Raw genomic sequence first — 72,089 nt, forward strand, 5'->3', positions numbered from 1 at the left:
TTCATATGTACTGTTCGTTTGACTGATAGGAAGGCCAGTGCAATTATGTGTTGCATGGTTCTAGGTTGGATATTGTCCACCCTACTTCCTAGCAAGCACACTACAGGACATATTAGGATATATAGATTCAAAATTCCAGACAACATATCAACTACCTCAGTCCAAAGTCTTTTGACGGCTGGACATTTCCAGAACATACTCATTAGTGTACCAACCTCACCACAGCCTCGCCAAGACAAATCTGAAAGGCTTTGATCCCTTTTTTCAACCTGTGCGGTATAATATAAGCCCTATGTAAGATCTTCATTTGATTAATTTTATACCTTACACAATTGGACATTGCTGTTGTGTTGTTCCATAATGCATTCCACGGTAGAGCGGTGAGACAAATCCTGTTCCCAACGTAACTCAGTAAAGATGTTGCTGTTTGGGGAGGAGAGGAGAACAAGCTTGTATAAGGCGGAAACCATTCTTTTTCCATTAGCAGCACTCCTCAGTTTGTTGTCCATCACACTTTTAGATCTCACATCAATACCACTTGAGGAAATACATTTTATTATTGATGAGGATCATTAGTAACAAGTAGGCTAATTAAATTGTTAAGGAGCAGAGCACAGACCAAGCCATAACAGTTTGAACCCGACGCATGGTTCATTATTTGGCTGTGTCATCACACAGTTCCATGGTTAGTGCAGGCAATAGACGAGTGTATAGTCTACTATTGTACACTATTCGCCCTATTGTAATTCTAAGTACACACATTTTCCAACATAACCATGGGTTGAACAACAGCTTAGGCTTTGGGCTCCCGAGTGGTGCAGGGGTCTAAGGCACTGCATCTCAGTGCTAGAGGCTTCACTACAGACACCGTGGTTCGAATCCAGGCTGTATCCCAACCAGCTGTGATTGGGAATCCCATAGGGCGGCGCACAATTGGCCGGTGTAGGCCGTCATTGTAAATAAGAATTTGGTCTTAAATGGTTTGCCTAATGAAAAAAATAAAAAATGAATGTGTAATTTTTCTGAAATAATCACAACACTGTTTCCTTTCTTTTATGCGTAAAGGCTCTCCAAACTTGTTTTTTATGATTCATGACTACGTTCCTGAACCTAAATCATCTGTAAAATCAGAGTATTTTAAAATCTACCAATTGGTGCTGAAACAGAGATGAAAATGCATGTATTTAAATGGTTTTCATTCACTGATCCCTAATATTCTGAACCCGTTTGTAACGATCGTCCTGGGAAGAAGGAGTGGACCAAAGCGCAGCGTGGTAAGTGTTCATGTTAATTTAATAAATAAACTGAACACTTAAATAACAAAAACGAAACAGTCCTGTAAGGTGCAGCAACACAAAACAGAAACCAACAACCCACAACACACAGGTGGAAAAAGGCTACCTAAGTATGGTTCTCAATCAGAGACAACGATAGACAGCTGCCTCTGATTGAGAACCACACCCGGCCAAACACACAGAAAAGAAAACATAGAACACCAGACATAGAATGCCCACCCCAACTCACGCCCCGACCAAACCAAAATAGAGACATAAAAAGGATTTCTAAGGTCAGGGCGTGACACCGTTCTCTCAATATATTCTAGTCTGTTGACAAAATCCTAACTAAAGGGTACACCTTATTTAAAGGGATAGCTTAACCCGATGAGTCCTACTCTTAACACTGGGACTCATCTTACCCCTTTTAAACATTGTGTATTTGAACTACATACTTCTGGGTTGCACCATTGATTAATGGGGGCTGAGCTAGAGTGGTGTTTGTGAGACAAGGAGGGATCCCGCAGAGGCCTGGGGGGAGGGTCTTTTATACAAAAATTAATGTGGAGTCTGAATGGTTTGAGCTACAAACTATTAAAAGCTGTCTATGAAAAGGTGAGCAAAAACAGGGTTTTAGATATTATTACAAATGTATAAAGTAAAAAATTAAATACCTTATTTACATAAGTATTCAGAACATTTGCTATGAGACTTGAAATTGAGCTCAGGTGCATCCTGTTTCCATTGATCAACCTTGAGATGTTTCTACAACTTGATTGATTTGGAAAGGCACACACCTGTCTATATAAGGTCCCACAGTTGACAGTGCAAGTCAGAGCAAAAACCAAGCCATGAGGTCGAAGGAATTGTCCGTAGAGCTCCGAGACAGGATTGTGTCGAGGCACAGATCTGAGGAATGGTACCAAAAACTGTTTGCAGCATTGAATGTCCCCAAAACCACTGTGGCTTCCATCATTCCTAAATGGAAGAAGTTTGGAACTACCAAGACTCGTCCTAGAGCTGGCCGCCCGGCCAAACTGAGCAATCATGAAAGAAGGGCATTGGTCAGGGAGGTGACCAAGAACCAGATTGTCACTCTGACAGAGCTCCAGAGTTCCTCTGTGGAGATGGGAGAACTTTCCAGAAGGACAAACATCTCTGCAGCAGTCCACCAATCAGGCATTTATGGTAGAGGGGCCAGATGGAAGCCACTCCTCAGTAAAAGGCAAATGACAACCCACTTGGAGTTTGCCAAAAGGCACCTAAAGGAGAAACAAAATTCTCTGGTCTGATGAAATTAAGATTGAACGCTTTGACCAAACGTCACACCAGGAGGAATCCTGGTGCCATCCTTACGGTGAAGCATGGTGATAGCAGCATCATGCTAAATAGATGTTTTTCAGCAGCAGGAACTGGGAGACTAGTCAGGATCGAGGGAAAGATGAAAGAGCAAAGTACAGAGAGATCCTTGATGAAAACCTGCTCCATGGCGCTCAGGACCTCAGACTAGGGCGAAGGTTCACCTTCCAACAGGACATCGACCCTAAGCACACAGCGAAGACAACACAGGAGTGGCTTCGGGACAAGTCTGAATTTCCTTGAGTGGCCCAGCCAGAGCCCGGACTTGAACCCGATCAAACATCTCTGGAGAGACCTGAAAATCGATGTGCAGTGACGCTCCTCATCCAACCTGACAGAGTTTGAGAGGATCTGCAGAGAAAAATGGGAGGAACTCCTCAAATACAGGTGTGCAAAACTTGTAGCGTCATACCCAAGAATAATCAAGGCTCTAATCACTGCCAAAGGTGCTTCAACAAAGTACTGAGTAAAGGGTCTGAAAACATATGTAAATGTAATATTTCCGTTATATTTTTATAACTTTGCTAAATTTTCTAAAAAGCGTTTTTTCCTTTGTCATTATGGTGTATTGAGTGTAGATTGATTAGGGGGGAAAACGATTTAATCCATTTTAGAGTAAGGCTGTAAAGTAACAAAATGTGGAAAAAGTAAAAGAGTCTGAGTACTTTGCAAATGCACTCTATAAATGTGTCACACCCTGACATTAGAGATCCTTTTATTTCCCCACTTTTGTTAGGTCAGGGTGTGATTAGGGTGGGTATCCTAGTTTTTCGTTTCTATGTTGGCCTGGTATGGTTCCCAATCAGAGGCAGTTGTCTGTGATTGGGGATCATATTTAGGCAGCCTTTTCACACCTGTTGTTTGTGGGATCTTGTCACGCCCTGACCTTAGAGATCCTTTTTATGTCTCTATTTTGGTTTGGTCAGGGCGTGAGTTGGGGTGGGCATTCTATGTCTTGGTTCTATGTGGTCTATTTCTATGTGTTTGGCCGGGTGTGGTTCTCAATCAGAGGCAGCTGTCTATCGTTGTCTCTGATTGAGAAGCATACTTAGGCTGCCCTTTTCCCTCTTTCTGTGTGGGATCTTGTTCTTTGTTTGTGTGCCGCTAGGTTGCACGACGTAGCTGTTCGGTCGCCGTATTCTTTATTGTTTTGTTGTGTCGTAGTTTCACTTTGTGATTAAAATTATGTGGAACTCAAAGAACGCTGCGCCTTGGTCTCATTCTTCCCAGGACCATCGTTACAGATCTTGTTTTTGTGTAGTGCCTGTGAGCACTCCATTACTTCACGTTTMGTTTGTTTCTGTATTTGTTTTGGTGAGTTTAATTTATTAAAACATGTGGAACTCTACGCACGCTGCGCCTTGGTCCATTTATTCCAACGAGCGTGACAAAATGAAAAGCCAATTTTTGCTGGAATCTCCAGACTGATAGGGTTATTAAGGTACTGAAAACCCTATTCTATGAAAACTCTGAAACCCTATTCACGAGAAAATCTGTTGGCCAGTGATTTAATTACAGTGGCTTGCGAAAGTATTTACCCCCCTTGGGATTTTCCCTATTTTGTTGCCTTACAACCTAAAATTAAAATGGCTTTTTGGGGGTTTGTATAATTTGATTTACACAACATGTCTACGACTTTGAAGATGCTAAATATTTTTTATTGTGAAACAAACATGAAATAAAAAAAAAAAGCTGAAAACTTGTGTGCATAACTATTCACCCCCCCCAAAGTCAATACTTTGTAGAGCCAACTTTTGCAGCAATTACAGCTGCAAGTCTCTTGTGGTATGTCTCTCTATAAGCTTGACACATCTAGCCACTGGGATTTTTGCCCATTRTTCAAGGAAAAACTGCTCCAGCTCCTTCAAGTTGGATGGGTTCCGCTGGTGTCCCATCAATATTTAAGTCATACCACTGATTCTCAATTGGATTGAGGTCTGGGCTTTGACTTGTCAATTCCAAGACATTTAAATGTTTCCCCTTAAACCACTCGAGTGTTGCTTTAGCAGTATGCTTAGGGTCATTGTCCTGCTGGAAGGTGAACCTCCGTCCCAGTCTCAAATCTGTGGAAGACTGAAACAGGTTTCCCTCAAGAATTTCCCTGTATTTAGTGTCATCCATCATTCCTTCAATTCTGACCGGTTTCCCAGTCCCTGCCGATGAAAAACATGGTGTTCTCGGGGTGATGAGAGGTGTTGGGTTTGCACCAGACATAGCGTTTTCCTTGATGGCCAAAAAGCTCAATTTTAGTCTCATCTGACCAGAGTACCTTCTTCCATATGTTTGAGAAGTCTCCAACATGCCTTTTGGTGAACACCAAACGTGTTTGCTTATTTTTCTTTAGGCAATGGCTTTTTTCTGGCCACTCTTCCGTAAAGCCAAGCTCTGTGGAGTGTACAGCTTAAAGTGGTCCTATGGACAGATACTCCAATCTCCGCTGTGGAACTTTGCAGCTCTTTCAGGGTTGTCTTTGTCTCTTTGTTGCCTCTCTGATTAATGCCCTCCTTGACTGGTCTGTGAGTTTTGGTGGGCGGTCCTCTCTTGGCAGGTTTGTTGTGGTGCCATTTTCTATCCATTTTTTAATAATGGATTTAATGGTGCTCCGTGGGATGTTCAAAGTTTCTGWTATTTTTTTWAAATCCAACCCTTATCTGTACTTCTCCACAAATTTGTCCCTGACCTGTTTGGAGAGTTCCTTGGTCTTCATGGTGCCGCTTACTTGGTAGTGCCCCCTGCTTAGTGGTGTTGCAGACTCTGGGGCCTTTCAGGACAGGTGTATATATACTGAGATCATGTGACACTTAGATTGCACACTGGTGGACTTTATTTAACTAATTATGTTACTTGTGAAGGTAATTGGTTGCACCAGATCTCATTTAGGGGCTTCATAGCAAAGTGGGTGAATACATATACACGCACCAATTTTACGTTTTGAATTCTTTCAAATTTTTTGAAATTTCACCTTTTCTCATTTCACTTCACCAATTTGTACTATTTTGTGTATGTCCATTACATGAAATCCAAATAAAAATCTATTTAAATTACAGGTTGTAATGCAACAAAATTGGAAAAACGCCAAGGGGGTGAATACTTTTGCAAGGCACTGTAAATGTATTCAGCGCGCGCAAGGTAGCCACACCTGCAGAGCTTGTTACGTGACTGAATAAGGTAAATCTGAATACCAAATACTGAGAAGTGTGTAGGAAAGTTGTGTGAAACAAAAGGCATACATTCCTAAATCTGAATCAGCCCCTTGAAGTATACCAGTAGTAAAAGAAAGGTGGATTATTTAGGATGATAGCATTTGGTCTTTAAAAAAATAATTGGGTGGACCAATATGATCAGCGTGTTAATAATAAAGCTTGCATACTAAGATAGAGACGTGAAGATGAGGGCCCACAGGATGAGAATAGAATACAGGATATTACCTTATTAAAGGCCTGCCCGGGGGGCGAGTCACCTGGTTTTCAACACAAATCAAAGAGATTGCCCAGGAACTAGGAAGTCATTTAACATGGGGTTTGAACTAACTTCAAGGGGGGAGAACTCTGGCGGTACTAACTTAGCTATTCAAATGGGGAAAGGGTAGCCTAAGGAGCCCCATCATGTTATGGAAAATGAGCCTTTATTTGACTCGCAGACACACACACACACGCACACACACTGAAACGAAAGTCCACACACATGGGCGCACACACAGACACACACGCCAAATAATGTAAATGTTTGTTATTTAGCAGATGCGCTTATCCAGAGCAACTTACAGTAAGTGCATTCATCTGAAGATAGCTAGGTGAGACATCACAGTCATAAACCAGGTGCTATGAAAATGCCGACAAAACAAAATATGCTAGACAAGGTGGGATTCTTTTGGGACCAGGACCGACTTTGGGAAACCCTGAGTCACAGCCCCCATAGAAATTGAGGGGATGTTTGAGTGGCAGAGCTTGTTAAGGGGTAAACAGTATTGTGGTTTTCCTTAGAAATTTACAGTCAGTGCATTCAAGGTTGATAAATCAGAGAAACTAAAAGGTTTCTGTAACCGTTACTGAAAATGTTGTTGTAGTTAGGTATGCATTGGTTTTCAAAATAATTGTAATTACAACAACTTATTTTATGATATATAGTACTAGTTAAAAGTTTGGACACACCTACTCATTCAAGGGTTTTTCTTTATTTTTACTATTTTCTACATTGTAGAATAATAGTGAAGACATCACAACTATGAAATAGCACATATGGAATGTAGTAAGCAAAAAATTGTTAAACAAATCAAAATATATTTGAGATTCTTCAAAGTAGCCACCCGTTGCCTTGATGACAGCTTTGCACACTCTTGGCATTCTCTCAACCAGCTTCATGAGGTAGTCACCTGGAATGCATTTCATTTAACAGGTGTGCCTTGTTAAAAGTTCATTTGTGGAATTTCTTTCATTCTTAATGCGTTTGAGCCAATCAGTGGTGTTGTGTCAAGGTAGGGCTGGTAAACAGAAGATAGCCCTATTTGGTAAAAGACCGAAGTCCATATTATGACAAGAACATGTCAATTAATCAAAGAGAAACGACAATCCATCATTATTTTGACTGACCTTCATGTCTTAATCTGGAAATTTTCAAGAACTTTGAAAGTTTCTTCAAGTGCAGTCACAAAAACCATCAAGAGCTATGATGAAACTGGTTACCTCTGCTGTAGATGTTAAGTTCATTGGAGTTAACTGCACCTCAGATTCCAGCCCAAATAAATGCTTCACAGAGTTCAAGTAACAGACACATCTAAACATTAATGAGCAAGAGACTCTTTCCCACTGACAACTTTTTCCCAAAATGCACTATAGTTATTTTACTGTGCATTCTACAGTATTTTACTGTTGAAATTACAGAAAGATCTTAGTTTGCTGTAAAACAAATGAACAGTATTTTACTGTGCATTCTACGGTAATCTACTGTATTCAGTTTATACAGTATCATACTGTTGATTAATATGGTAAGTTACTGATTAAATAAAAACGGCTAACAGTGTATGGAAGATATGACAGTTATGCCAAGTCAAAGTTTTCCAAGGACAAAGTTATTGAACTGTGTTATAAGTCGTTGCTCTCTGTCTCTCTCTCTCCCACACAACACACACACACACACACACACACACACACACACACACACACACACACACACACACACACACACACACACACACACACACACAGAGAGAGAGAAACATTTTTGGGCTCAATAACAGGAAAGAGGAGGGTACTATCAGCTCATCTATCACACACCTTCCTCTGAAGGTAGTCTGGATTTTTTCGGTTTTGGGGGAGAAGGAGAGGGTGTAAGGGGAATTGTTTGCCGACGACTTCCAGGAAACAACATGACGAGACAGGGATCTTGGGGACACTTGGGCTTGACCAACTTCAGATGTGTGTGATTGACGCAGCGTCGGCACACAGACACTGAGGGAGGAGGACTTGGTAACTTTGTTCCCCTGTATAGTCGGATCAAGGCGTCAGTAATATAAGAGGGAAGCCGGGTAGACTCTGTGGAGAAGGAACATGTGTAGAGGATTTGATTTGTGAGATAGTAATTGTCATGTTCACTATTGCCTTCAAAGAAACTGACAAGTGCACTTAGGGCTTCAAAGCATTCATGCCCCTTTTATGACAGTATTAGGCCAACAATTATGGATGGCTACATATAATCGCAACATGGGCCTCGCTACACCAAACCTGTCYTAGAACAAGGTGATTCATGCCAAGTATTTGAGGTTTCAAAGGTTTATCGGCCCACAAAGTCGCACAGGGAGTTTKGTGAAACGTATATAATGTCGGTCTGCTAAAATGTGCTTAGCAATATTGAATAACGTTCTACTAACCGATGGAATGAATAAACAAACAGATTTAATCTCAATTTCTCAGTACTACTCAATCCGAAACCAGCCTCACTCTGTGGAGAGCATCCCAAATTCAGGACATAGTGATATGCGTAGTTAAGAGAGTCAAAAACATAATTAATAATGGCAACACAAATGAAACACAGACCTTGGAGGTAATATTCCTTTAATCACCCCCATATTTTACTACAAGACCTACAAATACCAAATGACTGCTTGTGTTCTCTTACATGTACTACTCTCTCCATCTCTCAGAGGGTAATAGGGGTTCTTCTCCATTTGGAATAAAGATGAAAGGAGATTTGAGGAATGCGCAGCATGGGAGTTTTCTTTTTTACAACCAAATCTCTATTGTTGAGGTAAATTACATGTTATAGAAGGGTCCAGACCCTTTTTTTGCAATTTTACTTGTTTTTGAGAAACTTACCACAACCAGCGATTAACTTCCTTATCCTCGTTGTGCAGTACGTGGGCTCCAAAAAAAAACATTAACAAATGTCCCAAAAACACAGCCAAATACATATTTTTAGAAACGGAAAAGTCTCAGTATAGTGATGGAGATCTTTACATGTGACACACATGAAATTGTGCCATTCCGAACTTTATATGCAATGCAATATTTCATTTTGTGCGACTCGAGACAATTTCCCTATCGAGCTGTTCAATTCGATGTGTAACCCGCTGCTAGAATGGACGGAGGGGTATCGCTCCAGTCGCAACAAATTGGAATACAACGTTGCAGATAAAGTTCTGAATGACACAATTTCATGTGGACAAGAAAGACCTGCATCACTATACTGAGAGTTTGGGCTTATTTGGGCTTTTCTGGAGCCTGTGTTCATGTTTTCGGAGCCCCCGTAGTGTACAACGAGGATGAGGAAATTAATTGTTGGTTGGGGAAATTTTCTCAAACACAAGTGACATTGCAAAAAAGTGCCTTGACCCTTCTATAACACCCCATTTGCATAAAAAAAATGGATTTAGTTGTAAAAAAAGCATAACACTCCTTTAAAGCGCTCTCTCCCCCAATGCTGGTCCTGTATGACTAACATCTGTGAATCCCAGAACATCTGATCAAATCTCATCCTAGAGTAAAACAGTCAGAGTTGGGTTAATGTTTTGTTGTGAGATGTTATAGTGAAAATGTTAACAAACCCCCCCCAAAAAATGTAACCCTTTTTCGTGGTATCCAATTGGTAGTTACAGTCTTGTCCCATCGCTGCAACTCCCATAAGGACTTGGGAGAGGCGAAGGTCGATAGCTGTGCATCCTCCGAAACACGACCCAGCCGAGCCGCACTGCCCGCTTACCCCGGAAGCCAGCCGCACCAATTTTTCGGAGAAAACACTGTATACCCGGCGACCATGTCAGCGTGCCTGCGCCCTGCCCACCACAGGAGTCGCTAGAGCGCGTTGGGACAAGGACATACCAACCGGCCAAACCCTCCCCTAACCCGGACGATGCTGGGCCAATTGTGCGCCGCAGACCACTGCGCCACTCGGGTGGCCAACAAAACCTAATTTTAACACATTCAGTGAAGCATGATGTTCCACATCTTTCAATATTCCACATCAACAGTTTATAAAATACTGCATATATACTGAACAAAAATATAAATGTAACATGTAAAGTGTTAGTTCCATGTTTCATGAGCTGAAATAAAAGGTCCCAGACATTTTCCATACGCACAAAAAAGGTATTTCTCTCAAATTTTGTGCACAAATTTGTTTACATCCCTGTTAGTGAGCAATTCTCCTTTTCCAAGATAATCCATACACTTGACAGGTGTGACATATCAAGAAGCTGATTAAATGGCATGATCATTACACAGGTGCACCTTGTGCTGGAGACAATAAAAGGCCACTCTTAAATGTTCCGTTTTGTCATACAACACAATGCCAGATATGTCTCAAGTTTTAAGGGAGCGTCGAATTGGCATGCTGACTGCAGGTATTTCCACCAGAGCCGTTGCCAGAGAACTGAATGTTCATTTGTCTACCATAAGCCGCCTCCAACGTTGTTTTAGAGAATTTGGCAGTACGTCCAACCGGCCTCACAACCACGACTACGTGTAACCACACCAGCCAAGGACCTCCACATCCGGCTTCTTCACCTGCGACATTGTCTGAGAACAGCCACCCGGACAGCTGATGAAACTGAGGAGCGATTTCTGTCTGCAATAAAGCCCTTTTGTGGGGAAAAAGTCATTCTGATTGGCTGGGCCTGACTTCCCAGTGGGTGTGCCTGGCTCCTAAGTGGGTGGGCCTATGCACTACCAGGCGCACCCATGGCTGCGCCCCGTCCCATTCATTTGAAATCCATAGATTAAGGCCTAATGAATGTATTTCAATTTACTGATTTCCTTATATGAAATTAGTTCATGTTGCGTTTATATTGTTATTCAGTATAGCTTACGCAAATCAGAAAGAATGCTAGAAGGTGCTACCTTAAAATTAAACATGAAGTTAAAACAAGGAAGGAGAACACCCGGTGAATGTTCTTGGCAGAGCACATGGTGCTTTGCTTTGCTTCAGAGAATTCCCTCTGTCACCCAGAGTGAGCTTCTCCAAACACAAGGACCTGCTCTGCAGCATATGGTAAACACTCACTCCACTCTGTGCTAAACCACTCCCCCCCCAGGAACACATACTGTACATATGCACACTCTTAGCCAAACCTACCCCTTCTTCACACACCGGCACAAACACTCCATCAACACACACACCACCCACTTTAGCCCACTCTGACAAATCAATATACCCAAAAACCACAGGGATTGGTTTCTCTTTGTTTTCAAAGTAGGCCAGCCTCAAACTACCGTTAAATTTAGTGCACTACCAGAGGGCACAGAGGGATCTATACAGGAAACGAACTGCCAACATCCTCAAAGCACTGAAATCATACTAAGCACAACTAATTTACTCTAGGAAAACAGTAACAAAAAGGAAATATGAAAATACTAGGTCCAGTTCCACATGGAGAGTGGCATGGTTGATGATGCATTGTGACTGGATTAGCACCTTGCTGGCAGACTGGCAACACATAAGGTCATAAGGTCAAAGCCCAGTCACACCCTTACAGAAAAAACACATGACTTCACATGTGAAATGTATTTTTGGAACACTTCACATGTGATCACATGTTTTCACATGTAGTTTCATGTTATCACATGTTGCTTTACATGTTGTCACATGTTATCACATTTACTTTAAATAAGATCATGTGGTCATATGAAAACGTGTTTTTGGACCAATTCACATGTGATCATCAAACATTATTGTGGTTTCTCCATAACGACAGTCTCATATATTAGTTTGTCCTTTCTTTTAATATTTTAGTTGTAAATCATTGATACATTGATATGGTATGACATGCTTGCATGTTTGTATTCATATCTTCATTCGGTCAGTGGGCCATCTAAGACAGTCAATGGTTGGCTAACAGCATTGTGGAAAGAGCCCATAGAAAGTATGGGAAATCCAGTTCTAGGGTTGGATAGGACACACGAGTGCAAGACCCTCCTCCTCCTCCTCCCACCAACCCTTACCTCCCTTCTCTCTGTTCGCCCTCTRTCTAGCAGTGTGTGGACTGGAGGTGTAGCAGCCAGGCCTCAGCGTTGGCATAGCGGACATACATTTGGGAACCTGTGTTTATTTATAGACACTTTAACCCACTTAGTATCACATTTGTCAATGTCAGCCCTGGGTTCTAATCTCTCACCACTGTCAACACTTCATTAGTAACCCACAACACCCCCCCGACACCCCCTTTTTCAAACCACCCGCCGACCCGACCCCCATTCACCCTTTCCTCCAACACCCCCCCTCTACAAACCACCACCGATCCCCATATACCTTTCCCTTCGACCACCACCACCACCCTTTGCCAGGGGCGTCACCACATGGGCATGATGCATGACAGTACCAGAGGGCAAAGAGACACACACAAACCACCACCCCAATTCCACTGCAGACTGGTGTCATCATGGAACAACATTGGTAGAGAGGTGGGAGGAGTGGACGAAGAGAGTGCAGAAGATGGATAGATTGGAGAAAGGGAGAGAGGAGGGGGTCAGAATTCTGGAGGATCAACAAGAGGGAGAGGACGCATGAGGTGAAGGATAAAGAAGAAGGCAGAGTAGAAAATAGTAGAAGAGAGAGAGAGAGAGAGACAGAGCTTGGTTGGGTACATTTTATTCTGCCATTTTATTCAACAAGAGATGTACCTACATTTGATTAACTAATCAAGGAATACTCAAAAGAGGAAAGTTATCTGAACGTAAATTACCTAACCTTGTTGATGTGAGGGACCTACAGGATACATTCATGCACAGGCTATTTCTCTGAATATCTTTAAAGGACAGAGCTATATCAATAACAAAAACACGAGACTGTTTATCAGAACGAGAAGAGGACAGAAGAATGTGTATTAAAGAAGACAAATAATTAACATTACAGTTACCCTACAGAAATCTCTGAACACTTCGATTAACATGAAACAACTTGGTAGCACAGTACCTTAAGTTGCTTCTGTAGCCTACCTATGTAACTACACCGTAGTAACTGTAGTAACAACATTGTAGTTACATAGGAACTGCTATGTAATAGCGTTGGTAATAGACTGTGGCGGTATAGGTTATTAAGGTAAAGTGTTTCCAACAATTCAAATTAGCATTAGCATGTAAGTACATCATCATCATTGGAATGATGCACTAATAACAGATTAGTGTGTATTGTATGTAGACACCAAAATAAAGTGTCATCCATGGTTCGTTAGTTTGGTACGGATCTTCTATATGTCAAGGGCTTAATGTGAGGCTTTGTTAGTCCACCACACATATTGACTAGTGTGATGAGAGAAAGGTTGAATAAATAGATATGGAACGTGGCATGGAAGGCAAGCAGCTGCATAAATGGGAGGTTATATGCCGCCTGATACATCAATTGAACCAGATGCAGTGACAGCCCCGTGATTAGCATAGTGTTATCTCCGGCATCCATGCTACTCGCAGCACCTAGCCTATGAATAGCAGGGGACACAGCCAGTCAAACACACACACACACATACAGAYACACGCACACACATGAGCAAGCAAGCAGGCAGGCACACACGCACGTACAGTGCTTATGCCCACACAGTAAATACATATTCATGAAACTTGCTTTGAATTGTAGCATGGATAATGTCCTTGCCTTGTTCTCACACCCCTTTTATCAAACATCTTGATTTGCACAAATCTTTTTCACAAGGGAGACCTGTCCTAAGACAAGAGAAGTACTCGTTATCTCTCCCTCTCACGCACACATAAACATATAAAGACAACACCCCACTTATACACACACTTAAACAAAAACATGTAGGCTACATAGAAAGAAACCAATGCACATGACAACAATATCAGCTGTCAGTCAATTTGGACCGTTCCACCATTGGGGATATCTGGATGTGGGTGAAGCGCTGCTATGCCTCTGCCATATGCAGGACGACAGTGGGCAGTGTCCCAGTCGCCATCTCCTGCTCCTCCACATACTGGCTGCATTTGGGGTCCCCCCGCACCTTCGTGGACTGGGTGATCTGGACACCCGTGATGGGGTTAACGCACCAGCACTCGCCCCGCTGACCGTGGGTGGACATGTGGCACTGGAACACACGAGGGGGAGTGAKATGAGAGAGAAGGGTGGGGGGTGAGGGGGGAGAGGTGGGGGTTTAATGAGGCACTGGATACAGTCAGCGATGGGGCGTTTGGGGGGGCGTAGGCGGCATAACAAGAGGGCGTTTGCATTTGGATTGGCTGAGATGAGGTGGATGGGTAGGGCTCTGGCCCGCAATAACAGCCCATCCTCGGGACATTCCCCCCTCCCCAACCCCCCATCCCCCCTCTGTCCCCTCCAGCATGCTAGCTGGCCTCGGACCCCCCGTTGAGACCCCCCCCCATCCCGAGAATGAGGTTATAATTGAACTGATTTAACTGGACACTTCTTAGGCCACGCAAGAAAGGACCACGGGGACAGGGCCTGAGGGGAGGAGAGAGAAAAAACACACTTTCCATTTTTTCCTTCAATGAGAAAGAACAAAAAGTGACAGTTACAGTAATTGCGAGAGGAACAAAATGATTACCGAACGATTAAGTGTTGTTGGAGGTGCAGTGTTTTTTGAGCCCTGGGAACCGAGGGGTTTTGCCCTCATTCATTCTCTCTCTCTCTCACAACTTCAGACAGATGCCTTGATGCTGTATGTTCAGAATACAGATATGTCATATCATTGTTTTGACCACATTCTAAAAATAAGTGGGTCGTTCCAGCAACAAAGACAAGCTTGCAGAGGAAACTGGGAAAAGCTTCATTGGGAAACATTGTTTCGACTTAGTGTGGAAATCTTCCCAAGGTCTGCCTGAAAACAGTTTTATTACCTTGTAACTCTGGACACAGACGCTGTCGCCCCCATGTTGACAAAAATCGCCCCATTCTCGGGCATGGGGCGGGTGAGAGTGTGTGTGAGGGAGGGTGGTGGATAAGGGGGCATACTTTCCTGCTGGGCCTCTACCCACTGACTCTGCCTTCAAGGCATTCTTGAAAATAAATGTGTGTGTGTGTGCTTGTGTACAGTATGTGTGCGTGCAGATTATATTACATCTTTTAACAGTATGAGTTGAGTTAATGGTCCTGCACAGTCATCTTATTTCCCAAGTAAAAATTGCCTTTAAATTACCAAAACATCACCCATAATATTTTTATGCTATTTAAATGCTCAGAATTGAAGAAATTGTACCTTTTCTCTTATCTGTAACTATCAGGAAGCCTAAACGAACAGGCTGAGTGGGCAGGGAGCTTATAATCATGAACTCGCCTTGACTGACAGCTCTTTGAAATGCCCTTGTTGTTGTCAGGTAACAAGGTAAACAATGGGCCACATGTCATTGATGATAAGGTAAACAATGGGCCACATGTCATTCCAAGCCTAAATATCAGTGTTGTAGTACCCGAGTCCGATCTAAAGACCACATATTGAATGTCTTGATCTTGTCTCTGTGTCATATACATTATTACTTGGCCTTGACTCTGTCTCAGACAGTGAGAACTCATAATTTATTTCCAAGACTAGCAGAGTAAAAAATTCACTTCCATTCAGTGAGTGCATAAAACCACTTCACCAGGCTATATCATGAATCATTAAAGGGATACTTTGGGATGTCCAGTATGAAGGAAGTTAGAGGTAGTTTCGAGAGCCAATGCTAACTAGCGTTAGCACAATGACTGGAAGTTTATGGGTATCTACTAGCATGCTAGCAGAAACCCATAGACTTCCAGTCATTTTGCTAACTCTAGTTAGAATTGGCTAGCGAAACTAACTATAACTTCCTTCATACTGGGCACAGAGACATAAAATTGGTATCCACAAGTTCATCTGACTCTGGGGAAGTAGATAACGTGCCTTATTGCCAAAACCCAGAAGAATCCCTTTCATATCTTATTGCTTATTGAAACTGGGCTTTCTACTTTACTCATAACATTACTGTCCATTCGTTAAAGAAAATCCTCAAACTTTGTCGCGATCGTCAGAATTTCCTTGATTCATTGGTTTGGAAGAGTAGGGAAATTGTTTGAAGTTTGAACGCTCACTATTAGTAAAGGAAGACCGTGAAGTTGTAACAGTCTTTATGTCTATTATAGACATGTTTGCGCAGTGGAGAACCATCACTACTGGAACTTCAGTTGGAGAAAAATAAATCTTCCAACACATTGTACCAAACTCAAATATGAAGAAAAATAGCAGAAAGGTAGCATAATTTAATGCGCCCAGCTGAATCAAATAGGCCTGAGGCTGAGCCAAGCTTCGGGCTGCCACTCACACAGAGACAGTACCTGCATGGATAATGCTACCAGCAACAACACTGCTTACACAACCTATGGTAGACTAACGCCATCACTATCACACTATCACCAAAAGTGACAACAGTGACACATCAAAGGTTGTGTGTGACAGGCTTGTGATGCAGGTGAGTGCACTTTTTGTAAAACACATAGCTGGTGTAACGATCTTCGTCTGGAGAAAGAGAGGAGGACCAAAGCGCAGCGTGGTAAGTGTTCATGATGAATCTTTAATAGAACAAACTGAACACTGAGATACAAAAACAATAAAGTGAACTACTGAAAACCGAAACAGTTCCGTGTGGAACACACAGACACGGAAGACAACCACCCACAAAACACAACAGAAAACAGGCTATCTAAATATGGTTCCCAATCAGAGRCAATGACTAACACCTGCCTCTGATTGAGAACCATATCAGGCCAAACGAAAAACCCAACATAGAAACACAAAACATAGATAACCCACCCAACTCACGCCCTGACCATACTAAAACAAAGAAAATACAAAAGAACTAAGGTCAGAACGTGACAGTTGGGGCCAATAGAAAGACAGCACTCACACACAGCATGATGTTAAAGGATAAGCAGCCTATTCACTCAGACATAATAAGCCAGTACAGTAGGTCCCAATCATAACAATACAAAAACACAACCATTAGGCATAGGATTTCCCAATCGAAATGTACAACTCTTYCTTCGCATTGCAAACATATTTTTTATGTTCAGCACACAAATTAAGCGGTGATCCAAAGATTAAATGCAACAAGTTTAATGCAAGTCATTTTCAAAGAGATAGCTAACAGCAAGCGAGCTGCAATAAAAACCACAGTTCCACTCACCAGGTGATGATAGCTTGAAACTTAACTTCTTGTGAAAGTTCATCTTGAAAAGGGCAAACCTAACAAATTAGCAACAATATCCTCTTCGATAACACCTGCTGCAGYYGCTGCAAACTAGCCTACAAAAAGCTAGCTGGCTAGACCGTGGGAAAATTACTGCTCGCTATTGTGCAGTGACCTGTCGGCCTTCCAGAAGGCATAAGCTCTCATATGTTTTTGTAAAAATGGTACCACCCAGTCAAAATGTGATTGGTTGATTGGTAACACTTTACTTGACACCCAGTGTCATAACACATTATGACACGATCATAACATCTCATAATTTGTCATAACCTGTCATAATATGGTCATAACACTGTCATGACCCATATATGTACACCTGTTGTGACATAYATTGCGTTATTTTATGGCTGGTTATGACACCTACATAAGAGTGTCAAAACCCACATTTATTAAAATGTGTTTTTCCCTGCCAAGAAGTTTCTTAAGTCCTTTGTTGATGTTGTAATGAATTCTTTACAGTCATGTTTTTATCCATCATATTTTAAATAACTTGAAGAAAATACACTTTATGACACTGTCTAGAAGCATTATGACCATCCTGTTTCAATTTACTTGGGCAAAGAAAATGCATTTTATGACACTGTCAAGAAGCATTATGACCATCCTGTGTCACTTTACTTGGGCAAAGAAAATGCATTTTATGACACTGTCAAGAAGCATTATGACCATCCTGTGTCACTTTACTTGGGCAAAGAAAATGCATTTTATGACACTGTCAAGGAACATTACGACTATCATATTCATACAAACCAGATAGGCCTATCACGTACATGAAGAGGGTGTCTTGTCCTGCTCCTGAAATCTGCACCTGCATTCATCTTAGTCATCAGAAACAGAGCATTGGGGAAGGTGCATGTCTGACATCAATGTGTGCGCAATTAAAATGATACTTTAATATGGTAAATTTTAGAAAACGTAATATAACATAAACATACTGTTGACAAGTAGGCTATGGTGTAATGGAATGTTTTGCCTTGTTTGGTAGGTTTTGGGGGTTTGGACCATGTTATCTATGTATCATAACCAGCCATAAAACAACGCAATATGTTACAACAGGTGTAAATATATGGGTCATGACAGTGTTATGACCATATTATGACAGGTTATGACACGTTATGTCAGCCGTTATGACACGTTATGTCAGCCGTTATGACATATTATGACATGATTATGACCGTGTCATAACGTGTTATGACACTGGGAGTCAAGTAAAGTCTTAGCAGTTGATTCCACTGTCACTTCCAAATTCTGACCCAATAAATGGTTGAGGAGGAGTCTATCGTGTCCGGAAGCAAATTCATCATTCATTTTCTGTATTAAGGGTTCACTCAAACATCGATTTAACTACTGACAGTTACAGCTGATTTCAGAATTGTATATTGATTTGCTCTCCTTAAATATAAGTAATCTGTTTCATTCGTTTCAGTCTCTGAATTGTTTAATCAAACTTTTCACCACCAGCTCCTGATATCAGGGCATAAAAACTACAATCTGTCTCCTGAGTTAGCCCAGTGAGCATGTGTTTCYGGCTGGCACACATGCGCACTAGGCCCAAGCTCATTTTCCCTGGTTTTCCCTGGCTAAACTAGCTGGCTAGCGGTCCTCATTGCCAAACTTCATAAATACTGCACCCTCTACTTCAAAACTMATTTGGTAGTTATACAATTATGTAACTAAGAAATACTCTGAAAAGAAACTTGAAAATGGTGTATTGTTTTGTTGAATAGTCATGACTGGTTYGAGATATCTGTTGTAAGACGATGGTGGTGAAGGATAGTATTGCTACTATGTTATTTATAATGAGTGATACCGGGAGAAAAATGTACCTCTCTGAAATGAAAATAGACGGCCCTCCCTTCAGTAAAATAATTTATATTTTTACCTGACCTTCCCTGAATGTTTGAAAAAAACAAGTGACCGTCCCCTTTACCCAGAGAACATGCCTACTATTTACATTCACTCCTAGGACAGCCTAGAGCCTTTAGATATGCTGTTTTAGAAACTGTAGTAACTTGACAAGGAATGCCCACACGCAATTCAACATGACTTTCCTTTACTTWCAACCTAATAAATAAAAGGTGTACAGACATGTACAAAYGGTACAAACACAGCAAAGCGATACAGSCCACTCAACCTGTGGTAGAGTTGCATTGAACAGGTCCAAGTCCGGGTGATGACATCATCAAAGGGGAAAGGTCACAGTCAAAGCCAATGCCAATAATAACCATGAACACATGAATAGTAATCATACTATACTGCAGGTAAGTACGATAACATATTCAATGTAATTATTTATATAGTGTCGACACCATAACAGAAACTGTTCTTCGTTTTGTAAGCATTAGCCTACATGGCAAAGTAGCCAGGAGATTGTGTAGTCACATTCCACCTTTGACAAGGGAAGGGGGAAAGATCTCCGTTATAATAAAAGCAATGAATGAATTTATCATTTTATTTGCGGTCCGAGAAAAAATTGCTTTTTATAAATTAAATTCCACATAATTTTACATGACTGGAGACATGCAGAATCTTTAAATACCACAACAGAGTATGACAACGAATGAGTGCCTGCTGTAGCACCAAAGAGGTTTTGATTTCTATACAGGCTATTGCTAAGAAAGAGGATAGTCTATATTTGGAACAGTGCTGAAGTTGTCTATCAATTAAAAAAATTGTAGAGCAACAAAACCAGTTACAACTGAAGTATCTGACCATCAATAGATTCAAGAAAAAGCCATTTGTTTTTTAACACAGCAGGTAGGCCTATATGCACTTGTAACTTTTTACCATCTTGAAATTACCATTTTCTAATGTGTTCTATTTTATTCCATGATATTCTTGTTACAAAATTGACTTGTGTTGACTGTGATTAGGAAATACAAATATAAGAGCATCTGCTAAGCTAAATTACCCTACTAGACAGTGCATTCGGAAAGTATTCAGACCCCTTGACTTTTTCCACATTTTGCTACGTTACAGCCTTATTCTAAAATGTATTGAATACATATTTTTCCTTATCAATCTACACACAATATCCCATAATGATAAAGCAAAAACTTTTTWGCAAATGTATGAAAAATAAAAAACATATCATATTTACATAACTATTCATACCCTTTGCTATGAGACTCGAAATTGAGCTCAGGTGCATCCTGTTTCCATTTATCATCCTTGAGATGTTTCTACAAMTTGATTGGAGAAAATGGTGTGGTAAATTCAAATGATTGGACATTGATTGGAAAGGCACACACCTGTCTATATAAGGTCCCACATCATGTCAGATCAAAAACCAAGCCATGAGGYCGGAGGAATTGTTCGTAGAGCTCAGAGACAGGATTGTGTCGAGGCACAGATCTGGGGAAGGGTACCAAAACATTTCTGCAGCATTGAAGGTCCTGAAGAACACAGAGGCCACCAACATTTTCTTCTTTTTTTTTTCCCAATTTCATGGTATCCAATTGGTAGTATTTACAGTCTTGTCTCATCGCTGCAATCCCGTACGGACTTGGGAGAGGCGAAAGTCGAGAGCCATGCGTCCTCCGAAACACAACCCAACCTAGCCGCACTGCTTCTTGACACAACGCACATCCAACCCGGAAGCCAGCCGCACCAATGTGTCGGAGGAAACACCGTACACCTGACCTGGTCAGTGTGCACTGCGCCCGGCCCGCCACAGGAGTCGCTAGTGCGTGATGAGACAAGGATATCCCTGCCGGCCAAACCCTCGCTAACCCGGACGACGCTGGGTCAATTGTGCCTCGCCCCATGGACCTCCCGGTCGCGGCCGGCTGCGACAGAGCCTGGGCTCGAACCCAGAATCTCTGTGGCACTGCGATGCAGTGCATTAAACCACTGCGCCCCCGGGAGACCCGGCCACCACATTCTTAAATGGAAGAATTTTGGAACTGCCAAGACTCTCCCTAGAGCTGACCTACCCAAACTGAACAATTATAGGAGAAGGGCTTTGGTCAGGGAGGTGACCAAGATCCCAACGGTCACGCTGACAGAGCTCCAGAGTTCCTCTGTGGAGATGGGATAACCTTTTATTTATTATTTACCTTTATTTAACTAGGCAAGTCAGTTAAAAACAATCTCTTATTTACAATGACGGCCTAACCCGGCCAAACCCGGACGACGCTGGGCCAATTGTGCGCTGCTCTATGGGACTCCCAATCACGGCCAGATGTGATACAGCCTGGATACAAACCAGGGTGTGTAGTGATGCCTCTTGCACTGAGATGCAGTGCCTTAGACCGCTATGCCACTCAGAGCGCGAAGGACAACCTTCCTAACCTTAACCTTCCAGAAGGACAACCATCTCTGCAGCACTCCACCAATCAGGCCTTTATGGTAGAGTTGCCAGACGGAAGCCACTCCTCAGTAAAAGGCACATGACAGCCCAATTGGAGTTTGCCAAAAAGCACCCAAAGGACTCTCCGACCATGAAGAACAAGGTTCATCTGGTCTAATTAAACCAAGATAGAAGTCTTTGGCCTGAATGCCAAGCGTCACGTCTGGAGGAAACCTGGCACCATCCCTACGGTGAAGCATGGTGGTGGCAGCATCATGCTGTGGGGATGTTCTTTAGCAGCAGGGAGTGGGAGACTAGTCAGAATCAAGGGAAAGATGAACGGAGCAAAGTACAGAGAGATCCTTGATRAAAACCTGCTTTATCAATAAAGGCCTTATCAATAATGAATTGTATATTGCTTATTAACAACATTTGGCATKTCCATGCTCAGCCATAATGCAATTTACAGTAGGCCTAGCCCCTATATCAGTGTGAATGGTATGTACTGTATATATTTCCACATTAAAGTCATGCAATTATTTAGAACAATGTTGACTGCAAACAGCTTCAAGTTAACGTATTTAGCAAAGATGGGATGGKTCTACATTTTCTTATTGTCACACCCTGGCCATAGAGAGGCTTTTATTCTCTATTTTGGTTAGGCCAGGGTGTGACTAGGGTGGGCATTCTAGTTTCTTTATTTCTATGTTTTCTATTTCTTTGTGTTTGGCCKGGTGTGGTTCTCAATCAGAGGCAGCTGTCTATCGTTGTCTCTGATTGAGCACCATACTTAGGTAGCCCTTTATTTCCACCTGTCTTTGTGGGAAGTTGACTTTTGTTTAGGGCACATAGCCTTTAGCTTCACGGTTTGTTTTTGTAGTGGTTGTTGTTTTGTTCGGTGTCTTTTTCCAAATAAAGAGAAAATGTACTCTCACCACGCTGCACCTTGGTCCTCTTCTGTTAACGGTCGTGACAGTTATTTTATTTTATTTTATTTTGATGTCGTAAAACTGTTTAACACACTATAACGGACTAACATTGGAATTTGAATTGATTCCAAGGCAATACCCTAAATTCACAACTTGAAGCAATCACTTATTTAGCCATGGAGCACATTTTGACGAGGGGCTAAGCCTCGACACAACTGGTTTATTCATCAAACCCAGCCTTTTCCCACCACCACCACCACCAGCACTGCACTGATTATTTGGGTTGTGAAAATAGCAAAAATGTTTCTGACACTCCACCAAACCTATAGTGTTACCACCAGTGCTTAGATTTACCATTGAGTTTGGTTTGCTTATCGAGTACAAACTACATGACCCTCCCCTGAACTAAATAAAAAATAGTAAACCCTCCCCCTGACTGAAATTGAAAAAGCATGACCCTCCCGCATTTTCCTCCGGTAATAATTGTGTAAATTCCGACCACCCCCTTAACGCAGATCCAAGTTAGCTGGACGTTTCTGACTGGTCTTGGAACTGTGACAACGAGCAGCCTCTCCCCGCTTGGCTGGATGGGATAGTAGTGACTTTGCCAACACATACAGATATGTACACAGCACAGGAGGCTGCTGAGGGGAGAACACCTCATAATAATGTCTGGAACAGAGCAAATGGAATGGCATCAATCACCTGGAAACCATGTGTTTGATGTATTTGATACCGTTCCACTCATGCCGCTCCAGTCATTAACAGTCTTGTACCCTTAACCTTTTTTCAACTAACTATTGTATTTGTTGTTTAAATGTCACAAGTTAATTGACATGAGACAAACTAGAGAAAATAGAAACCCTACAGATCGCAATGGCTACAATGAATGGCTAAATTACTTCCGGACACTAAGGGTGCATGGAGCAGATAACTTTCTATCTAACTTCTGATGGCCTAGCAAATGGCTGACTTAGCTATCTAGATTTATCTCCCCAGACACCACCAAAGAAAAATCCTCACTGGATCTTTTTTTCTCTTCAGTGTTCACACATTCCTTTCCAACAAAAACTGAAGAGATTAAATCAGAATATAATTGAAAATAATAATATAGTTATAATATTATTGAAATATTATTGAAAAAATTCAATAGAAATTAACACGAAATGTATATTTTAAAACGACACCATTCTGAATGTCTAAAGAGTTCTTCTGAAATATGAACACAGAAAYAGTTGACATTTTGATCTCTTATTATGGTGGCAATTGGAGAAAATGACATTCATGGTCTTTAATTGGACTCACATTTTTCTGGTTTCTCTCTTGACTCAGTCTCKGATCCCTCGTCCCCCTCCAGTTCTCGTTCTTGATTTGAACTCGATTTGCTGCGGTCTTGCTCTTGAGTTGGTCTCACTTTAGGTGGTCTCGAATGCAACACTGCTAATAGTATGCCTCAACTCATTTTCTCCGCTAAATGCTCTCATGATCAACAGACCTGATCATGGACTGTTAGATATCAGATAAACAGCAGCAATACACAATTGCATTCCTATTGTTTTGCAACTAATTACAGAATATGGTTGGTTCACTTCTTCACAATAATTAGTAAAGCCTGAGTCACCTTAGAAGCTTAGACAAAAGGGAACGTACATGAAAATAGCATACAATAAGTCTACTGGACAATTTATTGGTACCTCTACATAAACATTATAAATGACAAAATTTTAAGAATTGTATCTATTGATCAAACATTTATTTGATCATTTATAATAGGCCAGCATAGCCGAAATATTGATCAACATGAACACTCATGAGAAATAAWGGTGAGAAATAATGGTGAGACATCATTTGACTTTTTAAAACATATCAGCCAGTGTGCAGGACCCATTGATTCACACTCATGTCCTATCTGAAAGCTTGAAAATAAACTACACAAAGTAACAAAATGTGATATCACATCACGTAAAAGTGAATAACTTAGGCTTTAGGAAATGCGACCAACTACAGATATTGATGGAAGCATGGGAGGAGGGGGACCCATGTGCCCCACATCAATGAAGCATGCTTCAGTCACCCACTTGGTAACGGGCACACAATGTCATTTTGTCTTCTTAGTCTGGGTATATTCTGGTCTCGACGTCATATAACCAAATGATGAACAGTTTATTTTGCCTAACAACAAACCAGATGTTGTTACAGGTCTTATGGCGGTTGTTATTTAAAACAAATCTTAAATAATTGAATCTTCTCATCAAGCTTATAAACTAAAAAATCTGGGGGAAAAATCATACATTTTGCAATAAAAGCACCAAATCTGGCACAGAGGTAGTACCCTGGAAATATTCAGATATAGAGCCACCCCAGACTTGGCCCCTGGGGGGTGTGACAGACATTTTTTTAAATGCCCACCAACGGTACCCTTATTTCACAATTCAGAATAACTGTTTTGAGATAAAGGCACCAACTTTGGAACAGAGGTAGGTTTATGGACCCTGAGAATATGTTAATATGGAGACACCACAGATTTGGCCCCTGGGAGGAGTGACAGCCATTTTTCAAAATGGCCGCATTTTGTAACACTATTTTACAATCCAGAAGGACTATTTTGAGATAAACACACAAAATTTGGCACAGAACTACATTTATGTAGCCTGAAAAGCTTTTAATATGGATCCACCACAGATCTGGCCCCTGGGGACTGTGGCGGCCATTTTACAAAAAAGGCTACTGTTGGTAATACACTCTTAATGTTCTGAGGGCCTGTTTTTAGATAAATCTACCTCTGTGCCACATTTGGTGTGTTTATGTAGCCTCAAAATATTTAGATATTGACTCACACCCTTGGGGCCGTAGCAGCCATTTTACAAAATGGCCACTGTTGGTAATATAATGTTAATGTTCTGAAATACTTTTTTTTAGATATGGAGCCAAGACATATTTGGCCCCTGGGTGCCTTAACAGTCGTCTTATGAAATGGCCACAGACGGTAACACTGCTCTGTGTAGGGTGCCGTCTTTCGGATGGGACGTTAAACGGGTGTCCTGACTCTCTGAGGTCATTAAAGATCCCATGGCACTTATCGTAAGAGTAGGGGTGTTAACCCCGGTGTCCTGGCTAAATTCCCAATCTGGCCCTCAACCATCACGGTCACCTAATAATCCCCAGTTTACAATTGGCTCATTCATCCCCCTCCTCTCCCCTGTAACTATTCCCCAGGTCGTTGCTGCAAATGAGAACGTGTTCTCAGTCACCTTACCTGGTAAAATAACGTTAAAATTTTTTTTTTTTTTAAATATATAAAAAAAAATATATATATAACAAAAATATGAAAAAAATAAATAAACAATTTTAATAATAAAATAAAAAAAATAAAAAAAATATAATATACAGTTCAGAAATCTTATTTTGAGATTAACACACCCAATTTGGCACGAATGTAGATTTAGGTACCCTGAAAAGATTTAGATATGGAGCCTGAAAGGCGTGAGAACCATTAGCCTCATAGGTTTTGTATTGAAGTAAATATACCCAGAGGAGGACAGAAGCTAGCTGTCCTCCGGCAATACCACAGTGCTAGTCTACAGAGTGATGCTGAGGCTACTGTAGACCTTCAATGCAAAACCACGTGTTTTAATCAATTATTTGGTGAAGTGAATATATTTAGTATAGTTTCATTCATATAAAAACTATATGTTTTACTACTTAAATTTTTATGAGGATGGTCCTCCCCTTCCTCTTCTGAGGAGCCTCCACTGATATATACATACAGTTGAAGTCGGAAGTTTACATACACTTAGGTTGGAGTCATTCAAACTCGCTTTTCAACCACTCCACACATTTCTTGTTAACAAACTATAGTTTTGGCAAGTCGATTAAGACATCTACTTTGTGCATGACACGAGTAATGTTTCCGACAATTGTTTACAGACAGATTATTTCACTTATAATTCACTGTACCACAATTCCAGTGGGTCAGAAGTAGACGCGTTCTGTCTCCTAGAGATGAACGTACTTTGGTGCGAGAAGTGCAAGTCAATCCTAGAACAACAGCAAAGGACCTTGTGAAGATGCTGGAGGAAACAGRTACAAAAGTATCTATATCCACAGTAAAACGAGTCCTATATAGACATAACCTGAAAGGCCGCTCAGCAAGGAAGAAGCCACTGCTCCAAAACCGCCATAAAAAAAGCCAGACTACGGTTTGCAACTGCACATGGGGACAAAGATCATACTTTTTGGAGAAATGTCCTCTGGTCTGATGAAACAAAAATAGAACTGTTTGACCATAATGACCATTGTTATATTGTAGGAAAAAGGGGGTGGCTTGCAATCTGAAGAACACCATCCCAACTGTGAAGCACAGGGGTGGCAGCATCATGTTGTGGGGGTGCTTTGCTGTARRAGGAGTGTCCATCACAAAAYCCTGACCTCAATCCCATAGAAAATTTGTGGACAGAACTGAAAAAGCGTGTTCGAGCAAGGAGGCCTACAATCCTGATTCAGTTACACCAGCTCTGTCAGGAGGAATGGGACAAAATTCACCCAACTTATTGTGGGAAGCTTGTGCAAGGCTACCCAAAACATTCGACCCAAGTTAAACAATTTAAAGGCAATGCTACCAAATACTAATTGAGTGTATGTAAACTTCTGACCAAATGGGAATGTGATGAAAGAAATAAAAGCTGAAATAAATCATTCTCTCTGCTATCATTCTGACGTTTCACATTCTTAAAAAAAAGTGGTGATCCTAACTGACCTAAAACAGGGAATTTTTACTCAGATTAAATGTCAGGAATTGTGAAAATCTGCGTTTAAATGTATTTCGTTAAGGTGTATGTAAACTTCCGAATTCAACTGTATTTACTGTATTCTATTCTATAGTCAATTAGTCAATGCCGCTCCGACAGTGCTCGTCCAAATATTTATATATTCTTAATTCCATTGCTTTACTTTAGATTTGTGTGTATTGTTGTGAAATTGATAGATATTACTTCGCTGTTGGAGCTAGAAACACAAGCATTTCGCAGTTCCCATTGGCTGTAGTGGCCATAACATCGTGGCAATAACAAGGAAAGCCAAAGTGCCAAAGGTTGGGCCTAAAGAAATTCATAAGAGATCTTACAAAATGTTTTCTTACTCTTTTGTTAAAATCATTTATGTTGGTCTGATGTGTATGAGGAAGTGAATCTGGATACAGCACTGGAGGTATTTACCCATTAAGAAAATAACTGAGAACTCTTAGAGCCCTCTGGATTGATGATGAATAAAATAATTGTATGGTTCAAAGAAATTATGGAAAAGAGATGGCAAACAAGTCAAGCTGCTCAGCTGATTGGTTAACAAACTGTAAATGGAGAAATGTTGTACCTAAACTTACCAAAATGAAGAATAAATTATATTACAAAACCAAGATAAATTACATAAAACACAATCTACCTTGAATTATACCATGGGAGGAAAACCCAATTCATTTCCATCGTTCATTGAAATTGATGGGTCCTTTAGCTATTGCCAATCATTTCAATTACTATTTCATTAGTAAAGTGGTAAAACTCAGAAGTGAAATTACAACATCGAACGATGAACCACCATATTTTGGTAAAAAATATCTAACAATGAAAGAGAAGGATTGCTGTTTTGAATTTGGTCAAGTTAGTGTGGGAGAGGTGGAAGAATTTGATTTGAAGTAATTCCACTGCCTAAAAATAGTAAAGCACCCTTTGCTGGCTCTAACAGCAGCCCAATCATTTTGCTGCCTGTTCTTAGTAAACTGAAGGAGATAATTGTGTTTGACCAAATGCAATGCTATTTTTCAGAGAACAAGTTCACTACTGACTTTCAGCATACACATAGAGAAAGGCAATCAATTTATACTGACTGACTCAGATGACAGATTATTAGTGAAAAGAAATTGATAGTAAGATTATATTTGGAGCTGTATTGTTAGATTACAGTGCTGCGTTTGATGTTATTGATCATACATTGGTATTGAAGAAACTCACTTGTTTTGGCTTTACATTACCTGCCATCACATGGTTGGAGAGTTATTTATCCAATAGAACCCAAAGTGGTCTTCAATGGAAGCTTCTCTAACATCACATATATACAATGTGGTGTCCCTCGAGGGAAGTTGTCTTCGGCCATATCAGTGTTACTTTTCATGTTTTGTGTTTTTTATGGACCCCATGACGAATAGCTGCAGCCTCTGCAAAAGCTAATGGGGAATCAAATAAATAAACAAATAAATAAACAAATAAACACACTGCTGATGACTGGCAGCCTGGTGAAGCAGCAGCTGTGTTAATGCTGAGCAACCGAGTTGCTCCATCCAGTGTTAGAATTCTGAGATTGGGTTGAAAAATATATTAGTGTTGTCAGAAATGCTACAAAAATATAGTACATCATTGCTTATCTATTGGCACTTGAAACCGATAAATTATAAATTGAATCAAAACTGTTGCCCCTAAAATGTATTCAGTCCGAAAGGTGGCAAGTCTAATAGTCACTTTATGGATGCTGTAGTCTCGTTCTTATCCAATAGCGCGATATTGAGCTAGGTGGGGGGGGGGTTCTTCCTAATGCTGACAATCCTGTTAAAAATCCTGTTCCCTGAAATGGCCGGATGGCTCAGGACGAGGGGCAGGGAGTGTGTACCTACAATCAAGGTGATTTGCGAATTTCATCGACAATATTGGCATAGCTATGAAAGTAAGTAGATTTAAATTTAACATTGAGCTTCAACTAAAATCTACATATGAATAATATCATAAGGCCTTACTTTGATGCCCATGTTTACCCCAACATAGGGTTGTTAGGAACCTACTGGTTTACAGGCCACATCAGGCCTGCAAGTAACATAATGCTGACTTGCGAAGTGATATGTCATTCCTATTGGAATCCAGACAGAGTTATGGCATCCAACRGTTGGAATTTTTATTCAACCACAACCTGCATTCCTTAATGACACTCAGGGTTAGGAATATTGATAAAGGGGACTACCTAAACCATTTAAACTAGAACAACCATTTCAKTAAAGGGTGCAATAAATCTACCTAACTGATAGTAGTTAGTTATTTATCTTTGTGTAGCATAAGATTCATGAATCAATCAATGTACATGCAAAAATCGAGCTGCAGTAGAGCATGCTGGGGATAATGATGGCCATAGTTTTGATAGAAATGTTTTACTCTCCACAGAGTAAAACAGACACAATCACAATCTCACAGTCAACACTGGTTATTAACATCAACACTGTGGTTCTTTTAGAAATGTTACACTGAAAAATCAACACTGGCCAATATGCTGTGAGGCTACAGTATATTACATTAACCATATCAATGATTTGAGGCTCACCTGTTTGAGATTGTATTGGCCCCTTCTGTCACAATTGGGGAAGTTGAGCTCGTACAGATTCTCCAGCGGTTCCCTGTTGTCATGGAAGGTCATCTTGGAGATCTCCTCCAGCACCTTGTCCATCTCCTGTTGACAATGGCTCTGAAAAGCACAGACAAAATGCTGACTGTTGAACTAATACACATTCAACTCAGCACCATCCAGTACATAGCGTTGAGCCAGTAACTGAAATGCTGCTGGATCGAGTCCCCGAGCTGACAAGGTAAAAATATGTCGTTCTGCCCCTGAGCAAGGCAGTTAACCCACTGTTCCCCGGGCGTCACAGACGTGGATGTCGATTAAGGCAGCCCCCCGCACCTCTCTGATTCAGAGGGGTTGGGTTAAATGCGGAAGGCATTCAGTTGTACAACTGACTAGGTATCCCCCCCCCCCCTTTCCTTTCCCTTAAATAAGTGATTGAATTGTATGACGGGTGCACAGCGTGACAGAGCTGAGGGCTGTGTTTTCCGGCCTATGTATACTATACAGTAGTGTATGACAGCCATCAAAGTGGATCAGTGTGTCCTCCAACGGTTTGGTCTGGGACAAGAGAGCGGCAGGACCCGCCAGGGTTCTTATCTGGACCTTACAATAACATATGGATGCTAAGTTCCCACACATTCTATTGAGGGAAGGAGGATGTAGAAAAAGCGAGCTTTTAACTTAGCAATTCTTCTCATGTCTAGTTGGAGTAAATAATGATCTCACTATATTTACCTCATACTCCAAACACTCACGTTAACAGAAAACCCATCTTTAACACTCCATTTCACCAAACCCCAGGTTGGAACATTTTTGAATTGTCATTTTAGTTGTCCCTCCACAACCCATAACTTACCAACCCCCAGAACTGACTCCCCCATTTGCCTACCCCCATTTACTGCATTAGTATATCCATTGTTGTCTCTAATGKTCTCATCAATTGTGTTCCCTCTCGCTTCTTTTGTGTTTTGTGGCAATACATAGAGTTAAATGAGGGAGAAGATCTGGGCATGTATATGATTGTTTCCTAGGTCGGAACACTTATGGCTCTTCTCTGTGGGCCCCGAGGGCCACGCTTATTAGCATGCCACATGTTTTTGCTTTAAACAAAGTTCACATGAACCGGACGACAGTGGGTTGTAAGCCACGTGATCTTGAATGAAGCACATAAACACTGTTGAATGAGTGCTGTTTGTTGGCAGTGTGCAAATTTAACACAATTCAACTTAGCTCGAATATTTCTACTGATTGACGGTGAAAATACTGTCAATATTTGATAGTATTTTGTAAACAGTTATACCAATTGCAGTATTAAAATAAATAGGGCCAAATGTATAAGAATATTGGCCTTCAGTGGTCTATGTAAATAAATGACAATCTGTCAACACATATAAATATATCAAGATTTTATTGACATACAAAGTAGCTGTGTGTTTGTGTGTGTACGGAAGAGGGCACTGCCGTACCAAATACCAACCAGGGTCATTAAGGCCAGTATTCAATCAATTGCATATAGTGGATTTACAGATACCACTTTCAGAACTGTGATCAATTTACACAACAGTGTGTTTAGGGAGGTTGGGAGGCTCTAGGATCAGTTGACCCTACCCAAATCCATGTTTTTCTCTCCAATTTCATGATATCCAATTGTTAATTACAGTCCTGACCCATCGCTGCAACTCCCATACGGACTCGGGAGAGGTGAAGGTCGAGAGCCATGCGTTCTCCGAAACACGACCCTGTCAAGCCACACTGCTTCTTGACACACTGCTCGCTTAACCCGGCCGCTCCAATGTTTCGGAGGAAACACTGTACAACTGGCGACCGTGTTAGCGTTCATGCGCCCAGCCCGCCACAGTCGCTAGAGCGCGGTGGGACAAGGACATCTCGGCCGGCCAAACCCTCTCCTGACCCAGATGATGCTGGGCCAATTGTGTGTCGCCTTATAGGTCTCCCGGTCATGGCCGGCTGCGACATAGTCCGGTATCAAACCCGGTTCTGTAGTGACGCCTCAAGCACTGCGATGCAGTGCCTTAGACCGCTGCGCCACTCGGAAGGCCCTAAGTTTAGCCATTCTAAGCTATGTAGTGTCATAATACTAATTACTCATCAAGTTTCTGAACTGTATCTCTCAGATAGCGGATGTGAACAAAGATGGATTTTTATTTATTTTTTGAATGGTTTGTCCTGACCTGAGTGCGGCCCACTCAGGTCAGGACAAACCATTCAAAAAAATAAATAAAAATCCTGGGTCCTAGGTTCCTCAGGGCGGGTGTTGGTCTTCATCTTGGTCTTGAGCTCGTTCTGGGCCTGCCTCACAGCCTTCTGTTTGGACCACATCCAGGGGCTGGCATCTTTGGTCGGCTTCTTCTGAGGGGGACCCTCAGCGCCCTGCAGCTCCACTATAGGTCCTGCATGCACACACACACACACACACACACACACACGCACACACAAACAAAGACTTAGTGCACTCTTAGAAAAAAGGTGGTACTGTATCTAGAACCAAAAATGGTTCTTTGGCTGTCCCCATAGGAGAACCCTATGAARAACCCCTTTTGGTTCCAATTAGAACCCTTTTGGGTTCCTTGTAGAACTGTTTTCACAGAGGGTTCTACATGGAACCAATAATAGTTCTCCTATTGGGACAGCCACAGAACCATTTTGGAACCTTTTATTCTAAGAGTGTACATGCCCCGAATACAAACAAGGACATCTGCACATAAAAAGTTTATATGCACCGGAAACTCGTTCCAAACAAAGAGAAAATGATTGCTGAAGAAAATGTTCCCCTTATAGACTCTCAGGGTCGACAGAACACACACACCCATAGATACACACACAATTGTTTGCTCTCCTTTAATTAATCCCAAAGGAGCTTTCAAAGCAYTATGTTTCTAATGACAGGTTTCTGTAAACAATGTGTTATCTTTGGAAGACAAAAGATTCACATTGGCTCCCTCAAGGCACCATCCTGCTGGTACAGTATGTGTCTCACACCCTGATGTCACTTCTCCTGCTGAGTCTCAGAAGTGGTCGGGACTATAATCTCATTGGTGACAGTTTGTATGTACTACAGGTTGTAAATAATGATGAGAGATGGTGCCTAAGATTGGTTGTGTGGTTAAAATCAAAGCCCTCAGCACATACAGTGCCTTCAGAAAGTATTCACACYCCTTGACTTTTTCCCCCCAAAATTGTGTTACAGCCTGAATTTAAAACGGATTACATTTATATATGTTTTTGCCACTGGCCTACACATAATACCCCATAGCAGCAATGTAAAAAGGGGGAGCAATGCAAATAGTCTGGGTAGCCATTTGATTAGATGTTCAGGAGTCTTATGGCTTTGGGGTAGAAACTGTTTAGAAGCTTCTTGGACCTAGACTTGGATCTCCGGTACTGCTTGCCGTGCGGTAGCAGAGAGAACAGTCTATGACTTGGGTGACTAGAGTCATTGACCATTTTTTGGRCTTTCCTCTGACACCGCCTAGTATATAGGTCCTAGATGTCAGGAATCTTGGCCCCAGTGATGTACTGGGCCGTACACAGTACCCTCTGTAACACCTTACGGTCAGATGCAGAGCAGTTTCCATACCAGACGGTGATGCAACCGGCCAGGATGCTCTTGATAGTGCAGCTGTAGAACCTTTTGAGGATCTGGGGACTCATTAAAAATCTTTTCAGTCTCCTGAGAGGGAAAAGGTGTCGCCGTGCTCTCTTCACAACTGTCTTGGTGTGTTTGAACCATGTTAGTTCGTTGGTGGAACTTGAAACTCTCGACCCGCTCCACTTCAGCCCCATCATTGTTAATGGGGGCCTGTTCAGCCTTCCTTTTCCTATAGCCYACGATCACTTTGTTTTGTTCACATTGAGGGAGAAGTTGTTGTCCTGGCACCACACTGCCAGGTCTCTGACCTCCTCCCTATAGGCTGTCTCCTCATTGTCGGTGATCAGGCCTACCACTGTCATCAGCAAAGTGAATGATTGTGTTGGAGTCGTGCTTGACCACGCAGTCATGGGAGAACAGGGAGTACAGGAGGGGACTAAGCACGCACCCCTAACGGGCCCCAGTGTTGAGGATCAGCGTGGCAGATGTGTTGTTGCCTAACATTACCACCTGGGGGAGGCCCGTCAGGAAGTCCAGGATCCAGTTGCAGAAGGAGGTGTTTAGTCCCAGGGTCCTTAGTTAAGTGATGCGCTTGGTGGGTACTATGGTGGTGAACGCTGAGCTCTAGTCAATGAACAGCATTCTCACATAGGTGTTCCTTTTGTCCAGGTGGGAAAGGGCAGTGTGGAGTGCGATTGAGAATTGGAGTGGGTCTAGGGTTTCCAGCATGATGGTGTTGATGTGAGCCATGACCAGCCTTTCAAAGCACTTCATGGTTACCAACGTGAGTGCTACGGGTCGGTAATCATTTAGGCAGGTGGTCTGTTTGAAACATGTAGGTATTACAGACTCAGTCAGGGAGAGGTTGAAAATGGAAGTGAAGAGACTTGCCAGTTGGTCCGCGTATGCTTTGAGTACACGTCCTGGTAATCCTTCTGGCCACGCAGMTTTGTGAATGTTGACCTGTTTAAAGGTCTTGCTCACATCGGCTACGGAGAGCGTGATCACACAGTCGTCCGGAACAGCTGGTGCTCTCATGCAAGCTTCAGTGAAGCGAGCATAAAGGGCATTTAGCTCGTCTGGTAGGCTCACGTCAGTGGGCAGCTCATGGCTGGGTTTCCCTTTGTAGTCCATAACAGTTTTCAAGCCCTGCCATATCTGACGAGCGTCAGAGCCGGTGTCTGTTTGATGGTTCACTTTGCAAGTTTGATGGTTTGTCTGATGGCATAGCAGGATTTCTTATAAGTGTCCGGATTAGTGTCCCGCTCCTTGAAAGCGCCTTTAGCTCGGTGCGGATGTTGCCTGTAATCCATGGCTTCTGTTTGGGATGTGTACGTACGGTCACTGTGAGGAGGAAGTTGTCGATGCACTTATTGATGAAGCCGGTGACTGAGGTGGTATACTCAATGCCATTGGATGAATCCCAGAACATATTCCAGTCTGTGCTAGCAAAACAGTCCTGTAGCGTAGCATCCGCATCATCTGACCACTTCCGTATTGAGCGATACTGGTACTTCCTGCTTTAGTTATTGCTTGTAAGCAGGAATCAGGAGGATAGAATTATGGTCAGATTGGCCAAATGGAGGGAGAGGGAGAGCTTTGTAGGGAGGTAAAGGTGGTCTAGAGTTTTTCCTCTGGTTGCACATGTGACATGCTGGTAGAAATTAGGTAAAAACATATTTAAGTTTGCCTGCATTAAAGCTTATCATGAGGTATTCTACCTCAGGCGAGCAATACCTCGAGACTTCTTTAATATTTGATATTGCGCACCAGCAGTTATTGACAAATAGACACACACCCCTGCCCCTCATCTTACCAGACATATCTGCTCTGTCCTGCCGATGCAAGGAGAAACMAGCCATCTCTATATTATCCGTGTCGTTGTTTAGCCACGTCTCGGTGAAACATAAGATATTATCGTTTTTAATGTCCCTTTGGCAGGATAGTCTTAATCGTAGATCGTTCAGTTTGTTTTCCAATGATTGCAAGTTGGCTATTAATACGGAGGGTAGTGGTGGTTTACCTACTCGTCGCCAAATTCTTACAGGGCACCCCGCCCTCCTCCCCCTTTTTCTCCATCTTTCATCACGCGGATGATGGGGATTTGGGCCTTGTCTTGACAAAGCGGTGTATCCTTTGCGTCAGACTCATTAAAGAAAAAATCTTAGTCTAGTTCGAAGTAAGTAATCGCTGTTCTGATGTCCAAAAGCTATTTTCGGTCATAAGAGACGGTAGCAGCAACATTATGTACAAAATGAGTTACAAACAATGTGAAAAAACAAACAAAATAGCACAGTGGTTAGGAGCCCATAAAAGACAATATTGAATGTTCCTAAGTGGCCTAGTTACAGTTTTGACTTAAATTCATTGAAAATCTATGGSRRAAAAAAATGGTTGTCTWGCAATGATCAACAACCAACTTGACAGAGCTTGAATAATTTTAAAGAGTTTCTCTTTAAGACATTTCTAAACATTTGTATTCACTTTGTCATTATGTGGTACTGAGTGTAGATGGGTGAGAAAAAGCATATATTTAATGGATTTTGAATTCAGTCTGTAACAAAACAAAATGTGGACTAAGTCAAGAGGTATGCAAACTTTATAAAGGCACTGTATATGAGCCTCTAGCTGAGAGAGATCGAATCCCGGTCCCACCTGTCTTTTACACTGTTTTCCTTCTATCTGTAAAAAAATATATATAATTATAAAAAATAAAACAATTGTGGTGGTGGATAAAGTTGTACCCAAATGTTAATCTTTGTTTGGTCCACCTGAAGTTTTATAATCTTTGGCAAAGCGTTATCTGTATTACAACACAAGCTGTGCCATGCTGTCCCAGTTACACTGTCTTTCACACTACACTTTTGTAGCATCGCTCGGTTCACAAAAATTAGGCTGAATTGGCCCAACAATGGATATGGGGAATTTTCAGGAGGGCTCAGATTTACAAAACGTCTACATTCTGATATAGTTACACTCATTTCCTAGTCACTCAGTTTTGAAACCCAGAAACGCTGTTTATAACTTAGCTGAATTTTGCTATTCTTATAGAGAACACTGGTGGAGAATTGTTGACTGCGGATCAGAACATTACTCCCTATCATGGGAAGCGAGCAGGGAATAGTATGGAAGCACTTTTAGCCTGGTTTTCTTGCTGATTAAGGACTTTCTGCCTGCCTTCTCAGTGGAGGTGAACTACCTCCTGGGGGCACTGTGTGAGCGTGTGTGTGTTTGTGCGTGTGTCTCTGTGTGTGTGTGTCTCACTCCACTAACTCTTATCTGTAATTAGGGAGGCACAAACAGAGGAATGCAGCTCTAAGACAGTAAACCACTCCCAGGAGGGATAGAGCAACCCATTGACTTGACAAAGGTATTCAAACAGAGTACAGTCACTGTGCCAGAGTGTCTGAGAGAGAGAGAGATTTTTTCACTTTTGATTATTATCTAGTTCACCTGCTTTGGCAATGTTAACATATGTTTAACATGCCAATAAAGCCCTTAAATTGAATTTAATTGAGAGGGCGAGAGAGAATGAGAGAATGAGAGAGGGGGTATTCATATCTATTCTTGTGTGTATTTATACACCATTTTTTTATTACTTTACTTAGTATGCTTCTCCTCAAAATGTCAGGAATGGCTTACTGTCCACTGGTTAAAATGTCCACAGCAGTAGAGAGTATAGCGTTCATTGTTCTGGACAGATTGAATGCTTTGTGGCAGTAGCTATTGAAATTCCAAATTTCAGGAGAATTATACACGTTTCAGCCAACAACCATCAGCTTGTTAGTTTCACTTTGAAACACTAGTGTTGATCCCATCTTGGCAGCATAGCAACTGCATGTTAGAAAGTTATGTGAACCTTGGCTTTGAGAATGCTACTGAACATGCTTTCACAGCTGTCTGAATTAGTGATATACAGTATTTACAATGTCAATTAAAATGGTACCGTTCTTTTGGACATTGGTTGTCATTTACAGTATAACTGTGCTCAAAATGTGGTAAATAGGTTGCAAATCACAAGATTTTTCTTCTGCCAAGATAATGGCCGTACCTTGTGATGGTTCCTTCCACTTGAGGCTAAACCTCTTCAAACAAGTTCAGTTGGCAAACAGTAAAATTATTGTGTAGGTTTTGTCGAAGCAGGGAGCCCAAAAATATGATGGTTTGCTTCTTCTTCCAACTCAAGTTTTCTGCTCCCAAAAAACATGAGGTCTAGTCTTGTGTTTGATGACTTAGCACTTATTCCAAAAGGAATTACAGTCAAAAGTGTCATATCAGTCAACCTCCATAGATTTTGTGTCAATTGCAATGTGTCTAACTTATGCTAAAAAGCTAGCAACAACTCACAAGTAGAGATACAAATAGTCCCAAAATTCTTATCATGGAATAGTAATGATGTGCCTAACATCGTCACCAGGCTAATTGCGCATATAAACACCAACGACTCAAATCTGGCCTTTGTGGTAGTAAACCTGACGGGGGTCTGAACTGATTTCAMCTGGGTTTTTCTCCTCAAGAAAAACTAGATTTGAATCTTGAGGGTGTGGTTTGATGTGTATGTGTTATGATCAATATATGGCAGTTATTGTTGTTTGTTCCTCTTCACTTACCGTGGTTGAGTTATCCCAAGCCCCAAACATCCTGCACCACCRTGCTATCTACGAAATTGGCTAAAGGAATGACAGTTGTGTTTGGGATGCTAATGTTGACTCACGAATGTGTGGATGTTTGAGTTGTGGGAAAAAACAAGCCTTTGATAATGAACAAGACTTGTTCTTTCAACATAACATTGGCGATGATGTATTGTAGCTATGTCTTGTTCGTTGTCTCATTGGGTAGTTCTACTGTCTGTAAAGGAATGGGTGTGCTATAGGTTGATTCTGCTACTACAACTGGATAGCGTGCAGCTGTGCTCAGATGATTTGGGTGCTAACAGGCAGTGGTCCCACGTTAGTGGGAATGTGGGCAGGACTGAAATCTAAACCCAACATGAGAAAAACATTTACATCCTTTATTCCATTAATCTCACAAAACACTGACGTTATAAATTATCCAACTTTACACTTGTTTTGTCAATTTTGGGACTACAATTGATGTTTGCGACTACTATCAATTCCACATGGAACATTTTATACCAGAGAAGTAGTTTTGTTTTTGATTCAGCTCCTCTAAGTATTTGTCATTATTTGATCTGAGCGAATTACATGACTGTGAGGCATGGTTCTGAATCAGAAACATGTTGTGTGCTAGCAAAAACATTCCCCCAATCTTGAGAGTAGCGAGCTAGCTGTAGCTAGCTAGCTACCTTTTATCTCTAGCTAACTTAACCCAATAAGTGCCGCCGTAACACCTGCATGTTTTGGACTTCTAAACCCTTTTCAACATTGTGTGTTTGAGCTACACAATTTGATTAGTCTATTTCATCTGCATCCGTAGATACCAATCATTGGTCTGTGTGATTAACAGGAGCTGAGATAGAGCAGTGTTTGTGAGACAAGGGCAGATCCCGTAAAAAAAAACAAGTCTGTGGAGTCCAATAGTTTGAGCTACAAACTATTAAAAGCTATCTATGAAAAGGTGAGACTCTCACGAACACGCACATGTAACATGTCTATGAAGATCACAAGCTACATAAGAGTCTTTAGAAGGTATGTGGGTCTTCTACATAGAAGATCATAGGAAATCCCAGAACATAGTGTCTATAATACTRTAATAACTTTACATAGTTACTGTCACAAACTCCAAACTCCACACAGTTGTCACTGGCTAGCTGGATATTTATTTCCCATCCAGCCAACAATTTCTGTAGTTACAGCATCCATATACATTTGATCAGGTTTTTGCTTTGGCGCACTTTATTATTTTATTGACATTTGTCAATAAAACTAATGTATGCAACTGTTTATGTCAAATTGTTTTGTGTTCTACTTGTATCCCTGGTTGTCTTAAAAAGAAAATGGTAAAACACTTAATTGTGAGGCTAAATATAATGGCTGGACATGCAGATAAATGAAATTCTAATTTTTAATAGGGGGAATTTAGAAGCCTTGCTGGCTATACATTATCCAAATCTATGATCAATATGGGTTGTGCTTGTTAGGAAAACCAACAACCCCAGTAAAAACAACAGTATGGACTCAAATGKCCAGTGTTGGGGAATAGTGCAAAACATGTTCCATGTGGAATTGATAGTAGTGGCAAACATCAATTGTAGTCCCAAAATTGACAAACGTTCAGCCCATCAGGAAGTCCAGGATCCAGTTGCAGAGTGAGGTGTTTAGTCCCAGGGTCCTTAGCTTAGTGATGAGCTTTGAGGGCACTATGGTGTTGAACGATGAGCTGTAATGAATCAATGAATAGCATTCTCACATATGTGTTCCTTTTGTCCAAGTGGGAAAGGACAGTGTTGAGTACAATAGAGATTGCATCATCTGTGGATCTGTTGGGGCGGTGTGCAAATCGGAGTGGGTCTAGGGTTTCTGGGATAATGGGATAATGGTGTTGATGTGAGCTATGACCAGCCTTTCAAAGCACTTCATGGCTACAGACGTGAGTGCTACGGGTCGGTAATCATTTTGGCAGGTTACCTTAGTGTTAATTTCGGCACAGGGACTATGGTTGTCTGCTTGAAACATGTTGGTATTACAGACTCAGTCAGGGACAGGTTGAAAATGTCAGTAAAGACACTTGCCAGTTGGTCAGCGCATGCTCGGAGTACACGTCCTGGTAATCCGTCTGGCCCTGCAGCCTTGTGAATGTTGACCTGTTTAAAGGTCTACTCACATCGGCTACGGAGAGCGTGATCACACAGTCGTCCGGAACGGTAATTTAGCTTGTCTGGTAGGTTCATGTCACYGGGCAGCTCGTGGCTGTGCTTCCCTTTGTAGTCTGTAATAGTTTGCAAGCCCTGCCACATCTGACGAGCGTCGGAGCTGGTGTAGTATGATTCAGTCTTAGTCCTGTATTGACATCCCGCTATGCCCCCATGGTTCCTCTGGGGACATAGCGGGATTTCTTAACTTCTTGTGGATAGGGGGCAGCATTTTCAGGTTTGGATGAAAAGCGTGCCCAGAGTAAACTGCCTCCTACTCAGTCCCAGATGCTAATATATGCAATTATTAGTATTGGATAGAAAACACTCTGAAATTTCTAAAACTGTTTGAATCATGTCTGTGACTATAACAGAACTTATTTGGCAGGCAAAAGTTTTCATTGGGAATCCAGATTTCTAAGGGACCTTCCTGCAGTTTCTATCGCTTCCACTGGATGTCAACAGTCTTTAGAAATTGGTTGAAGTTTTTCCTTTGAGAAATGAAGAAGTAGCCATGTTCAGAATGAGGCTCCAGTGAAGTGTACTGTTTGTTAGAGGCGCGTGACCAGAAAGCATGCTACACATTGTTTTCCTCCGGTATTGAACACAGATTATCCCGTCTTCAATTTTATCTATTATTTACGTAAAAAAATACCTAAAGTTGTATTACAAAAGTAGTTTGAAAAATTTGGACAAAGCTTACAGGTAACTTTTGAGATATTTTGTAGTCACGTTGTGCAAGTTGGAACCGGTGTTTTTCTGGATCAAACGCGCCAAATAAATGGACATTTTGGATATATATCGACGGAATTAATCGAACAAAAGGACCATTTGTGATGTTTATGGGACATATTGGAGTGCCAACAGAAGAAGCTCGTTAAAGGTAAGGCATGAATTATATCTTTATTTCTGCGTTTTGTGTCGCGCCGGGAGGGTTGTAATTTATAGTAATTTATAGTAATTTATTTGAATTTGGCGCTCTGCATTTTCACTGGATGTTGGCCAGGTGGGATGCTAACGTCCCACATATCCCAGAGAGGTTAAAGGCTTCCAGGTTGGAGTCCCGCTCCTTGAAAGCGGAAGCTCTACCCTTTAAGTTCAGTGCGGATTTTTCCTGTAATCCATGGCTTCTGGTTGGGGAATGTACGTACGGTCACTGTGAGGGTGATGTCATCGATGCACTTATTGATGAAGCCAGTGACTGCTGTGGTGTACTCCTCAATGCCATCAGAAGAGTCCCAGAACATTCCAGTCTGTGCTAGTAAAACAGTCCTGTAGCTTAGCAGGACTAAATTGTGCATCATCAGTATTCGTTATACATCACCAGTAATACCTGGTTTGCATACCTATTCTTGCCTTAGCATTTACTGGTAGATATCATGACTTGGAACATCTTTCCTACTGCTTTCCTCCACGCAACAACCAGCTGTTTGAGAGCTGCATGCTGTCTCTGCCAAACAGATTATCTATAGGCTATATGTGTGCAGCAAGCATGTGATAAATAATCAACTTAACAAATGAACAGCTTTGGGAATCCATCTGTTTTTTTATCAATTACATAGCCTCGATAAAAAATAACATGATTACATTATACTGTATTTATTGGCGCAAGCGGGCCACTGACGGGGATGATCGACTGCCTTGGAGGGTTTCCAAAACCTTCCCTGTATGTTGGTTTAGCCCTGACACACACAGACAGGGGCATTCCCGTGCCTTYGTTTCCTATTCAGAAAGTTGGATTACTTTTGGTCAATTGCACATTACTGTTTAAATAAATCATGATGATAAAAAAAGGAACTTTATAACCAAAAACTAATGTGACGAGATAAAAAATTGGTAGCTTGGTAAACTATATTTTGAGAGTTGCTTCCCCACACTGTTAATGGATATGCATTTGGACTTTCTCCCTGACTTTCTATTTTCATATGGACTTTTTCCAGAACTTGCCACTGGGCTAATGAAGGCTGTGTTTGAAGCTTTGGTCTACCAGACATTCTGAGCATTGGGAGGAAGTCTGGTGAACAAGATTATGATGTGCATAACTTGGCTAACTAATGCTAACAAGTTGCTACAGTGTACAGCTACTATTGCGAGCTCTGCCTTCATAACATATTTGATTCGTTTGGAAATTGACCTTTTCAACTAGTCTCCATACCATTTTGACCTCTAAAAGGCTCAGAATTCTCATTTCTCCGGGCACATAACTTTTCCTTTCGGAACAGGTTAAATCTAATGCTAATGGAGTTCAATAAAGGTACTAACATGCAGTTGCCACCCAGAGCGCACCCTCTCTATCTTTACAGATGTTAGATCTTAATGTGATCACCCTATTGTTACAGGAAATGTCCTGCACAGCTAGAAATGCAAACCTTTAGTGTTTTGAGGTTTTAAAAGGCTTCTAAAGTTAGTCATTTCCACTTTATAATGTCTGATTTAATTAGAATCCACACAATAATTCACATGATTTTCCTGCTGTGAGAAACTGGTCAAATTAAGATCCTATATTTGTAATCTCTCTCTCTCTCTCTCGCTCTCGCACAAAAAGCACAGACATGCAGTAATTAACCACCTGTAGGGGTGTCAGCACACCAAGTCTGAGTACACCATTACCTGCAGGGCTACAAGGGCAATCCCTGTTCACAGACAACACATAGAGAAGGAGGAGAAAGAGAGGAAGCATGAGACAATAAAGAGGCTAAAAAGTTGTAACAGACCTATGGTCTGTTGTTTGCAATCAACATGTAAAGACAGTCACTATTAGCTCTTCCCAATCTGGGAAACTTTTTGTCAGAACCCACTGTTTTTCAGAGACTGAATGCAGTTCCAGCCTATGCAATGTGTGCTCAGTCAGATGAGGACACATCTTCAAACATCCACCCAAGCACAGAATTCCTTGAAAATGATGAGTTCATCCAGAGTGTACTGTATGTACTCTGAGGTTTTGTGCGTGTATTTTGGTACGAAAGCACATGAGTTCGTACAGCTTTCTCCCATTGCTGCAAGATGTGTTGTCATGCCAATAACAGCAACAGTTATCAAACAAACACATGATGGAGGGAGGGAGATGGATGGAGGGGGGAGCTATGTGTAGGAATATGACCTGCTACCTAATTAAAGATAATTTAGAGAGCCTCAAGCTTACAAGACACCTGGCACCTGATAGTGCCTCTTTTACACTTGACTGGCTCATGAAATGGAAATCTGATGTGAAGGGGATGCTGCATGTGAGATGGCACCAAGTTACTGCCAGCAGCATTAATCTTTGACCTGTGCTTTGGGCATTAAAAAAAGTGGGAAAATTGTTTTAAATACATGTTTTGTCATTTACACCTAATAAGGGGACGTCTTGGGGTACTGATTTCTAATGGAAACATTTAGAGAAGCAATAGATCTCCAGTATACCAGCCTATGACATTCAGCAGATGCCACGCACTTCAATATTGTGGCCGATTAAAGACATGTTTAACACAGAATACTTGTTACCCTACAATAATGATAACCTTCTCTTAGCGACAGTCTAGTTACTTACCACTCTTGTCCTGATGCTCTTGAGTGAGGTTGGGTACCGGGTCTACTTTGTGTGAGCATCGTCCTAACCCCTGAACCAGCTGCTCCAAGGGCAATTCTGAATCTGCAGTGGGATAACAACGCAGCCCTGTGGAACACCTCGGTGTGCMACAGAATTCGCCTTCTAACCGGGAACACACTGGGCAGCAGCCACAGCCGGGCTCCCTGACTATCTCAGTACAGGTTGTAGCAAGCTTAGGACATGCAGCTTGGCGCTCCGCAGCACAGCTCGGACAATGGAATACCATGTCCCCGAGCAATAGACCCGGCAGAGCAAGGAATGTAAGCAGCAGCAAACTGCAGCCATAATATAGCACCATTCTACCTTTAGCTGTACTGTCTAATAAAGAGTAACATGGATAGATAAGGATGTAAACTTTGGGTCCAAAAGTGGAACTGTCAACTGTGTTAGCATAGTAAACAAGTGGGAGACCCAGTGGTGCAATCTGCAGGGTCCTATCAACTGTCATGTTTCTGATATTGTATGTCAAAAAGGCAGATAATTAACTACATGTAGCTTGTAGTGAGTTGTCTCTTGCATAACCTTAGTGTGCAATAGATAACGAATTATTGAAGGAACAAATGATCAAATGTCAATATCTGAATAAATATGTGCATATGTTTGAATAGCCATGCTTCGACTATAGCAAGAGCTTGCTTTGTGCTTTCAAATGATATTATCTTTACTTACAACATTTCATATATTATCTTAGRCTGCACTGCTGTCCCGAGTGAAAAAGGATCCTAAGCATTAATACATTCGATTCAGCCATAATGTCAAGATAATTTTTGCTCTTCATGAGAGTATGTTTAAACAACAAGCAGCAGAGCAGAGAAACAGAACTTTCCAAGGGAATATTACAGCGTGTGCTGGGTGTCTGACATGACCACTCCATTTCTCGCATTTCCATTTACACTCAATTAAAGCTGTCCCANTGACCACTCCATTTCTCGCATTTCCATTTACACTCAATTAAAGCTGTCCCAAGGACCGAAATGGATCTCCATCCCCCATATGTCCCATTGATTTATTGGTAGCGAGTAGTGGTTGTTGTGCTTATCCAGCAAGCAGGCTTCTGTAAACTTATACAGGGTATCTGTGTCTCTTGGCCACCGCGGAGAGCAATGTTTGTTGACTCAAGGGGTCCAAAGATAGCATAGCCACTGTAGGAGCCTATCCTGCAGGGGCCTACGTTAGCAGATATTAATGAAGCTTATTTGTCTTAGTGGGTGCCTTCTTACTTTATAGCATGTACAGTTGAAGTCRGAAGATTACATACACCTTAACCAAGTACATTTAAATTCTGAATTTCACAATTCCTGATATTTAATCCTAGTAAAAATTCCCTGTCTTAGGTCAGTTAGGATCACCACTTTATTTTAAGAATGTGAAACGTCAGAATAATAGTAGAGAGAATGATTTATGCCAGCTTTTATTTCTTTCATCACATTCCCAGTGGGCCAGAAGTTAACATACACTCAATTAGTGTGTGGTAGCATTGCCTTTAAAACTTCTTATGGCTGCATCCCGCTACTGGGATCGATATGACAACAGCCAGTGAAAGTGCAGGGCGCCAAATTGAAACAACAGAAATCTCATAATTAAAATTCCTCAAACATACATGGGTCTTATATCATTTTAAAGGTACTCTTGTTGTTAATCCCACCAAAGTGTCTGATTTCAAATATGCTTTTCAGCGAAAGCACTACAAACGATTATGTTAGGTCACCACCAAACCACAATAAGCACAGCCATTTTTCCAGCGAAAGATAGCAGTCAGAAAAAGCAGGAATAGAGATAAAATGAATCACTAACCTTTGATTATCTTCATYAGATGACACTCATAGGACTTCATGTTACACAATACATGCATGTTGTGTTTGATAAAGTTCATATTTATAACAAAAAATCAGAGTTTACATTGGCGCGTTACATTCACTAGTTCCAAAAACATCAAGTGATTTTGCATAGCCACATCGTWTCAACAGAAATACTCATCATAAATGTAGATGATAATACAAGTTATACACATGGAACTATAGATATACCCCTCCTTAATGCAACCGCTGTGTCAGATTTCAAAAAAACTTTACGGAAAAAGCAARGCATGCAATAATCTGAGACGGAGCTCCAGAACAATAGCCAAATTAGCCACCATGTTGGGGTCAACAGAAACCAGAAAATACATGATAAATGTTTCCTTACCTTTGATGAACTTCATAAGAATGCAGTCCTAGGAATCCCAGGTCCACAATAAATGCTTGATTTGTTCGATAATGTCCGTTATTTATGTCCAATTAGCTACTTTGGTTAGCGCTTTTGGTAAACAATTCCAAAGTCACAAAGCGCATCCACTATAACGTGACAAAATGTCCAAAAGTTCCGTAACAGTCAGTAAAAACATGTCAAACGATGTATTGAATCAATCTTTAGAATGTTGTCAACATATATCTTGAATAACGTTCCAACCGGAGAATTAGTTGACTTCAGAAGAGCGGTGGAACAGAGGTCCTCCTCATGTGAACGCGCATGTGAAAGCGCATGTGAAAGCATGGTCAGCTCGTGGCAGACCTGACTAATTCCTGTCTCCTTCGGCGCCCCTTCACATTAGAGTCATCAGACAAAGTTCTATTGACTGTTGACATCTAGAGGAAGCCGTAGGAAGTGAAAACTCATCAATATCTCGCTGTAATTTCAATGAGAGCTTGGTTGAAAATCTGCCACCTCAGAAAAAATTCATACAGGAAGTGGAACTTCTCAGGTTTTTGCCTGCCATATGAGTTCTGTTATACTCACAGACATAATTCAAACAGTTTTAGAAACTTCAGAGTGTTTTCTATCCAATATGAATAATAATATGCATATATTAGCAACTGGGACTGAGGAGCAGGCAGTTTATTATGGGCACCTCTGTGCACTTTTCATCCAAGCTACTCAATACTGCCCCTGCAGCCATAAGAAGTTAAACTGTTTAACTTGGGTCAAACATTTCGGGTAGCCTTTCACAAGCTTCCCACAATAAGTTGGGTGAATTTTGGCCCATTCCTCCAGAAAGAGCTGGTATAACTGAGTCAGGTTTGTAGGCCTCCTTGCTCGCACACACTTTTTCGGTTCTGCCCACAAATTTTCTATGGGATTGAGGTCAGGGCTTTGTGATGGCCACTCCAATACCTTGACTTTGTTGTACTTACGTCATTTTGCCACAACTTTGGAAGTATGCTTGGGGTCATTGTCCAATTGAAAGACCCATTTGCGACCAAGCTTTAACTTCCTGACTGGTGTCTTGAGATGTTGCTTCAATATATCCACGTAATTTTCCTTCCTCATGATGCCATCTATTTTGTGAAGTGCACCAGTCGTTTTACTGTGGATATAGATACTTTTGTACCCGTTTCCTCCAGCATCTTCACAAGGACCTTTGCTGTTGTCATGGGATCGATTTGCACTTTTCGCACCAAAGTATGTTCATCTCTAAGAGACAGAACGCGTCTCCTTCCTGAGTGGTATGACGGATGTGTGGTCCCATGGTGTTTATACTTGCGTACTATTGTTTGTACAGATGAACGTGGTACCTTCAGGCGTTTGGAAATTGCTCCCAAGGACGAACCAGACTTGTGGAGGTCTACAATTTTTTTCTGAGGTCTTGGCTGATTTAATTTAGACTTTCCCATGATGTCAAGCAAAGAGACACTGAGTTTGAAGTTAGGCCTTGAAATACATCCACAGGTACACCTCCAATTGACCCAAATTATGTCAATTAGCTTATCAGAAGCTTCTAAAGCCATGACATCATTTTCTGGAATTTTCCAAGATGTTTGAAGGCACAGTCAACTTAGTGTATGTAAACTTCTGACCCACTGGAATTGTGATACAGTGAATTATAAGTAAAATAATCTGTCTGTAAACATTACTTGTGTCATGCACAAAGTAGATGTCCTAACCGACAAGCCAAAACTATACTTTGTTAACAAGACATTTGTGGAGTGGTTGAAAAACGAGTTTTAATGACTCCAACCTAAGTGTATGTAAACTTCCGACTTCAACTGTATATATACTGTACAGTATATGGTCAGCGGGTTGCCTACCTGGAATGAATCATAGAGGGCAGAGGAGGAAGCTGAAAGGCTAGTTTGGATAGTCCATTAATTACACGTGATGACTACCCTACCATGGGATTCATAATATGAGATATATATATATGAAATCTGTCAAACACCTATGAAACTATATGTAATTTACCCATGTAAACGTTAGCTTTCACATGAGCAAGAGAACTCTAGCTGGGAGCCAATGATGCATTATAATTTAAGGGTTCAAATAATAATTTGAGGGCTGGGTTTACGCCATTTGTTATAATTAAGTAATTGACCGTATCTTTGTAGACAGGTATGACTCTATGGTTAAATCATGATCACAACTGAGGATAGCCACAACATTTTTGCAGGATGGCACACTGAGCGACCGGGTGAGAGGGAGAACACTAGTGTACCTTTTCCAGTTGACATACTTTTCCACACTTAAACACCCTTCCAGCGTCTGACCTGGAGTGAGCACTGGCATTTCCGGCTTACAGAATAGCCTTACCTGTCATGCCTCTGTGTGCCGCRACATGGGACCACCAGCCTGGGAGGCCTCCTCTGGGCCCGGCATGTGAGGTAATGTATGTCTGTCCATCCATTCTCTTGTCACCATGTCTGTCGTTCCCTACCCTAACACCCAGCGGCCACTGTGGATCARACCTGGGTTCAAATAGCATTTGTTTTCTTTCAAATACTTGCGTTTGATTGAGTCTCCCTAGAGCGCAGATGGGCAGGATCTACACTTTTGGGACTATTCCGTGCATTGGTTCCACTGTGCCAGGCAAGCTCGATCAAGTAAAGTATTTCAAAAGAAAACATAATTTGAACCCAGGTCTGCCATGGATATACTGTCTTGGCTGTGGTTACTCTTTTGGCGCATTGACACTACACTTTAGCCCAGGGCTAAGAGCCACCTTAGCCCTGGGTTAAGGGATATGGTTAGCACCAACTTTTCGCGGTTAGCCCCAGAAACTTGGTGCCAAAATAGCCAGTGTATAACAAGAACAATGCCTAGAATTCTCACTGTCCAATCACAAAATTGGCACTTTCACTTAATTTACATATGCTTGAGATGCCAGTAACGCGTTCTGCATGAATTTATTTGTCAAAATAATATTATTTAATCCTTCCATCTGAGGACAAAAAACAGAGCACATTAAGAACAATGCAATGTGAAAAGGCCTTTTATAGGAACAGATAGGAATGCACATGATAGAAGAGACTTCCAGGAGGTTCTACAGTAATAACCTCAGTGTAGAGGCACAGGTATAGAATAAGCTTATACCCTCCCAAATAGCTTACCCTGACCATTAGACAGGGAAACAAACAACTAGGGGTAATTCCATATACTCAGACAGAGTGCAATAGCAGTCCCTGTACAGGCTATGGAGCCCCTGTGGATATCCAACAACTGTGTCTGTACTCACTGTCAGGGTCGTTTTGTCATTACCACATTCTTTCCACCCCCGAGTCATCTAATTAAGCATGACAAGCCCCAATATGCACAGGCAAGTTCAATGACAGGGGTGCGGATCTCTCTCCCCAGCATGAGGAGGGCAGGCGTGCAGGAGGTGGAGTCTTGGACAGCGGAGCGGCATGCCATGAGGACCATAGGCAGGTGCTTGTCCCAGTCACGCTGGTGTTTGGCAGAGACAATGGCCAGCTGCTGTCCAAGCGTTTTGTTGAAGCGCTCCACAAGGCCATAACTTTGAGGATRGAGCTTCAGGCCTGCGGCAGCCACCCTCTCCAGCACCCCTCCCTCTCCAGCACATGCCATAGTGCCTCCAGGGCTGACTGGAAGGAGCTGCCATGGGTCAGGATGTTGTTGAGTTATACCAGACACTCCTGTCGGGGGATGCCATCCAGCACCCTGTCCATCAAACGCTCAAAAGTAGCTGGAGCGTTGCACAGGCCGAAGCACAGAACCTTGATCTGCCAGTGTCCCCTGTTAGTGGAGAACACAGTTTTGGCTCTGGCCTCTGGGGAGAGGGGCATCTGCCAGTAGCCACTGCGGAGGTCTAGTGAGGAGAACTAGGAGGACCCCCTAACCACGTCCAGCAACTCACCAATACGTGGTATGAGGTATGAGTCCTTCCTGGTTACCTCATTCAGCCACCTGTAGTCCTCACAGAACCTCAGCTTGCACCCCTTCTTAGGAACCATGACAACTGAGGGCTCGATGAAGTTTGCCCGCTGCATCTCCAACACAGCCTTGTCTGCCACCTAATGGTGTGCCAGCGGGATATGGCGGGGACACCCAGGGGCTCATCTGTGTCGATCTCATGCTGCACCAGCTGAGTCTGACCCACCTCTTCCTCATTCAGCGCAAAGCGGTCTCTGATTTCAAACAGCAACTGCCACAACCGTTCCTGCTGCTTGGGGTCAAGACCAACACAGTTCCTCCCCTCATATCTCCTTCACTGCAGACAGTGTCCTCTCCTCTCCCATCTGGGGGGCATGGCCTAGGCTCACGGAGGGATGTGTCATGGAGGTAGCTGGGGGAATGTAACACACAGCCGTAGGTGACAGAGGAGCTGGGGAAAAGTCACACACAGTTGTGGGGGAGGGGGGAAAGCCATGAGTCTCTGCTGCTTTAACTGTTGGAGTAAAGGGTTTGTTTGGTTGAGTGAATGTGACATTAGGGGGGGGCGATGTTGACTGCCGGCACTCCTTGGAAGCTCAGTGTGCCCCCATTTAGGTCTAACTGGCAGCCTGTGCTCCTAAGAAAGTCCAACCCCTGGATACTAGGGTCCTGCACAGCCGCCACCCACACAGGATGACGCACAGTCCTGCCCCCTACTGTCAGAGTCATTATTCCCTTCCCTTTCATGGGTGCCAGCTTACCTGTGACTATGCACAGTTGTGGGCTCAAACTGAGTCCAACCTGGCACAATATCCGGCCTCACCAGGGTTACTGTGGACCCAGTGTCCACCAGTGCAGAGCAGGGCACCACCTCCACAGTGACTGGAACATGACAAAAAAAAACAACACAGGTCCAGCCCACCACAACAACAGGCTCCCTCCGCTTGCCCTCGTCTGCTTCTGGGGGACGTGGAGCCTTGCTCCCCCGTGCGTGTCGGTGGGTTCCTCCTGAAGTTGGTGGTGGTTGGGAAAGAGAGCCAGGGGTCTGCACTGCCCCATCTATGCGGACCCTGAGCCATTTCCCTGAGCTCTTGGGGACATGGGGAAATCCCGGCGCAGATGGCCTGACTGGCCAGACCCTGGGACTAGGGCATGTGTTTCGTGCCACCTGTAGAGACACAGCACGAATAAGTTCAGTCATTTCAGTCACCCATGAAGGCTTTCCAGCTCTGGGCTGCTCTGTCCCCCATCCCGCACAGTGGGTCTGTCTCTCTGCACCCCCACCGAAGCCCCAGCTGAAGCCCCAGCCCAAATGAGCTCCCTCTCCAAAGCCATCTCCAATGACTCAGGATGAGCCAGCTGGGTCTGTATGCGCAGCTCYGTAAGAGAGAGCGCCTGGATGAACTGGTCCCGTGCTAGCTCGCTCTGCACGGAGGGGGGCATGTGAGCATATGCCCGCAGAGAGAGGCTCTCAATATCATTAGCTAGCACGAGTAKTGGCTCTCCAGACTGCCTGCGTCTATTACTTATTTCGGAGCACAGCAGCCCAGGCTGTACACACTGTCCGAAGTGCCTCCTYAGTGCATCTTAACAGATACGGAGGCAATCGGGAACTGAGCGCCGCATGTTTATTTACAACCTGAGCCCCAGATTCCTTGTCCCGCAGGATCCACGTCACCCCTTCGGTCTGCCCACCAGAATCCACTCGAAGCACAGTCGACGGAGCACTCATGCCCGCTTCAGCCGCCATCATTCTAGCGGTCTCCCTCAAGCGACCTCTGTGCTCCGATGCCCTGGCGATCTCCTCAGCCAGATCCTCCGATGTCCATGCACACGCACCTCCTTGGCCATAATCGTCCCTTACCTCCACCTTCACTTTCGGATTCCCTCTAAGCATTTTCAACCCTCGTTCTCACGTACATTAGCTAGCCAAGGTAGTCAGCTAGCTAGCTGGCTAACTTTTATCTACGTTTTTACTTCTGACACCAATGTAATGACCTGGCCAGATCATAAAGGAACAATTGTCCAGACAGAGGCGTGAGTTTATGAATTCACGGTTTATTAACCCAACTCCACACAGGCTACTGTTTGGCCGTAGCCCACGCCAAATAAATGAAAGATACCTGTATAAAACAACCGTGACCTTCTCTTGTGAAGATCAGACATAAGAGAGAGAACAATGGCTAAAAATGGCCTTAAACTTGCAATGCTCCACCCCCTGCCAAACCCCTCCCCGCCACTCCACCAACCACCAGGATGCCCAGCATCAGAACATTCCAGGCATTCCCGTGATTGGCAGATAGCAGGTTGATTGGCATGTCGGACCCCGCGAACACTGGGTACTGGTAAGTACAACATAACCAACTAACCGCATAACACATAAGACACAGCTGTCTGTGCGGGTCGCTACAATATATATATATGACATTTTATAATCATGCATTTTGATGTACAATATCTAATCATGTTGCAATATGATTATCAAAAGAATAGCCTAATATATTAAACATTCTGTCAATTATTGTCTTTTATTAACCGTTTCACTTTTTCATCCCTCATCACCCTACTTACTATGACACACCCCTCATTATGGTCATTGGTGTCCCATGTGGCTCAGTTGGTAAAGCATGGTGCATACACCGCTAGGGTTGTGGCTTCGTTTCCCACAGTGGACCACTTTGTAAAAAGTATGAACTTTTATGCACTCACTAGTGTAAGTTGCTCTGGATAAGAGTGTCTGCTAAAGTAAAAATGTATTACACTCTTTGTCTACATAACCTGGTTCAAGCATTCATGATATTACCCTGAAGAAGGTACAGGGATGCTGAAACTTTGGTGTTTTACCCAATAAATTACTGGGAGCTTGGAGTGTGCGACTCTATTTTTATAGCCTACAGTTTACTCACCATTAGTCAGCACCTCCACTAACTTTTTAGGCGTGCGCCACCTCATGCTTTTCACCAAAAACATGTTTTCAAATGATTTCACATGTGAAATTTCAAATATGAAATCATGAGTTTTTTCCATAAGGGGAGGACACAAAAGTGTGCTTGTGCTCTAATGGGACATTCATTGTTTTCTTTTATTGTGTTTTTGACCAAATTGGGTTAAGGACCATCACTACTGTAGTTAAATATTCAGAGAATGTCTCAGTCGTAAAAATGTTGTACCGGGAAAAAACACAACATGCACTCGTACATGCATATACAGTATATGTGTGTGTGTGTGTGTTCATCATTGACTAAATTAGGTGGAATTAAAAAAAAGACAAGCTTTAGAAACTAAATCAAATATGGGCCTTATGTGAGGCTGGAGCTTTGTACAGGATTCATCAGGCATCCCCCAGGCGACAATCCATTTGTTGGGTTGGGTATCAATCTGGAGGCCCAGGGATAAAGGACTCCGTCCACCCAGGGAGCCTGAGCAGGGGACGGACCTGAACTGGTACTCCAAGATGAAAGCCTCTTGCTGTATGTCTATCTGAGGGAGAACAGGTTAGAGGAGATGGATGCACTGGATGGAGAGGCTGAGGCTAGCAGGCTGGAAAGGGCACCCTCAGGGGGGAACCTGCAGCCCTTACTGCCATCTATGGCCCGTAGAGTCTCCTCCTGCTGTCTTCACCGATCCCTCACCTCAAAGTCATGGAACATAGTAAAATAGAACACTGACAGATTCTTAAGCTTACAGTGTCCATATTAGGACAGCATGAGGCTGACAACTCCCTGAGAGGTTGACACCTGATTATGACTCTGAGGCTATTCTTGTATGGATACCATATACTGTATATAGCCTTCTTATTGTTATTTTATTGTATAACTATTTCCTTTTTTTCTTTCTTTCCTTTTAACTCTGCATTGTTGGGAAAGGGCTCGTAAGTAAGCACTTCACGGTAAAGTCACCGTTTCGGCGCATGTGACAAATACAATTGTATTTTATTTGATACTAGCTAGATAAAATGTGAATAATCTGTCTCACTTCTCCGCTCACCATATCAGCGTAGCGTATGAGAACTGGGTGAATCTCAAGCTCCATCAGCAGGTCTCCCAGCAATTTCCTCCCATGGTACCTCTCCATCCTCAACCTCCTCTCAAGCTCCAGACTCCGGTTGTGGCCCAGCTCCTCTGCCTTCCTCGCCCCCACCTCACTGACCTCCTGCTGGGCCTCATGTTCTAACATCAGCCTCTCCTGTCAGAGCTTGGCCTGCAGGTCCTGGATCCTGTAGGTGGCCTTCTGTAACCTCACCTCCAGAGCTAGCACCCACTGCTCTTTCCCGGCCAAAGCCATAAGCTCCCTCCTAGACTTCCTCAGTCTGGCTTGGGCCTAGCTAGCCATTCCCTCCCTTCTCCTCACAACCAGGATATGCTCATCATTCCCTTCTCATCTCTCGCCGGTAGACCTCTGGGGATATCTGGATAGCCTTCAACCCACTGCACCCTGCTATCCTACCCCTGTGTCAATGCTGGTGCAGGTCTACCCACTGGTAGGCAAGTCGGGCAGCCCTAGAGCTCTTATAGAGGATATCCAGTACAAGCCATTGAACCTTGACGAACCACTCAGCCCCATCAGCATTGGTCAGTAGACTGAACTTCTCTGCCTTGATTGGACCAGGGACAAACATCAAAGCCCATCTGCATCGGAGAACAAAGAGCTAATTGGCCACCTTGGTCAGAGACGTAGGGGGTGGGCCTTAAGAGTCAGAGGTCAAAGGGACATTCCAATCAGAAGTGGCAGTGCGCTCGTCTTCGTCAATGACGTACATGTTTTTGCAGAGAGGCACTATCACTTTCTCGCCAAAGGTCTCTTTCAAGGCGCCCAGATGTTCGACGAAAGAGAGAGGCCACGTGATGCAGTGTTTTGTGTCTGAGCCTCTGTAGCCACTGACTACCACCACAGGCACCTCTGTAACCTCAGAGAGGAGAACCCACAGCTGCCCCAAGCTGTTGATTCATCCTGGCGTTTCATGGTCAGGGCACACAAGACTGACTGAAGAGYGTACATATTGAAGGAGTGTTTGCAGTGTTGGACATGGTCCTGGAATGAGGCACTCTCTCTCTTGAGGCAGGTGTACAGGTTATCCATGGTTTCTGCTTTCCAGTCTAGCAGCACCTATCTGAGGCAACATTTTCCATTACACCAATAAGACACACTGTCCAAACAACACAGTTTTTCACTTTCACAAACAAGTATTTTCAGTGCGGACCCTGTGCCATCTGTATGTTTGCCCTGACACTAACGATATTATGCAGACAACTAAGTGAAATGGAAATGTTTTCATATGACCATTCCTGCACATTTCACAAGTAGCTAATTGATTATTATTATATTATGTGTATGTTGCTTAGCAGCTCGAGATGGATGTGCATTAGCGAAATCATTGAATCATTACATTTTGCACTTAGGGAAAAAGTACATGACGGGGGTGCTGAAAGGTATTTTCACAGGACTCCTGAAAGATTCATCTGTCAAGTGGTCGTCTAGTCGAGGCAAATGAAACACCGCACAATGGTGTTCAAATTTTCCATTGCTCATTCTTGAGTTTAATTGAAAGGAGCAGAGTGAAGAGAAGGGCGCTGTTTTGACAAAAGCTAACACCCAAAACAAAACATTTGACTGATGAGATGAAAGGTTTGAGGGTGAAATTTTCCAGCTTTGCTTTAATTGCTTGTTCAATTGTAAAGAAAGTGGGGGCCTCCAAGTCTAAAGGCTTCATGAGGAATAGTGGCCATTAGGCTAAAAAAAAGAAAAAAAAGTAAGTAAGTATGTGTGTGATTGTGTGTTTTAGCCTCCGTGTGTGTCTATGCCTTACCGTGGTAGGGCTGGATGCTCATCAGAACATTCTGACAGTTGTGATCTGCAATCCAGGCCTCTTGCCAATCTTCAATCCATCTCGGGAACATTCCCAGAGTGCTGCATTCCAGAAAAATTGTCCTGAGACCCGAGATGTTTTTAGAACAAGAGAGACTTCGAAAGGTTCAACCACTCTCTCCTAGGAAACAACTACTGGCACAGCCATACAACCCTAAACAGTGCCTTTTTCAAACTTGTTTGGACACTTCAAATTGTAATTTAATTCATATCCTTCATAGTTTATGGAACAGATCACATTACCTTTTGGGACTTAAGAATAACATTGACATACATTACATACAGAGGGTACTATATTATTGTGCTAATGGCTGCCAAGCCATAAATATCTCTCCCTCACTCTGGCAACCATAGGCTTAAACATGCTGTCACTAAGCAATGCCATAGGGGTGTGATAGCTACAAGTCACTCCTATTGCACTAGCTCTGGGCCCTGTCAACATGTTGAGAGGCGAGTGTCACAGTCTGCAGAACATCTAAAAGCTTTTCTGTTTACACAGCTCTACGTCGGTTTTCAGTGTTTTAGAAGGTAAAGAAAGAGACAGACAGGCATGGACATAAACATAGGCTCATGAGTAAAGGTGGCTATTTCACATAGCAGGACTGCTCCTTTGGCTATAGTAGTTGATCAAAAACAACGACTGAGTGTTGTCTTAATTGTAGGACATGAGAATTTTTAACAAGTAGTTAAAAAGTCATAGGATGAAAAAATATATATTATTGAGAGTTTAAAAATAAATGAGACGGTTAAGTTATAAACCTTTTTTTAAAGGCTTCTCTGGAGCATATTGACTACAGAGAGATTACCAAAAGGCTTCTTAATTACAAGTAAACTCTTTGCTTGATTGTAGGATTGGGTTGCATTTGGTACCTTCCAGTATCAGGATTGAGAAACTCTTGGGTGCGTAATAGAACTTTATCCATCTCTGTCAGTGTGGTATGTGTGCCGAGAAACAGCTTGCCTAATGCTGTGTGTGCATGAAATATATATCTCATAGTAGACAATCCAATAAAAAGGTAATGCAATGATGGTGGCGGTCGTAGCGGTAAATTGAATTAAACTGTCTACACACCGTATTTAACCTCATCCAATACTGCAGATAGATCTTGGGCCTATTTAGGCCATATAAAATGTAGTTCAAGTTTAAATCACGTCACAATTCACACAGTTTTACTCATGACACACAACAACAATACTACCCATTGTCTTGTGGCTTGCTATTAGCCTGGAGACACTGAGGGGTCAAGAGCAGGTCTGGGAGCAGATTTATGGCATGTAATTACTCAGGAAATATCACAGTGTCAAGTAACACTTGACACTGTGTTACTCTCAGATAAATCTATTGCCTCTCCCTACTGTCCAATCTATTTAGGTAATATAGAACTGTAATAGGATGCTTGAAACAACAACAAAAATATGGACATGAGGGGAGGGTGACTTTTTTAGTGGAACTGGGTCATCAATTTACAGCTTAACAAAATAATTTAATTGGATGCTGTCTGTATGTGTGTGCACCTCTGTGTGTCTGTATGCACTTCTGTGTGCCTACAATAGGGATGTGTTGTGGTCACTGTATGTGTGCTGTCTGTGTCTGTCTGGTGTACAGTGTGTGTCGGTTACCCCAATACATGTTGCTGGTTAGGGGTAGAGAGTGGATCACCAAGCCTGTACCCGCTCTCCTCATCCCTTCTTCCCCCATCTAGGCCCTCCACCCCACCCCACCCCAACATTAATATACTGTACATTTTAACATACCAAAATGTAAGGCCTGCTTGTCCGTTTCACTTGGGAATAGCCGGGGCATGGGGTTTTAAGTATAGAAGCATGGGAAAGGAAGCAGCCTGAGTGGTTTAGAGCTGGGAGATTGCATAAGCACAACTCCCAGTCCCACGGACTGATAAGACCCTGAATCCCTAAAGGGGTTCTCGTTCGCTGCAGCCGTGAAACAAGATTTCCTTGGTTAGTTGGTTTTCAGCAGCGACTCTACTTCACAGGAGAACGACTGGGCTCCAGATTTTGCGTGTGACCTTCCAGGGACAGAAGATGAATTAATCTACAGATATAAGTAAAGGTATTATCTTACCTCATTTGAACACACTGTAAATAGACTTTTTCTACTGTATTATTGACTGTATGTTTGTTTATTCCATGTGTAACTCTGTGTTGTTGTATGTGCCAAACTGCTTTGCTTTATCTTGGCCAGGTCGCAGTTGTAAATGACAACTTGTTCTCAACTAGCCTACCTGGTTAAATTAAGGTGAAATAAATAAATAAAAAGTGTATCCAGTGGTGTAAAGTACTTAAGTAAAAATATTTGAAAGTACTAATTAAGTATTTTGTTGTTGTAGTTGTGTATATGTACTTTAGTTTACTACACTACATTCCTAAAGAAAATATTTACCTTTTACTACCATACATTTTCTCTGACAACCAAAAGTACTCGTTACATTTCGAATGCTCAGGCAGGACAGCAATATTGTCAAATTTACGCACCTATTAATACAACACATTGTCATCCCTACTGCCTCWGATCTTGCGTATTCACTAAACACAAATAGTGTGTTTATAAATGAGTGCTGGCGTGTGCCCCTGTCTGTTCATACATTTAAAAAACTAGAAAATCGTGCCATCTGGTTTGCTTAATATAAAGAATATGATATATTACTTTTTACTTTTACTTAAGTAAATCGGTTGGGTGGAGTCAATTGCTGTACTTTTTCACTAATTGTTTGGTGTTTGTGTATCTACTCACAACTCCCAGTATAACTTTAAATGACAAATCCATCCTGGTTGTACCACTGTATCAGTTTTGACAGTATACGTAGACACAAACTGTATATTAGAACATTTAGATAGTACATTTGTCTGCATTCCTCTCCACATCTGTTTTCAGTGACTCCCATGTCCCAAGAGATATATTCATTCATTTAAAAAATATTCAGTAAACAGCTGGCCATTCACTTTTTACCAGCTATTTGGAGATAAAAATACAAATGTTTAGTGTCAAACAATACAAAGCACCTTGATATTTCAATCATATCAGAACATAAGCAGATGTTCTCTCTCCCTCTTCAGTCATCTATTTTTATAGAAATAAATGACACGACAAGCCATTATCCATTTGAGTCACTCTTATCTGCACCGAAAGTATGCTAGCCATTTTTTGTTGATTATTGAGGGCGAAGTGAGGTGTTAATCTGGCAAGGCAGGGCATGGATGAATAAGTAATTTTTCAAACTGCCACAAATTGAGGGAAAATTATGTGTAAAAAGCAGCTGCTGGCATGCATTTGCCAGACTGTAATGTAGTTCTCTGTAGCCTGGTTCTGGCATAAACCGGTTTTCAACCCYATTGCTAGTGTACCATGTGGTCTTAATGATGCCAGCCTGAGGCCTGAGACCTTTACTTTACATTTGCCTTGTAATCTAGAAGATCAAATGGTGGGAAGCAACATGTTGATGGTGACGATACTCAGTAGGACACACTATCTGCACACCTGATAGGTAGTTGCAGGTGCAAACATTACGTATTACCATTACTGAATTGTCATTGTTTGATTAACTATGGACAGTATCTATTTCTGACAGATGGAGAATCGACAGACTATTTTGACCTGCCTTATTGTGATCCACATGGCCTTAACACGTGAGCAACAATTACAATACTTCGCTTGACTTAGTCCTCCAACCTACTTTTCAATGCCCTTCTTTTGAGGACAGTTACATTTTTATCCTGCTACAGCAATGTCTACAGCAGTCTAGTCCTCTAATTGTCATGCTACAGCAAAAACATATAAGGCCTTTAAAAGTGGGGGAGAGGCAGTACAGTGCCTTGCAAAAGTATTCATCCACTTTGGCGTTTTTCCAATTTTGTTGCATTACAATCTGTAATTTTAAATGGGTTTTTATTTGGATTTCATGTAATGGACATACACAAAATAGTCCAAATTGGTGACGTGAAATGAAAAAAATAATATGTGTATATGTATTCACCCACTTTGCTATGAAACCCCTAAATAWGATCTGGTGCAACCAATTACCTTCAGAAGTCACATAATTAGTTAAATAAAGTCCACCAGTGTGCAATCTAAGTGTCACATGATCTCAGTATATATACACCTGTTCTGAAAGGCCCCAGAGTCTGCAACACCACTAAGCAAAGGGCTCCACCAAGCAAGTGGCACCATGAAGACCAAGGAGCTCTCCAAACAGGTCAGGGACAAAGTTGTGGAAAGGTACAGATCAGGGTTAGGTTATAAAAAAAAATATCAGAAACTTTGAACATCCCACGGAGCACCATTAAATCCATATTAAAAAATGGAAAGAATATGGCACCACAACAAACCTGCCAAGAGAGGGCCGCCCACCAAAACTCACGGACCAGGCAAGGAGGGTATTAATCAGAGAGGCAACAAAGAGACCAAAGATAACGCTGAAAGAGCTGCAAAGTTCCACAGCGGAGATTGGAGTATTTGTCCATAGGACCACTTTAAGGTGTACACTCCACAGAGCTGGGCTTTACGGAAGAGTGGCCAGAAAAAAACATTGCTTAAAGAAAAAAATAAGCAAACAATTTTGGTGTTTGCCAAAAGTCATGTGGGAGACTCCACAAACATATGGAAGAAGGTACTCTGGTCAGATGAGACTAAAATTGAGCTTTTTGGCCATAAAGGAAAAAGCTATGTTTGGTGCAAACACAACACCTCTCATCACCTCAAACACCATCCCCACAGAGAAGCATGGTGGTGGCAGTATCATCCTGTGGGGATGTTTTTCATCGGCAGGGACTGGGAAATTGAATTGAAGGAATGGTGAGAATTGAAGGAATGGTGGATGGCGCTAAATACAGGGAAATTCTTGAAGGAAACCTGTTTCAGTCTTCCAGAGATTTGAGACTGGGACGGAAGTTCACCTTCCAGCAGGACAATGACCCTAAGCATACTGCTAAAGCAACACTCAAGTGGTTTAAGGGGAAACATTTAAATGTCTTGGAATGGCCTAGTCAAAGCCCAGACCTCAATCCAATTGAGAATCGGTGGTATGACTTAAATATTGCTGTACACCAGCGTAACCCATCCAACTTGAAGGAGCTGGAGCAGTTTTGCCTTGAATAATGGGCAAAAATCCCAGTGGCTAGACGTGCCAAGCTTATAGAGACATACCCCAAGAAACTTGCAGCTGTAATTGCTGCAAAAGGTGACTCTACAAAGTATTGACTTTGGAGGGTGAATAGTTATGCACGCTCAAGTTTTCAGTTTTTTTGTCCTATTTCTTGTTTGTTTCACAATTTAAAAAAAATTGCATCTTCAAAGTGGTAGGCATGCTGTGTAAATCAAATGATACAAATCCCCCCAAAAATCTATTTTAATTCCTGGTTGTAAGGCAACAAAATAGGGAAAATGCCAAGAGGGGTGAATACTTTCGCAAGCCACTGTATATCTCTGAACTGTCCTATTCCAAATAGAAGAGCTTTGTGGTCCAACAGTTGTTTCGCTGTCAGTTTTTATACCACCTAAAAATAATGGAAAACACATTGTAACTACTGCGTACTGATTCAGTAGTACTAAAAGAGACATGCGAGACTGGAATATTTCACCGCCTCTTCCCTCGCTCCGTAATGGTCTGGGATTTATATGAAACATAATGTTTTGTTGACACAGCGTTAMCAGACATGAAATCACCAACCCACTGCCTATAATCTTCAGTTCTATCGAATGGTTGATGTTTTTTTTCTCTTATTTTGTAATAGATTGGGAGTTGGGATAAACGGGTCTGCTGTCACGATGTGTTTACTTTTCACCAACTCTTGTTTTTTTCTAGGGCTTAGCGAGGGAGGCTACGTTGCACAGTGCAACAGGCTGACGTTCGACCACTACGTGCATGGTTCCTGCCTCCCAAACTTCAACCAGAGCATGGAAGCTAGCAACTATCAGCACATATGTCCCTGGCCCACCTTTAAAGGGTGCGTGTGTGTACCCCTACAACAGAGGGGTTTGGTGTACAGCCTGACCTGTCTCTAGCCTTCCTGCCTATTGTATTTTGTATTGGGGGGGAGCCCCTGAGCTCACATCCCCTGGCTGATGAGTGAGAACAGAGGAAAGGGCTAAGTATAGCCGCGCATGACCATTTTTAATGGCTATATCGGTAAAGATATACAACCTTTAGTCATGGGAAAGTCAGACTTTTCCTGTCTCCAGGGTGTTTTTTGTGTTAAATTGTTGGGGGTGGTAGCCTAGTGTACATGTCTAGCCACACTGCTCCACTCGTATTTCTCCGACATCACATGTTTGTTCAGAGCGAAGATGTAGTGCTAGCCCATTAATTACACTGTAATAATTCATATATTACTGTTGACATCGCCTGCAGGGCCCAAGCCCTGGAGAACTAAATGGTGTGTTAGGGTGGTGTCTCTTTAACACGGGCAACAGAACAACCGGTTACACCCTGAAATTTGAGCGATTGGCTCACAGTAGTCCAGGCTGTTTAGTACATGCAACTTTTATTAGTCTGTTTTGACAGTGGCTCCGGCCCATTTCTCTCCCCTTTCTTCCTGAAGTGTGAGGGTTCACTCCCCACTAAAAGGAATGGAGTGAGTGAATGCCCACTTCAGGAGAGAAATAGGGAAATGGAACATTACGTTTTTTCCCCTTTTCACCATCAGTTTCTACATCATTTTGAAGCACTGTGTGGAACAAGTGGCCACCAGTACCAGGTGTGTGGAGCCTTCACTGAAGGATGACATCTTCCTAGAGGTGCACCAGATGTTCTTCTCACTCTGCTCGCGTGTGGAGGACCCGGCTTTCGCTGTCCTGATGTTGCTGATTCTGCCTTGTATCATCACCATTCTGCTCCTCCCCCTGCTGTGTGTCCACATCACCACATCCACTGGGCTCTGAGAGCCAACCCTCTTGGTGGACAAATCTTATAAATGCACACACAAACAAAATACACTTTCACGTGAGACACACTAGACGTAGCAAACAGTAAGTTGGATATCTGTTTAACATTCATAAACACACATTTTTGCAAACGCCATATATTGTTTGTTGAATAATGGTACTTATAGTATTGTAATACATTGTTATGTTCTTAAATAAGTCTTGGATAAAAATTTGATAGATTTATTTGAAACACATAATAAAGATTTATTTGAAACACATAAGTATTTATTTTCAGACAAAAAAATAACAATTTGTTTTACAGTAGTTTGAAAACCCCTTTACAATAATAACAGGCTGAAACGCTATTCAAGTATCCACATAACATAAGAATCTTTCAGTATTGCTAATGCTAAAGTAATTCATAATTTATCATAAAATTAACTCACATACTTTTTTTTCTCAGACAGACAAACCCCACTTCATCAGGTATCGTTTTCAGAGCAGAAAGACGTGTGTGTGTGTGTGTGTATGTGTGTCACTATATTTGTGTGTGACATGGCTTCAGGCTGATTTTAACACAGGTATAGCATGTATAAACCATATTCACCTTCTTAAGAGTGACACTAAAAACATTGTCCTTCATTGAGGGATATGTCATAAGTCCTTCATTACAAGTGAGCTGCAGAAAATCCTTTAAATGCCACAAGACCGTCAATTAAAGTCAAATTCACCTACCTAACAATAAGCCCATTATCTACCTCCCCAGAGTCTGATGAACTAGTGGATACCATTTTTATGTCTCTGCATACAGTATGCAGGAAGGTAGTTTTGCAAGTCAAAGCTAACTAGCATTAGCACAATGACTGGTGCTAATGCTAACTGTTCCAGTATACTTCCAGTCATTGTGTTAATGCTAGTTAGCATTAAGGTAACTAGCTCGTAGCTTCATTGCCAGAATCTTGAACTATCCCTTTAAAGGGGACCTTGTAGGACAAGTTGGGAATTACCCATTAATTCAAATGAAAAAAAAACTGGACATACAGTAGGATGTTGCCACAGGGTTAGCAGTGCTATCTTATTACTTATGAAGGTAGATACATAACAAAGATATACAGGTAATCTAATTGCATACATTTCTGATTGTCTACAGTACTTCTTAATGCCTTCACAAATGTCCTAGTCATCCAATCAAATGAAGAAAAAAAAGGTCCCAGAGACATCAAGTGAGAGAAGGGTAAGTAACAGGGGCTAAAAAATAACAACGCTATATTCGTAGATTTTGAGTGGGTGGTCTGGTCTGTGCTAGCATGGAGGTATCAGGCGACGAAACATTGTGGATTCCCAACATCTAACATGCCAGGCCTTTTTCACGGGCCTAGAACAATTTTCTTTTCATGTCCCTGCTCCAAAACTTGAGGAATCCAGACAGAGCAGAAGAAAGTGGCAACACTATACCTTTTTATTATCTTGAATAATAACAGACATAACCACTCTTCCAAATCTTTATTTTCTCCCAGTGACTGAGTGATTGTTTTACTGAGTGTAGGCCTATCCACCATAGGGCCACGGGGATCTCTGGTAGCCCTCAACACACCAGCAAACCCGTGTTCTCAAACAACAAAGACCTTTTGACTTCACATTGAGTGAGGGGGAAGCTTTCTCCCCTTGCCCTCTTCCCATTTTCATGTCTGCCGCCATGGTAACTGTGATACCCTTTGCCTTTGACATGCCAAACGCACTGCCAGTAGCTGTCTATTACTCCAAGCCCAGAGTAAAGCACGACCACTTTGGTCTGAGATTCTATTGACTTAAGTCCTTCCTTCAGAAGCCAAGTTGACGCTAGCATACCTCCAGTTTAACAGAGCAGCGGAAGAGACAGTGCAGACAAAGTAGAGACTATCAAAACAACATCCCTGGAAACTTACTATATAGGCCTATACATTCAATAAGTCTCACACGGTAGGGCTAAGTAAGTTGTCCATACACAACATTGCAATCCCAGTATCTACACTCTTAGGGAAAAAAAGGTGCTAAGTAGTAGTACCATGTAGGGTTCTTCGGATTGTCCCCATAGGGGAACGCTTTGCAGAGGGTTCTACCTTGAATCTTTTATATAGTGTTCGTTATAGAACCCCCTGTATATGGTTCTACCTAGAGCATGCTGGGAAATACTGTATGATATATGGTTCTATGAAGAACCCTTCTTGCCTTTCAAAGAATCCTTATTGCCATCTAAAGAATTATTAAAGAACTCTTTCCTCCAGAAACGGTTATTAGAATGTTATTAAACGTTCTAGGTAGAACCCTTTCCCTTGCAAAGAACCCTTGTCTTCCAAAAAGGGATCTTCAGATCAAAACGGTTCTTGGTAGAACCCTATCCCTCCGCAAATAACCTTTTGGAACCCCTTTTTCTAAGAGTGTAGTGTTTGTACAACAAGAGTCAATAAGACATGTGATGTTACACTTCTCTATTAAAAAAGAAAAACAGCAGTATCATACTATACAATACATAATTTCGTCAAATTCTGCAGATGCTTCAATATTTGAAACATGGTCTCCACTTCACGTGTATCAATTTAAACCTATGGTTCTGCAGCACTGTTCATGATAACATTTTTAACATTTTAAACAGACAGACAAACATTCTGTGTGGGGTATAAACTTGAACCTTGGGGAAAAGAGTTCATTCCAATCACTGTACATGTTAAACACATGCCAAGTTGTATATAATCACTTCTGAACCACCTGTGTGTATAATTTTAAATATTTCCTTGAATGATTTGTGTACACAACAGGGACACAAAACCAATGATCAATGATCTATTTGCTTTCCAAAGGTTAGTTTTACCTGATGCTATAGTACCCTTCACATCCAACAGTTGCTTACAGAACATGGAAGTACACAATGACAGTGGTGCTATACATTGATTTTGATACCTGTGGCATAATTCCAGTGACTTTGACAAAGGTTTTGAATAATGTTAATAATTGCAAATTCCTCCAACTAACATGCATTTAGAATGCATCCCATATGTCAATATCGCTTCATATCATTTTGGCAACTAACAACAAACTAAAGTAAATAGGTAGGCTAACATTTAATTTGGTACGGTCACAAAAATACTAAAGAAAAATTTAAACATGTTCAAGGTCAGCAGATCTCAATGTGTTTACTTGTATGCATCCACAATCATTGGATTGGCCTGTTGAGCAGAATATACCTTATAAAGTAACATCTCTCCAAAACACATGTAATCCTTTGTTTCAGGGAGAACTGCATTGAGAGGGGACCAACGAATGTATCTTCTCCTGTTATTGGACCAGGGAACTGGTGTGTCAGTGCAGGTGAATCACAAAGGTCAAAGGTGAACGTATCCTGTGAGGAGCACACAACTAAAGGGAGTGCACACAGTGAAAATAAATAAAAAGGGAATGCCGAACTTCCTGTTTGGTTAACGTCGTCATTGAATTCCACTGATAATGGCTACAGTACGAAGAAGGGTAAAAAGGCAGTTATGCTGAGGAGGCAGTGGAGTATTGGCTCCCAGTGAAACCAGTGTGGCTGTCATACAACCAGTGTTCATTCCACCTTTGCCCCAAATAAATGGGACTCCAACACTGGGAGGGAAAACCAACCTACTGGAGTACTTGGGGTTGTTGTCATTGCACTTACGCCCGGAACCTGTAGAGAGCTTGACCGTTAAAAGTAAGAGGAAGAACCCATGTCCAGGGTTTGAGTGGGGACGAGTGTTTTTTAATTATTGGTCTGTGTTTAAAAGGTGCAATGTCCATGTCACGCACTTGAGGATCCCTGACACGCACAGCAACAGTAGGGCAGTAGAGCTACTGACCTCTGAGAGAAAAAACTATGTTGCAGCAGGAAAAACAGAAACAAATTATAATAGTGGGGTTATTCCTTTACATTATTTTTTAGATCAAAGTACAGCAGAATTTGAATATAATATATGTATATACAGTATATATACATAAGGTTTCTCTGTTGGACGAAAATCCTACCATCATCTGAGCGTTTTCAAGACACAGCTCCCAGACGTAACAAGAAGCATGCTCGTGATTGGAAGATGGAGAGAGCCTTGGAAGATGGAGAGAGCCTATTGGGCCTACCCGTGTGATGTGTCTACACAAGCATGTGAATCTCATTATACTCGTCCCGACCATCCTCGTCAAAGTTGGGGGAGTCCTCATTGTCCCCGTCGAGCTGTAAGAGTGAGAGATGTTGGGATGTCATCAAAATCTTCATTCATAGTGTCTTGATGCTTTGGCCAATATAGTGAAACAATAATAGAATAATAGCCATTTAGCAGACATTTTAATCCAAAGCGATTTACAGTCATGCGTGCATACATTTTACATGTGGCTGGTCCCAGGAATCTAACCCACAATTCTGTCATTGTCTCTTACACACACACACACACACACACACACACACACACACACACACACACACACACACACACACACACACACACACACACACACACACACACACTATTATCCTTTGTGGTTTGATCAAGTCCGTTCTCCAGGACCCCTGCATCCTCTTTTCATTAAGATCATGTGGTTTAGAGACTTGACTTCGAGGAGAAAAACATTTAAAAATTGTATTGTTAACTGAATTAAAGTACTGTGTAGCATGCACATTTCACAAATAAACAAAAATCCCCTTGCGAATACAGGACATCCGTGTTATTATTTGTAACGTGTGACCCAATGTTGCCTGGACCATATGATTGTGCCTGAATTCAGAGAATTCCAGGAATGTCCACCTACCGCCTGAAGCTCACGCTCCTCAAAGATCCGGGAGAGGATGAGGCGGCGGAGCGGCACGGTCATGATGAGGATAAAGGGGAAGGCGAGTGAGGCCACGGTCGACTTGACCACCCACAGTAGCACGATGCAGGCCAGCTGGATGATGGTGAACATGTTCATACGCCACGTCTTCACCTGTGGCCCACGCCCACGCGCACACACACACACACACACACACACACACACACACACACACACACACACACACACACACACACACACACACACACACACACACACACACACACACACACACACAAATGTAAATGGGGTTATACTGCTTATGCTTATGAGAAGTCTTACAATGCATCATGCCTGCAGACTTTAAGTACAGCTTTACACATAATTGAAATAAATTGAATTCATATTTTATATTCATTTGTTTAGGAATAATGTTCTGGGCAGGACAATTAACACATACTGTTCATAGAGATGAGACAGACAGACACTGTGTGTACAAAACATTAGGAACACATTTGTCGGGGCATGGACTCTACAAGGTGTCGAAAGCATTCCACAGGGATGCTGGCCCATGTTGACTCCAATGCTTCTCAAAATTGTGTCAATTTGTCTGGATGTCCTTTGTGTGGTGGACCATTCTTCATACACACAGGAAACTGTTGATTGTGAAAAACCCAGCAGAGTTGCAGTTCTTGACACACTCAAACCAGGGCGCGTGGCACCTACTACCATACTCCGTTCAAAGGGAAAAATATTTTGTCTTGCCCATTCAACCTCTGAATGGCACACATACACAATCCATGTCTCAATTGCCTCAAGGCTTAAAAATCCTTCTTTAACCTTTCTCCTCCCCTTCATCTACACTGATTGAAGTGGATTTAACAAGTGACATCAATAAAGGATCATAGCTTTCACCTGGATTTACCTGATCAGTCTATGTCATGAAAAGAGCAGGTGTTCTTAATGTTTTTTGTACACTCAATGTAAATACATGTTATATAACTGTCTTTGACTCTGACATAATTCAACCCCATCCTGTCACCGAGTTAAGATTTGCTACCCTACCTATGGAAATGATTATACAGCGGGGCAGCATGTAGCCTAGTGGTTAGTGTTGGGCTAGTAACCAAAAGGTTGCTGGATCAAATCCCTGAGCTGACAAGGTAAACATCTGTCATTCTGCCCCTGAACAAGGCAGTTAACCCACTGTTCCCTGATAGGCTTTCATTGTAAGTAAGAATTTGTTCTTAACTGGCTTGCCTAGTTTAATAAAGGTAAAAMAAAKATATAGAATTAGATGGATTGAGCTCCATCTAGTGGGTGGATCCCCTTCTGTCTTTCACTAACATTGACAGCCTGCACCTGACTAGACACGGATCAAAAACATACCTATTGCAATATTGACATTAGATCAATGTCTATGGTCAACTTCATCCTTTTATCATTTGATTGCAAAGTAAGTCGACACACACAATCCCACTCAAGTCCGACATCATGCACAAATAAACTCACAAACAAACATGCAAAACCAGGATACCAAAATAGTTTTGGCACAAATCTATAACAAAAACAGAGGTCGAGTAGACTCTCCATCATATTCTGCTATTGGGCTCACCTTGGTCACGTATATGTGGTCGGGGTGGTGCTTGGCGGGCGTGAACATGAGTGTGATGCGCTCATAGAGCTGGATGCCGGTGATCGACGTGACGCCCATGTAGAGGAAGATCCCGAACAGCACGGCCAGTGGGATGTTACGGAGCACGTCCGTCATCACGATAGACATGCCTTAGGAAAACACAAGTCAAAGGTGAAAGGTCAAATATGTGAGATCCAGGTCGCATGGGGATCTGTAGGTTGGTTGAATTCAGATCGACTGAGCCAGTTCAGCTGTAATCTCGGTTAACCCGGAATTCAAATCTGGTTTAAGTAGCCTGTCCACGAGTGATTAGTTCTGGTGTAACACCAAACAAGAACGTAAATACAAGGTCTGTTACAGTACCTTGCAAAAGCATTCATTCCCCTTGGCGTTGTTCCTATTTTGTTGCTTAACAACCTGTAATTCAAATAGATTTTTTTATTTGGATTTCATGCAATGGACATACACAAAATAGTCCAAATTGGTGAAGTGAAATGAAAAAAACGACTTGTTTCAAAAAATTATATATATATAAAAAAAAAAAGAAAAGTGGTGCGTGCATATATATTCAACCCCTTTGTTATGAAGTCCCTAAATATGATGGTGCAACCAATTACCTTCAGAAGTCACATAATTGGTAAACCTTTGTGCAATCTAAGTGTCACATGATCTGTCACATGATCTCAGTATATATACACCTGTTCTGAAAGGCCAAAGGGTCTGCAACACCACTAAGCAAGGGGCAGCATCAAGCAGCGGCACCATGAAGACCACTGAGCTCTCCAAACAGGTCAGGGACAAAGTTGTGGAGAAGTACAGATCAGGGTCGGGTTATAAAAAAATATCTGAAAGAGACTTGCAGCTGTAATTGCTGCAAAAGGTGGTTCTACAAAGTATTGACTTCGGGGGGGGGGGGTGAATAGTTATGCACGCTCAAGTTTTCAGTTTTTTTGTGTTATAACTTGTTTGTTTCACAATAAATCAAATGAAGCAAACCCCCCAAAAATCTAATTTAATTCCAGGTTGTAAGGCAACAAAATAGGAAAAATGCCAAGGGGGGGTGAATACTTTCGCAAGCCACTGCAGGTTTAACCACAGAGAAAGCTATATACACAGATAAACTACACCACTGGTATTAGAATATAGTATCAACCATGGACTGTATATTTTCATATTTCTTTGCTGTCCATGTTACATTTCTGAGTGCAACAGTGCAGTACACCTTACAAGATACTCTGGGATACACTAGTGACCATATCCCCAATGCATCCCGCAAAGGCGGAGGTGTTGCTAACATTTACGACAACAAATGTCAATAAAAAAATGTAAAAAATGACTGCGTCTTCGTCTTTTGAGATTCTAGTCATAAAATCTATGCAGTCTACAAAACCACTTTTTATAGCTACTGTTTACAGGATTACTGGCCCATATACAGCGTTCCTCACTGAGTTCCCTGAATTCCTATCGGACCTTGTAGTCATTGCAGATAATATTCACATTTTTGGTGACTTCAATATTCACATGGAAAAGTCCACAAACCCACTACAAAATGCTTTTGGAGCCTTTCTCGACTCAGTGGGTTTTGTCCAACATGTCTCCGGACCTACGCATTGCAACAGTCATACTCTGGATCTACTTTTGTCCCTTGGAATAAATATTGTGGCTCTAAACGTTTTTCCTCATAATCCTGGACTTTCAACCAATATCTTATTATGTTTGCAATCGCAACAAATAATCTAATCAGACCCCAACCAAGGATTATCAGAAGCTGTGCTATAAATTCTCGGACAACCAAAGGATTCCTAGATGCCCTTCCAGACTCCCTCCACCTACCCAAAGATGTAGAGTAAAAAAATCTGTTAACTTCTTTGGGACTGGGGGGCAGTATTGAGTAGCTTGGATGAATAAGGTGCCCAGAGTAAACTGCCTGCTACTCAGGACCAGTTGCTAATATATGCATATAATTAGTAGATTTGGATAGAAAACACTCTGAAGTTTCTAAAACKGTTTGAATGATGTCTGTGAGTGTAACAGAACTCATATGGCAGGCAAAAACCTGAGAAAAAATCCAACCAGGAAGTGGGAAATCTGAGGTTTGTAGTTTTTCAACTCTTTGCCTATTGAATATACAGTGTCTATGGGGTCATATTGCACTTCCTAAGGCTTCCACTAGATGTCAACAGTATTTAGAACCTTGTTTGATGCTTCTACTGTGAAGGAGAGGGGATTGAGGGCTCTTTGAGTCAGGGGTCTGGCAGAGTGCCATGAGCTGGTCACGCGCGCGACCTGTGTTCCATTGCATTTCTACAGACAAAGGAATTCTCCGKTTGGAACATTATTGAATATTTATGATAAAAACATCCTAAAGATTGATTCTATATTTCGTTTGACATGTTTCTACGAACTGTAATATGACTTTTCGTCTGAACATTTGCCTGGACCTGCCCGCGCCTCGTGAGTTTGGATTGTGTACTAAATGCGTGAACAAAAAGGAGGTATTTGGACATAAATTATGGACTTTATCGAACAAATCAAACATTTATTGTGGAACTGCGATTCCTGGGAGTGCCTTTTTGAAATCTGACACGTTGGCTGGATTCACAACAAGTGTAGCTTTAATTTGGTGTATTGCATGTGTGATTTCATGAAAGTTACATTTTTATAGTAATTTATTTGAATTTGGCGCTCTGCATTTTCAGCGTCCCACATATCCCAGAGAGGGTAACCACCTAACTTAAATTTAACCTTGTCTATTACCGTAGATGCAGTCACACCTTTTAAAAACCCAAAACATTTGTCACAAGAAATTAGCTCCCTGGTATAAAGAAAATACCCGAACCCTGAAGCAAGCTTCCTCGGACAGGGCCACAGTGTCTCCTGAC

The 72,089-nt window shown here is 42.0% G+C and overlaps 3 protein-coding genes across 5 annotated transcripts in view; 1 reads left to right on the plus strand and 2 right to left on the minus strand.

Moving 5' to 3' along the window:
* Positions 1-13,285: 13,285 nt before the first annotated feature.
* LOC111959243 (insulin-like growth factor-binding protein 2-B) lies at positions 13,286-44,232 on the minus strand. Its single transcript, XM_023980724.2, has 4 exons — positions 43,835-44,232; positions 32,131-32,295; positions 29,864-30,015; positions 13,286-14,157 (listed from the first exon to the last, which is right to left on the minus strand). Exons 1-4 carry the CDS (start codon positions 44,190-44,192, stop codon positions 13,978-13,980), a joined length of 855 nt encoding a protein of 284 aa, XP_023836492.1. The 5' UTR covers positions 44,193-44,232; the 3' UTR covers positions 13,286-13,977.
* Positions 44,233-57,756: 13,524 nt separating this feature from the next.
* Positions 57,757-63,062, plus strand: LOC139023789 (receptor activity-modifying protein 1). 3 transcript variants are annotated; one of them, XM_070437655.1, is made up of 4 exons: positions 57,757-57,965; positions 59,488-59,545; positions 61,720-61,861; positions 62,561-63,062. In XM_070437655.1, the coding sequence occupies exons 2-4, from the start codon at positions 59,488-59,490 to the stop codon at positions 62,793-62,795; spliced, it is 435 nt and encodes a 144-aa protein (XP_070293756.1). In that variant the 5' UTR covers positions 57,757-57,965; the 3' UTR covers positions 62,796-63,062. The 3 variants fall into 3 exon arrangements, with proteins under 3 accessions (XP_070293756.1, XP_070293755.1, XP_070293754.1); XM_070437654.1 differs by having other exon boundaries at positions 57,758-57,971; positions 59,472-59,545; XM_070437653.1 differs by having other exon boundaries at positions 57,759-57,971; positions 62,561-63,061.
* Positions 63,050-72,089, minus strand: part of slc4a3 (solute carrier family 4 member 3) — a 102,467-nt gene continuing 93,427 nt past the window's right edge. The window contains exons 21-23 of the mRNA XM_023981376.2: positions 69,187-69,356; positions 67,572-67,745; positions 63,050-66,999 (exon numbers count right to left, since the gene is read on the minus strand). Of these exons, the coding sequence (XP_023837144.1) occupies positions 66,919-66,999; positions 67,572-67,745; positions 69,187-69,356 (425 nt within the window). The 3' untranslated portion in view covers positions 63,050-66,918. The remainder of the gene's footprint in view (positions 67,000-67,571; positions 67,746-69,186; positions 69,357-72,089) is intronic.

Source organism: Salvelinus sp. IW2-2015, linkage group LG36 (genome assembly GCF_002910315.2).
Source record: "Salvelinus sp. IW2-2015 linkage group LG36, ASM291031v2, whole genome shotgun sequence".
NCBI lineage: Eukaryota > Metazoa > Chordata > Actinopteri > Salmoniformes > Salmonidae > Salvelinus > Salvelinus sp. IW2-2015.

Bases quoted from the DNA above. Each gene is read 5' to 3' on its own strand.
- LOC139023789 (XM_070437655.1), top strand. From the start codon at position 59,488: ATGGAGAATCGACAGACTATTTTGACCTGCCTTATTGTGATCCACATG. The intron at 59,546-61,719 runs GTGAGCAACAAT...GTTTTTTTCTAG, and splicing joins GATCCACATGGCCTTAACAC to GGCTTAGCGAGGGAGGCTAC. The intron at 61,862-62,560 runs GTGCGTGTGTGT...TTTCACCATCAG, and splicing joins CCCTGGCCCACCTTTAAAGG to TTTCTACATCATTTTGAAGC.